This window comes from Monodelphis domestica, chromosome 3 (assembly GCF_027887165.1).
Source record: "Monodelphis domestica isolate mMonDom1 chromosome 3, mMonDom1.pri, whole genome shotgun sequence".
Lineage (NCBI taxonomy): Eukaryota > Metazoa > Chordata > Mammalia > Didelphimorphia > Didelphidae > Monodelphis > Monodelphis domestica.
Window position 1 is genome coordinate 492688412 of NC_077229.1, and position 72089 is coordinate 492760500.

Sequence of the window (72089 nt, forward strand, 5' to 3'; positions counted from 1 at the left end):
CTGACTCTGCTTGAATTAAGACCACTATTGCAAACTGAAAATTATTCTTCCACAGCTAGTGACCTATAGGGTTACAGCTTCACATCTTTCTTTGCTACTTAGAAAATACACTGTCAGCTCTATGTCCTCCCCCAAATCAGACAACATGGCCTTTTAAAATATCATGCAATAAAAAAGAAGAAAAAAACACAATCAGCAAGGCATTGAAATCATGGAACAAAATTATCTTCAAAAACACAAAAAGCCTGGAATCTTTGCTATGGGGGAGGCTCGGGCTTAGAAGTTCTGAGCTGCAGTCCATCTAAAACCAATTGGATGCCTGCAGTGAGGAAGTAACACCAAATATGATGAGTTTCTAAGAACTATACTCCAAACCTGGATGAGATAGAGAAGTCTGGTCTCAAAGAAAAGAAGGAATGAGGGAAGGAAGGAAGGAAGGAAGGAAGGAAGGAAGGAAGGAAGGAAGGAAGGAAGGAAGGAAGGAAGGAAGGAAGGAAGGAAGGAAGGAAGGAAGGAAGGAAGGAAGGAAGGAAGGAAGGAAGGAAGGAAGGAAGGAAAAAGAAAACCAAAGAGAGGGAGGGAGAAAGAAAAGGAAGAGGAAGAAAGAAAGAATGGAGTGAGGAAGAAAGAAGGAAAAATGAAAAATGTTCTGTTAAATGCAGAGGTATTACTTTTCCTGCAGCCAGTATAATTTCTGCAACATGAGGCACCTTAAGAACTTAACTGGAAGGCACTATTCTTTCTGAGGTTTATGTAAGATTTTTTTTCTGGCAGAGTCCCCTGTGAAATGCTGAGTAATAGTATCATTTGCCCATTCATTTCCTTTCCTTATTTATACCTTCCCATTTTGTTCTTTTCCACTGTTTTCTCCCTTTGAAGACTTTTCATTCTGTTCTATTCTAAGTCTCTCCCTTCTTTATTTATCTAACCCAGTCACCCTTCCTATTTCTCTTCTTTTCACATTTATAGCATGTTCTTTGTACTACTTATCATTCTACAGACTGCCTTGAATGGATATACACTTGTTTATATTGCAAAGAGAAATATGGCCTCAAGGGAACACTAAAAGTGACAAAGTCTAGTAGATGGGATGTCTAGCAAATTTACAATCTCTTTGAGTCTCAGTTTGTTCATCTGCAAAATGGGGAGAAATAAATACGTTCCAGGGTTGTTTTGAGGATCAAGTGAGATACTTTGCAAACACTGCAAGTCTTAAAGGTACTATTTACCTGTTGGCTGTTGCTGCTACTACTACTAAAGTGAGCCATAAAATGCTACAGAGAATGATATCACCTATTAGACATCATTTATAAAATATAAGAAATGCACATGGAATATTTTCTTTTTTCAAACTAATGGCTGGTTATATACCACATGTGTATTTATGACAATGCTTCTAGACTTTGACTGCAAGTTTATTGAAAGCAAGAACTTTTGCTCCTGATCCAGTTTGAGAGACTTTTGTACTATACTGCTAGGTGCCCAGAGTATGTTCAATTAATATTAATTAGTGATGATAATGAAGAAACCCTTCCATTCTTACTACCTGCTGGAGGTTGGCATATAAAATCTTTTAGAGTGATTTTCATAATGATTTTTTAAAAGTCTGATTTCAATTGGAAACTACTTCTTATCAGACTACCTAACAGAGCAAGTATCACGGGCTGACTTAGTATGGAGAAACTCAGTGCTGATCAAAAGCCTAACAATCTACTCCTGCCTTAAATTCTTTTTGACATTTCTCATACTTAATTGTGAGTTTTGAGGCTACCTTAATTTTAGGAAAAACTGCTGCAGACATCTAGTTTGTGAAGAACTCCAAGCAGATTATGAAATTTGTGATTTTAATATTTAAAATATGGAGAAAACAACCAGATGAATGACTATTTTGGACCAGAACCTACTCAGTAAGGAAGAATTGGCTGCCAAAATAGAATTTATGGACCTGGTAGAAGTAAATGATCATCCCATATGAGAATGTAATAAATAAGGGGTAGGTAGATAACAATATATAAGTTGATGTCCCTTTAGATTTTGAGAGAATGAATTTTAGAGAGAGGATACATCACAAAAATTTTCAGGGCAAAAGGGATAAAAGTAAGAATTAAAGAATAAAATTCTGAAATACCATCACAAAAGATTTGAATGAAAAAGAGAAGGGAACTTATTTAGCTAGGTCTTTAGGTTTGCATGGGTGATTCATCAACAAATTCATTTATTCCTACAAAGTTGTTGATAAAAAGAAAGATTCCATAAACAAAAAAGTATTTTAGCAGCATTTATTTTGTGGTATCAAAGAACTGGAAAGAAGTAGATGTCTATTGATTAGGGAATAGCTAAACATGTGGTACATGTGATGGAATATTACTGGCAATAAGACATGATGACCATGCCTAATACAAAGTAGACTTATATAAATTAGTGCAAAATGAAGTAAGTAGAATCCAATTAACAATACACACAGTGACTTCACATGCTACAGCTTCTTGGAGATGAGAGAGGTGAGATAGGATGACAAGTGGACATCAAAGGTGAGCAGCCCTGCAAAGGGCTCAGCAAAACCTCATACCAGAGGGCACTGGTCATTCTGTACACCATGGTAAAACTGCCTTGGTAGATGGGCTAAACCAGGTTGAGATTAACCAACAGTCCTCAAACCCACTGGTGAGTTAAACGGGAAGTCTACCTTAAGCATGTGAAGACTCCCTGTTGAAGAACAAGATGTTGAAAACAATTTGTTCCAGCAATCATGAAGGCAGCTGAAGCAGGTACTGTGGAGTGCCTAGAACTTGGTTAGACATCAAAGATGCCAACACCATCCAGCTGCATCCTGAGGGCCAGTTATCCTGACTTTTGTTTTGACACTGGCCTTCAATGATGATGGAAGGGAAAGTAAAGTTGACAACTTTGTGTAATTCTGCCTCATCTAAATCCAGTTCATGAGCTAGTCAAGACATCATCCAGTTGATATCATCGATCTTTGAAAACAAAGAATGGACATTGACTACAACTGTATAAATGGAAAAAAAAAACACAAATTATTGAAAATAAGTAGTGAAATGATAAAGAATAAGGATTTTCACAAAGAAGAGATGAAAAGACACCTAGCTTCTCCTGCTGCTGTCTTTTGTGTAATGCCTCCTGCCTTAGGTAGTGCAGGTGACAGGGTGTGGTGCTGCACTTGAAATCACGACAATCTGAGTTCAAAACCCAACTCAGACACTTACTAGTGTAATAGAGAGATAGAAGGGGGGGACTTGAAAGATGCTGAGACCAGAAAACCAGCTGCTTTTGAGGACTGATTTCTGAGTAGCACTTTCCCTTTTCCTCCATTAATCTGGACAACTTTAATGGAGTCAGTCCTGACCTGACCAGAGGGTGAGTGAACCCCTCCCAGCCTTTTTTCCTTTGATTTGAAAATCCTCCCTTATATTACATGAATTTTGAGACAGTTCTTCTGTAATTTAAATTATCTAATTTATTTCCTTGAAAGGAAGAGAGAGAGGGTAGAGGGTAGAGGGACATAAGGAGATCCCTGCTATTTCCTATGGCCACTTTTTTTGATGGTGGGATCAAAACTGTCTTCAAGGAATATAGCTCCCCTAAGGGAAATTGTAATCCAGGATGATCTTCTGTTTAGGTCAAGAAACTTTCATTCAGCTCAGCTAGGCAAAAGGGATATTAGAAGAATAATTCTCCTAATCAGTTCTTTCCCAGAGTCTTCGAAAAGAGACTGACCAGAAATTCTCTCTGGTCCTTCCTTTTTGAATCTTCAATGGAACTCTCCCCCCCCCCCAGTTCCTGAGTTTTGCCCCTCCAGACACATTTTCTTCAACCTTTGCAGGTCTCCTTTGTTCCTGGCAAATTCCTTGTTCACACTAACTACATGTATCTGGGCAAGTCACTTCACCTATGCTTGCTTCAGTTTCTTCAATTGTAAAACGGAGATAATAGTAATATCCACTTCACAGGATTGTTGTGAGGAAGAAATGAGATGATATTTGCAAAGTGCTTAGCATAGTTCTGGAGACATAGTAGATGATTAATAAATAGTTTTTTTTTCCTAATAAAAGCTTTTTTATGTTTTTCCCCCCTTCTCCTTCCCATTCATTGTTACCATTAATGGTTTAAATGAGAGCCCTATGATTTACCTTTTGCTTAGAAAAGTCATAGTTCCCTAAATTTTTCTTATCAACTCGACACTTATTTTAATCATAGTTTAGTTCTCAATGTTTATTTGATTTCTCATTTTCTTAGTTTTTTGTTTTTTGGTTATAAACCTTTTTGGTTTATATAACCTTTTTGGTTCTAAAACACATGTCAATTTGGGGAGGCTGAATTCATCATTCCTCAGTTTTGAAGTCATCAATAAAGTAGTATATCTGTTTGGTACCCACGAAACAGTGTTTCTTTTCACACATTTCTCTAGTTTTTAATAAATAAAAGATCTGTTTCTGCCTCCTTGTAACATTAACTTATTCCCATAGAAGTAAAATGCCACTCACAATGTTGACAAATTCAAAGTCCTCAATTCTACTCCATAGATCATTTTCTCTCCAAAACCATTCAAATCCCATCTGATGGCTGGTTCTTCATACATATACCTCCACAATATATATGAAAACAAATTTATTTTTCTGTTTATAACAGGTATCAAAATGTTCATCTATAATGGTGGCAATATCCTGCATCCTTTGACAATTAATATAAATCTCTTCCTTTTCTCTTCTTTTGGGACAGCTAAATGGTACAGTGGTTAGAGGACTAGACTTGGAGTCAGGAAGACTCATCTTTCTGAGTTGAAATCTGGTCTTAGACACTTACTAGATGGTGACCATGGGCAAGTCACTTACCTCTGTTTGTCTTAGTTTCTTTATCTGTAAAATGATCTGGAAAAGGAAATAGCAAACTACTCCAATGTCTTTGCCAAGAAAACCCCAAATGGGGTCAGAAAGAGTAGAATATAACTTAAATGACTGAACTTAAAGGAAGTCAAAAAAATTTTTTTCTCTTTTTATCATTAATCGATCCTCATAGAGACCATGTTAAAAAGGCAGTTGTAATATATAACCAGGAGGAGGTCATATACACTCCCACTGGGGAACAAAAGAGAGGGGTGTGACAGAGCTAAAGAAATGGAGAGAGGAGAGAGATTGATCCTCCCCTCTCTTCCCCTTAAGAAGGACAGCACAAGTTGTCTTCCAGAGGGACAGAATATGTCTCCCCAGAGATCAGGTTTGGGATATGGAGGTTAAGGACTGGAGGAGAAGGTCTTAGAGACCTTCTCCCTTCTTGATCTAGGCTGTTGCTGAGAGACAGGGTAACTCTCCTGCCTCTGGATTCTCCCTATATCCCAATTGCCACTCCTCTTTTGAGAACTGAATTACTCCTCAGCCCTGGTCTGGAGTTAGCTCTTTTCCTTGGGGGAAAAGGTATGATTCTTCCCAAATCTTCAACCCCCTTCCTTGATGTTAGAAAGAAGGCAGATCTGATCTAAAGGGATAACCCTTTATTGGTGGGGACTCACAAGACAGGGAGATTGAGGGTGATGGGTGAGGAAAGTAGGAGATAGGAATCCCTTTGACTTAACAACTGACCTCCACTCCCCAAATCCTGAAAGGTTCAAGCTGTCTACCTGACCCTCCTTTTGGTCAGTTGTTGGGTTTAATCCTTCTTCCTAAGCTAATCTGACCAAGAGTCGAAGCCCAGGACAATTTTGGGGATAGAGAGAAATACTCTTAGTAGACGGATTTCTATAAAGTCCCAGTCTACTTTTTTTTGTCTTCATCTGGAACCAGAGAGATTTAAGGGTTCACTGGAAGGTGGTCAGAGGTCCTCTTCTCAGACCATCCACTCCAGGACAGCTGACAAGAGGAAGTGATCTGGTAGTTTTAACTCCCCCAGCTCCTCTGTTCCTTTCTGGAATCTTGAGTCATCTTGTCCTTCCCCAGATTGGGCTGTTCCTTTGTACACTTTGCATTGCTGGATCTGATTTTCTCTCTCTTAAACAGCATATCTTATGCTGAATTGTTCTCTTTTCTTTCTCTTAAAAAATAACAGCAAACATTACATAAGGGATGCCTCTCTCTGAGAGGCAGTAAAGGATGAATACAGGGAAAAGTATAGGTGATACTGAAAACAAAAGATATCAGTAAAAATCTTTTTTAAAATATAAAAAGGATGAAAATAAGATGGAAATGGGGAGATAGCTACAGATAAATATAAACGATTCTATTTTTCTTAAGTCAAAAAATGGGGGGAGCTGGGTTGCTCAGTGGATTGAGAGTCAGGCCTGGAGACAGGAAGTCCTAGGTTCAAATCTGGCCTCAGACACTTCCCAGCTGTGCGACCCTGGGCAAGTCACTTGACCCCCATTGCCTAGCCCTTACCACTCTTCTGCCTTGGAGCCAATACACAGTATTGATTCCAAGACGGAAGGTAAGGGTTTAAAAAAAAGTCAAAAAATGTTGTTGTTTGGGGGGGCCTTAATTAAGTTGGGGGCAAGAAGAAGATGAAAGAAGAAAGAAGATCCCTGCTCATGGTACATCAGTGATGATGAAAAAACAAGCAAATGAAGAACTAATCATTTTTGCTCTCTTCTATCGAGGAGGATTATCTTCATATTTGGGAAACTGAAACTGAAAATATTTAATAGGAATTAAAAACCCATGATAAATGAGGAGTATCTGAGCTTCAATGAGGTCAAAGACCTGGATGAACTACACATTAGGATACTGAAACAATATGCATATATGATTGCTGAGAAACTGTGACTGTTCTTTAGTCATGGAGAATTATAGATGTACCATAGGACCAAAGATAAGAAAATGTCTTGATTTTCTAAAAAGGAAATGAATTATGTGTTAAAAACAAAACCATATAGACCACTGAATTTAACTTCCATTCCTGATTAGATTCTATAAAAAAGTAGTTTGTGAGCATTTAGGGAAGCAGTGATCACTTAGAACCAAATTGGGTTCAGCCAAATCAAATCATGCAAATATTACATGCTCTGTATGGAATAATGAATCCATGGACTCAGAGTAATATAGGATGACAAAATACTATAGAATAAAGGAACAAAGCCCTAAGAGTAATATCAACAATGAATGCAGTCAATATGGAGAAGAAACAAAACTCACAAGTATTATAACTTAAATTAAAGCTTTTTTTCTTCCCTTACTTAAATAATTTTACTGTTATTGTTGCTCAGTTGTATCCAATTCTCTGTGCCCCAATGGATCATAGCTATCCATGGAGTTTTCTTGGCAAAGATACTGGAATGGTTTGCCATTTTCTTTTCCAATGAATACAGTGAATCCTTTTATCATATAATCAGAGGTTAAATGACTTGCCCAGGATCCCATAGCTGAGGCTGGATTTTAACTCCAGTCTTCCTGACTCTGCGCCAGCTTTCTTATCCATTGATTCACCTACCTACTTCCTAGGCACATAGAGAATAAATGGCTTGCCCAAGATCACACAGGTAAGAAATATCTGAGGCTATATTTGATTTCAGGTCTTCCTGACTCCAGGCCTACTGCTCTAATCAGTGAGTCACAGCTGCTTCTTCTTTAATAATACCTAATCTAACTGTATAAATGCTTAAATAAAAAAGCTTAAAAAACTCATATAACCATATAAATAATCTAAACTTTATGATGAGTTATTTAGAATTTTTGTCAAATATCTATTATGTAAAAATAAAGTGTTTGAATAATTTAAAACATTTTTAAAGAACAAATCATGCCAGGCAACCTGGGGAAGATTTTATCCACTACAAATTCTTGGTAACTTACCAAGACAATCTTTTTAATCTATCCTTATCTTTTCTCACTTCTAATTGCACTATCTCCCTCTATCCTCCTCTTGCACTTTCTTTAGAAGACCTAATTAGAGGACTTAAAAATACTAAATGTGTATTTTCAGATATAGCGAATGTGTTGATTTTCTTGCTAAACTATATTCATCTACAGGACTTCTACTTGGATGGGGGGGGGGATTTAAGGGGAGGGTAGGATCTGTAGGTTAGTATCTAGTGATAGATAATACAAAAACATTATCAATAAGAGTTTTTTAGGGGACTTCCAGTCAAGATGGCGGCTTAGAGAAAGCTAAAGTTCAGATCTCCAGAAACCCTTCCCTACCGAACTCAAACTATATGCTCCTAAGGCACCGAAATTCAAAACAAACAACAGCATAGACCCCGGGAATCCTCCTCCTGGACCTGGACCTGGATCAAAAGGTAAGGCCTCCCCCAAAAGCCAGAACATGAGATCACTCAGTCCTAAGGGGTAGGCAGAAGGAAGGTCCCAGGACCCATCCCCCCAACCCAGAGCGCTGAGTCCGAGGCAGCGGAGGGAACCTCAGAGTCTCAGGGCCGGCTATCCTGAAGGCTTCTTCCTGAAAACAACCTGACCCAGTCTAGAGGGTACCCAGACAGCAGGGAAACAGAGAGCCTGTAACCCCCTGACCAGATCCTTCCATCTGAGTCTCACTGAAGGTCCCTGCCTCAGGGCATACTCAGTCTGAGGTTAATCCTATCAGGAGCCCTCGGAGCTCCAGGAAGCCCCCCCCACCCCCCCAGAGAGCAGGGTCACCTGAAGTAACAGTAACCCTCAGGGCTGGCAAAAGGGCCTCAGGAGCCGGCTATTCTGAAGGCCACATCCTGAAAACAATCTGACCCAGTTGCGAGGGCACCCAGACAGCAGAGAAACAGAAAGAGACAGGGGAGCTTGCAGCCCCCTGGCTGGATCCTTCCATCGGAGCCTCAAGGTCCCTGCCTCAAAGCATACTCAGTTCAACCCAGAGAAAGTTAATCTTATCAGGAGCCCTTGGAGCTCTGGGAAGCCGCGGCCCCTACCCCCTCAGAGTGCTGGCTCTCCTGGCCAGCTAAGGCACAGAAACAAACACCCCGAGGAAAGAGCCGAGCCAGGCTCAGAGAGTGGAAGTAAGGCAACAGAGAAGCATCGGGAGGGAACTGAGGAGGGCAGTAACAGGGAAACGCCAACAATTCCTGGCTTCCCCTGGAAGACAGAACAACAACTGCATAGAATGGACAATATGCCTAGGGCTAAAACCTCTGAACACCAGACAGAGATAAGAAAAGCTAGTCCTCCCCACTCAGATAGAGATGGCAAACTCCACAGAAGCACAAAAGCCCCAAAATTCCAAGAAAAACAAGAAGAAGGGGGCGACTTTGGACACATTTTATGGAGCAAAAATACAAAATACAGAGGAGATAGAATAGGAAACACAAGCAAATGCCCCGAAACCTTCCAAAGGAAATGGAAACTCTCCACAAACCCATGAAGAATTTGAATCAGAAAGGATCAAAAAGATGGAAGCCTTCTGGGAGGAAAAGTGGGGAATAATGCAAAAGAAATTCACGCATCTACAAAACCAGTTTGACCAAACTGAAAAGGAAAACCAGGCTTTAAAGGTCAGAATTAGGCAACTCGAAGACAACGAGCAGGTAAAAGAGCAAGAATCAATAAAGCAAAGCCAAAAGATCAAGAAATTAGAAGAGAACATAAAATATCTCACTGACAAAGTGACAGACTTGGAAAATAGAGGAAGAAGAGATAATTTAAGAATAATTGGACTTCCAGAAAAGCCAGAAATAAACAGCAAACTCGACATTGTAATACAAGATATAATCAAAGAAAATTTCCCAGAGATTCTAGAACAAGGGGGCAATGCAGCCACTGACAGAGCTCACAGAACACCCTCTACACTAAATCCCCAAAAGACAACTCCCAGGAATGTAATTGCCAAATTCCAAAGCTATCAAACAAAAGAAAAAATTCTACAAGAAGCCAGAAAAAGATAATTTAGATATAAAGGAATGCCAATCAGGATCACACAAGACCTTGCAAGTTCCACTCTGAATGATCGTAAGGCATGGAACATGATTTTCAGAAAGGCAAGAGAGCTGGGTCTTCAACCAAGAATCAGCTATCCAGCAAAACTGACTATATACTTCCAAGGGAAAGTATGGGCATTCAACAAAAAAGAAGATTTCCAAGATTTTGCAAAGAAAAGACCAGAGCTCTGTGGAAAGTTCGATATCGAAAAACAAAGAGCATGGAATAGCTGAAAAGGTAAATATGAAGGAAAGGGAAAAGGAAAAAAATGTTATCTTTTTCTGTTACCCAAACTCTCTTCTATAAGGACTACATTTATATTAATCTACGTATACTAACATGTGGGGAAAATGTAATGTGCAAATAGGGGGAAAAGAAAGACCAAATAGAATAATCTTTCTCACACAAAGATTCACACGGGAAGGAGAGGGGAAGAGAACTCCTATAAGAAGGAGAGGAAGAGAGTTTTTACTTAAACCTTACTCTCAGGGAAATCAACTCTGAGAGAGAAGAACATCCAGATCCATTGGGATCGTGAATTCTATCTTACCCAACAAGGGAAGGGAGAAGGGAAAACCAAGGGGGGAGGGGAGAGGGAACACAAAAAAGGGAGGGAAGAAGAGGAGGGAGGGGGAGGGAACAAAAAGGGAGGGAGTAGAAAGGGAAACATATCAAGAGAGGGGACAAGGGGGACTGATTTAAAGTAAATCACTGGACTAAAAGGTAGAGCTGAAGAAGAAAGGTTAGAATTAGGGAAGGATATCAAAATGCCAGGGAGTCCACCAGTGAAAGTCATAACTTTGAATGTGAATGGGATGAACTCACCCATAAAACATAGATGAATAGCAGAATGGATTAGAATCCAAAACCCTACCATATGTTGTCTTCAAGAAACACACATGAGGCGGGTAGACACTCACAAGGTCAGAATTAAAGGATGGAGTAAGACCTTCTGGGCCTCAACTGACAGAAAGAAGGCAGGAGTTGCAATCATGATATCTGATAAAGCCAAAGCAAAAATAGACCTGATCAAAAGGGTTAGGGAAGGTAATTATATTTTGTTAAAAGGGACCTTAGATAATGAGGAAATATCACTAATCAACATGTATACACCAAATGATATAGCACCCAAATTTTTAATGGAGAAACTAGGAGAATTGAAGGAAGAAATAGACAGTAAAACCATATTAGTGGGAGACTTAAACCAACCATTATCAAATTTAAATAAATCAAATCAAAAAATAAATAAGAAAGGGGTAAAAGAAGTGAATGAAATCTTAGAAAAATTAGAATTAATAGACATATGGAGAAAAATAAATAGGGATAAAAAGGAATACACCTTCTTCTCAGCACCACATGGCACATTCACAAAGATTGACCATACATTAGGTCACAGAAACATGGCACACAAATGCAGAAAAGCAGAAATAATAAATGCAGCCTTTTCAGACCACAAGGCAATAAAAATAATGATCAGTAATGGTACATGGAAAACCAAATCAAAAACTAATTGGAAACTAAACAATATGATACTCCAAAATTGTTTAGTTAGAGAAGAAATCATAGAAACAATTAATAATTTCATCAAGGAAAATGACAATGGCGAGACATCCGTTCAAACCTTTTGGGATGCAGCCAAAGCGGTAATCAGAGGTAAATTCATATCCCTGAGTGCATATATTAACAAACTAGTGAGAGCAGAGATCAATCAATTGGAAATGCAAATAAAAAACTAGAAAGTGACCAAATTAAAAACCCCCAGCAGAAAACCAAACTAGAAATCCTAAAAATTAAGGGAGAAATTAATAAAATCGAAAGTGATAGAACTATTGATTTAATAAATAAGAGAAGAAGCTGGTACTTTGAAAAAACAAACAAAATAGACAAAGTACTGGTCAATCTAATTAAAAAAAGGAAGGAAGAAAAGCAAATTAACAGCATCAAAGATGAAAAGGGGGACATCACCTCCGATGAAGAGGAAATTGAGGCAATCATTAAAAATTGCTTTGCCCAATTATGTGGCAATAAATATCCCAATTTAAGTGATATGGATGAATATATATATAAAAATACAAACTGCCTAGACTAACAGAAGAGGAAATAGAATTCTTAAATAATCCCATATCAGAAAATGAAATCCAACAGGCCATCAAAGAACTTCCTAAGAAAAAATCCCCAGGGCCTGATGGATTCACCAGTGAATTCTATCAAACATTCAGAGAACAGTTAATCCCAATACTATATAAACTATTTGACATAATAAGCAAAGAGAGAGTTCTACCAAACTCCTTTTATGACACAAACATGGTACTGATTCCAAAACCAGGCAGGTCAAAAACAGAGAAAGAAAACTATAGACCAATCTCCCTAATGAATATAGATGCAAAAGTCTTAAATAGGATACTAGCAAAAAGACTCCAGCAAGTGATCAGAAGGGTCATCCACCATGATCAAGTAGGATTTATACCAGGGATGCAGGGCTGGTTCAATATTAGGAAAACCATCCACATAATTGACCACATCAACAAGCAAACCAACAAGAACCACATGATTATCTCAATAGACGCAGAAAAAGCCTTTGATAAAATACAACACCCATTCCTATTAAAAACACTAGAAAGCATAGGAATAGAAGGGTCATTCCTAAAAATAATAAACAGTATATATCTAAAACCATCAGCTAATATCATCTGCAATGGGGATAAACTAGATGCATTCCCAATAAGATCAGGAGTGAAACAAGGATGCCCATTATCACCTCTACTATTTGACATTGTACTAGAAACACTAGCAATAGCAATTAGAGAAGAAAAAGAAATTGAAGGCATCAAAATAGGCAATGAGGAGACCAAGCTATCACTCTTTGCAGATGATATGATGGTCTACTTAAAGAATCCTAGAGATTCAACCAAAAAGCTAATTGAAATAATCAACAACTTTAGCAAAGTTGCAGGATACAAAATAAACCCACATAAGTCATCAGCATTTCTATATATCTCCAACACAGCTCAGCAGCAAAAACTAGAAAGAGAAATCCCATTCAAAATCACCTTAGATAAAATAAAATACCTAGGAATCTAGCTCCCGAGACAAACACAGGAACTATATGAACACAACTAGAAAACACTCTCCACACAACTAAAACTAGACTTGAGCAATTGGAAAAACATTAACTGTTCATGGATAGGATGAGCCAATATAATAAAAATGACCATCCTACCCAAACTTATTTATCTCTTTAGTGCCATACCCATGGAACTCCCAAAAAATTTCTTTACTGATTTAGAAAAACCCATAACAAAGTTCATTTGGAATAACAAATGATCAAGGATATCCAGGGAAATAATGAAAAAAAAAACACAAATGATGGGGGCCTTGCAGTCCCAGACCTTAAACTATATTACAAAGCAGCAGTCATCAAAACAATTTGGTACTGGCTAAGAGACAGAAAGGAGGATCTGTGGAATAGACTGGGGCCAAGAGACCTCAGCAAGGCAGTATACGATAAACCCAAAGATCCCAGATTTTGGGACAAAAATCTACTATTCGATAAAAACTGCTGGGAAAATTGGAAGACAGTGTGAGAGATAAGGAACTGATCAACACCTCACACCCTACACCAAGATAAATTCAAAATGGGTGAATGACTTAAACATAAAGAAGGAAACCATAAGTAAATTGGGTAAACACAGAATAATATACATGTCAGACCTTTGGGAGGGGAAAGACTTTAAAACCAAGCAAGACATAGAAAGAGTCACAAAATGTAAAATAAATAATTTTGACTACATCAAATTAAAAAGGTTTTGTACAAACAAAACCAATGTAACTAAAATCAGAAGGAAAACAACAAATTGGGAAAAAATCTTCATAAAAACCTCTGACAAAGGTTTAATTACTCAAATTTATAAAGAGCTAAATCTATTGTACAAAAATCCAAGCCATTCTCCAATTGATAAATGGGCAAGGGTCATGGATAGGCAGTTCTCAGATAAAGAAATCAAAACTATTAATAAGCACATGAAGAAGTGTTCTAAATCTCTTATAATCAGAGAGATGCAAATCAAAACACCTCTGAGGTATCACCTCACACCTAGCAGATTGGCTAACATGATAGCAAAGGAAAGTAATGAATGCTGGAGGGGATGTGGCAAAGTAGGGACATTAATTCATTGCTGGTGGAGTTGTGAATTGATCCAGCCATTCTGGAGGGCAATTTGGAACTATGCCCAAAGGATGATAAAAGAATGTCTACCCTTTGATCCAACCATAGCACTGCTGGGTTTGTACCCCAAAGAGATAATGGACAAAAAGACTTGTACAAAAATATTCATAGCTGCGCTCTTTGTGGTGGCCAAAAATTGGAAAATGAGGGGATGCCCTTCATTTGGGGAATGGCTGAACAAATTGTAGTATATGTTGGTGATGGAATACTATTGTGCAAAAAGGAATAATAAAGTGGAGGAATTCCATGGAGACTGGAACGACCTCCAGGAAGTGATGCAGAGCGAGAGGAGCAGAACCAGGAGAACATTGTACACAGAGACTAATATACTGTGGTATAATCGAACGTAATGGACTTCTCCATTAGTAGCGATGTAATGTCCCTGAACAATCTGCAGGAATCTAGGAGAAAAAACACTATCCATAAGCAGAGGACAAACTGTGGGAGTAGAAACACCGAGGAAAAGCAACTGCCTGACTACAGTGGCTGAGGGGACATGACAGAGGATAGACTCTAAATGAACACTCTAATGCAAATACTAACAATATAACAATGGGTTAGAATCAAGAACACATGTGATACCCAGTGGAATCACGCATCAGCTATGGGGGGTTGGGAGGGGGAGGAAAAGAAAATGATCTTTGTCTTTAATGAATAATGCTTGGAAATGCTCAAATAAAATATTATTTAAAAAAAAGAATTTTTTAATGCACAGAAGAAAATGTGTGAAGGAAGTACAGAGTAGTTTTGCTAAATTTAACATACATTTCTTCTAAAACGTATGCAATGGAAGTTTACAATGTTCTAGACAATCCTCTCTCTTTTGGGTTTTTATGTTAAGATGTCTTTATTGATGACTATTAAGATTACAATTAAAAAATGCAAGAAAAAGGTGTTTAATCCCACAACTTCCAATTCCTCTCTACTGTCTCCTTTCAATCAAGTGTCTATACTACCCACCATTTTAATACAAGTACTCTCTATAAAGTTATCACTAATCTAATTGACAAATCAGTGGCCTTTCCCCCCATCTATGACTTCTCTCTATATTTTGACACTATTAAAAGTTCTATTAAAAACTTCCAACTTTTTGGTGGGGGAAAGGGAGAATTATGAGGAGTGGGAAAAGGAGGGATAATGCCACAAAAAAAGAAGAGAGGAAATGAAACATTTAAAAATACATGGAGACAAAATGAAATTCAGAAGGAGATACAGATAATTAGGAGAGTGTCAGTACTGTTGTAGAGAGAGAATATATATAATTGGATATATGCTTAGAAAAATAAGACATAAGGAATCAGTCTCATCTATAATCCTCTTTTTCTATTCAATTTTATATAGGTTCAAGTCAAGCTTATAATTAAAAAAGAGAAAATTAAAATAACTTAAAAATAATACTTTTTTGGGATACTCTTTCCTATCTCTCATCTCCCTTCCCTCCCCCTTCTCTTTTGCTGCTCCTTATCCTCTCCCTAATCTTTCAGTATGAATTCTCTAGCATTTGGCTTTGTTTTTCTTTTCTTCTCTCTCCCTTAATTATCTCACTCACTCCTGTTGCTCCAGATATCAGCTCTATGCAAATGATTCCCAGGTCTCTATCACTGAATCAAGATTAAATTCAATTTTTTATAAGACTATGGTCCATGGACATGGTAAAATGGAACTTTGGCTCTTTTCTAATGTCAACATTGAACTTTGTGTCAAAATGCTGCCAAAAATAAAACACTTTCCATCTTCCATGATCTATTAACCACAACAAAAAAAAAATTTGGTTGAGACAAACATCAGACATGAAGTAGTTATAACACTGCTGAATAGATAAATTTCATATTTCACCTCAGCTCTGTACTGTCCAAAGAATTCCCTCCAGTTTCATTCCTTCTGGTGATCCAGGACAGGGTTTGCGAGTAGGGATAGGGTGATGGTTCCTGTCAGTAGTCATTGTCTCCAAGAAGTGCTTGAGTGTTTGACAAGAATTTCCCCCAAAGCACCATCAGTCCTGCCTCAGGATCCAGGATCTCTGGGTCTCTTGAACTTTCAATGTAATCACCAAGCTTCTCTATCTTGAGATCAAAGTATAGTTATCTATTATTTGGCAAATAAACATAAAGCAGGTGAGACCTCCAGGGGCTCAGACTCTGACTCACCTTCTCTAGATGCCACATGGGAGCAGTCAACAAACTATTGGGATAGAGAAGGGCCAGTAGGAGGGTTGAAGGAGAGAGTGATAAGGGCAAAATTATTCCACTGTCATAGTCTTCCATCAATAAGCGTATTGCCTCATCATCCCACAAGTCCTTCAGTGATAAGTTACCCATGGCTGACTAGCAGCAGCCAAATTTATCCTCCCCTCAAACACCCAAACACTGAACTAGTATACATGGTTGGCTAGTAGACAGGGAAATTATGGACATGCCTTTTTACACCAATATTATCTCTTTTGGTCCTCAGAATAATGCCGTGGAGGGAAGTATACCAACTATCTTTCTTACCATGATACAAGCGAGGAAACGGAGGTTCTGAATGGTCAACTGACTTGCCTCCAGTTACATGGCTTGTAAGTCCTAGTAGCAAGATTTTTAACTTATGCTTTCCTAACTCCAAGTTCATCACTCTATCTAATACACAGCTTTGCCTTTCTCTGTTAGGCTACATTAATGCAAGTAAAGCATCCAAATGAGTGAAGTCCCCAGAAAGAGACTATCGTTGGAGTATTATATTCATTTCTGAACTTTAAGAAGGACATTGACAAACTCAAGAGTGTCCAGAGAAGAATAATTGAAATGATGAGAGGACTCATCATGGCATGCCAGAATTAATTAAGGAACTGGGGACATTAAGTCTGGAACAGGAAAAAAACAATTGGAGATCATGATAGCAGTCTATGAAAGAAAGATTAGTCAGTCAGTCAATAAATATTTATTAATCACTGACTATGTATAAGCATTAAAGATGCCAAGAAAGGCAAAAGACTATTATCAAATAACAAAAGACACTATTCTTAAATAGCTTAAATAGTTTAAGAAAGGAGACACCATAAAAATTATATACAAATATTCTCTATACAGGAAATTAGAGATAATCAATGGAGGGAAGACATTAGAACTAAGGGTGATCATGAAAGGATTCTTGTACAAGGTGAGATTTTAGCTGGAACCTGAAGGAAGCCAAGGAAGCCAAGGAAGCCAGGAGGCAGAGTGGAGGGAGAGAATTTGAAGGATGAAGGAGAGTTAGCAAAAATGTCAGGAGGAAAGAGATGGAATGTCTTATTGGAGAAATCCTGTATTAAATAGAGTGATGAACTTGGAGTTAGGAAAGCATAAGTTAAAATCTTGCTGCTAGGATTTACAAGCCAGTGTAAAGGGTTGGGGGGCAGAGACATAAGGCGTAAGAAGCCTGAGAAGCTAAAAAAGAGAACTGTGAAGGTTTCTAAATGCCAAACAGGATTTTGTATTTGATCCTCAAGGTCCTTGGTTCAAAAGCATAGAGGTAGTAGCAATGGACAGAAGTTACAGAGAATATTTTAATTTGATGTAAGGCATTCAGTATTGTACAATGAAAAAAGAACTGATTCTAGAGTCAACGGACCTGGTTTTCAATCCCTACCTCTGTGTGTCTTTGAACAAGTCACTTAATCTTCACAGGCCCAAATTTCCTCAATTGTAAAATGAGGACTTTGGATTACCAGGACTCCGAGGTCCCTTCCAGTTCTAAATCTATGATCTTAGGGGGAAATCTGCCCAATAAATAGTTCAAAAGAAAAATAAATAGCCTATGAGCTGCCCCAGGGAATACTATCTCATATTAGACTTTGAATATTGTTAAAAAGATTTAATAGAAGGGATTCCTTTTCAAATATAGATTAGACTAGAGCAATGGTATCCCAAGTGGGGTGTGTGTACTCCTGGAGATGGGGCTACAAAATGATCCATGGGGGTAGAAAGAAAATATTAGAATTTCTGTTAATCTTTTTATCTAAAAAAAATAAAGCTCGCTAATCTTTAATATTTGTATTAATACTAGTACCCTCCTTGGTCCATATATCAGATGGTCATATATTCTATAGTGTACATGAGATATCCTGAGGGAATGAATGGGAGTTCTATAATGGGCAAAGGTGGATAGTGCTGCCCTAGCTCACATTCACTTTCAGTATTAGAGTTTCTTTGTGCTCAGAGAAATGGATTTCTAGTTTATGTTAATAGTTTTGACTAAGCCTTCACAAAATGGTTGTGACTTAAAGTAACTCTTTCAAAGGACTTCTGGATTGAAGAGAATACAAACAAAGAGTCCACAAGTGAACAATGAGAAAATGGCAGAGTTGATATATCTTTGGGTCCAAGTTCATCAGTTACATTACCATCATGAAGTAAAAATGATAACATTCTAATCATATCTGACAAAATTAGCCTTCAAAATTTGAAATTAACTAAGAAGGTTAAGTAAAATATGGATTTACATCCACTATTGTTAACAGTATTGGATGTATATTGTCCCTTGAGATATTAGCTAATGAGAGTATGAAAGTCCCATTACTTCCAATAAAGTAAAAAACTAAGATTGTGTTGCTAAAAATGATGCAGATGCATCACCTATAAAAACTCTCATATTTGTTCATTTTTAAAACTTTGAAACAGAATTTTCTGATCTTTTTCAAAATTTTCTGAATGAAAAAATTTAGTGGATCTCAAGCCCATTTATTCAAAATACAAAATACAAAAAAAATTTCCAATTAGTTTACAAGAACTAATGATTGGCATCAGGAAAAAAAGAAAGTGGGGATGACTAGGTGGCTCAGTAGATAGAGAGCCAGGCCTGGAGAGGCCCTGGGTTCAAATATGGCCTCAGATACATCCTTACCATGTGGTACTGGCAAGACACTTGATCCCGTTTGTCTATCCCTTATTGCTCTTCTGCCTTGGAATCAATATTTAGCATTGATTCAAAGATGGAAAGTAAGGAAAGAAAAGAAAAGAGAGAACAAAGAATTTTTTTTTTTTATGATTCAAAACATAAATACTAGATTTATTGCAGGGATCAAAGTCACTCAAGTGACATAAATAATAACTTTGGAGAATACACACAAAGAAGGAAGCATGTGTGATATAAGAGCCTTGCACATAGTAGGTCCTCTTAGAAATGATGAAGAAGTTTTGGTGGCCAGAATAACTCCAAGATGGATGATCCAGAAGGGGAACAGATATAGACTTCCTGATTAAACAACTTCATTTTCATCTGATGAGGCAGACTTTGCCAAGAGCAAAGAAATCACAAAACAGTGACAGAGAAGATGTTTCTTTCCTTTGCATGGATGGGTTTGGCAGTGAGTATTAAGGGGCAGCTAGATGACTCAGTGGATAGAGTCAGACCTGAAGTGGGAATGTCTTGGGTTCAAATATGGTCTCAGACACTTCCTGGCTGTGTGACCCTGGAGAAGTCACTTGAACCACATTGCCAACCCTTTCCACTCTTCATCCTAGGAATCAATACTTAGTATCAATTCTAAAAGAGAAGATAAGAGTTTTAAAAAAAAAGGAAAAGGAAACAAGTATCATGATTTGCTAGGCATTCAGTTCTTTCACATGACTTGTGGAATTAGGACTTGTTGATTTTGGTGTGCATCTAGAGAACTTGATATTATAGCAAAATAGGTAGACTAAATATTTCTAACCGGAAGAAATTATGTAAAAATTTGTTCCCTCGGGAAAGTATTATGTCTCTAGACAGAATAATGAAATGCCCCTGCTCAACATTTTCATAAAATGCTCCAATCACAACTTGGGTATTGTGCTCCAATAACTATATCTTTCTTAGTCTTCTAATTTAGGACCTCTTTGTCCCAGCCACACTATTCCCTCGTTGGTTTTCAACTCAAGTCTCATCTTATCTTTTGTCTTCTCAATCCAATTGTGAGAGCACAAATTGGTCAGTTTTATTCTGCTTGGTTGGAGAATGTGACTGTGAAACTTGCTTATGTGTCCACAGTCCAGTTCTCCCCTTGTGGCCACAAAAGGAATAAAAATTGCTTTGGAGTAGCCAGAAAAATGTAAACTATTGAATCAATGTTTAACAAGCTCTATATATCTTTGTGCAGGGTAGCTAGTTGATGTGTTGGATAGATTGATGGGTTTGAATCAGGAAAACAACTTTCTGAGTTTAAATCTTGCCTCAGACTTATACTAGCTATGTGAATGTGGGCACATCATTCCTCAGTTTCCTCAATTGTAAAATTAAGTGGAGAAGGAAGTGTCAAACCACGCCATTACTTTTGCCAAGAAAACCCCCAATGGAGTCATTAAGAGTCAGACATAACTGAAACTATCTGAATGTATCTTTGTGAGGTAGGTAGGTAGGTAGTAGATAGTTAGATAAACAGACAGACAGATGAGTAAACTCTGGCCAGTATTAAAACCAAGTACCTAAAAAAATAGACTTAGAACTAGGCTTTTGGATGACTGAATCACAAAGTCTTAAACCAAGAATAAAAAACGATGTTATCAATAATCTGATAATACTTATTAAAATATTTTGTTTAATAAAACAATTTGCAGTGAAAGTAAAACATTTTAGACAATTAATACATTAAATGTTTCATCTTCATTTCATTCTTTTTAATTTCTCCTTTTTTCATGTTTCCTAATATACACAAAATATTAATATAGTAGTACATAGATATAAGGGAGTAACTGGACCTGGGATTTCATTAGTTCGGGGTTCTATTGGTGAAGAACTCCCTCTACCAAAGTAGATTGGTACCATCTCTGCAACTTCTAGTCTTAGAAAGTTGCCTGGAGCATGGAGAAACTTGCTCATAATCACCTAGTATATGTCACAGATAGGACTTGAATTGATAAATAAGATCCAAAATCAGTTTTCTGTAAATCTTCTTTGGGCTCTCTAAGTTGTTGTTCAGTAGTTCAGTCATATCCAACTCTTTGTAACCTTATGGAACATAGCACACCAAGACTGGCCATGATGTTTTCTTGGCAAAGATACTATTTTGGTTTGCCATTTCCTTCCCCAGTGAATTAAGGCAATCAGAGTTTAAGTGAATTGCCCAGGGTCACACAGGTCAAATTTGAACTCAGAACTTCCTGACTCCAGACCCAGCTCTCTATCCACTGAGCCATCTAGCTGCCTCAAGGCATCTCAGTAGATAGATAGATAGAGAGAGAGAGAGAGAGAGAGAGAGAGAGAGAGAGAGAGAGAGGGAGGGAGGGAAGGAGGGAGGGAGAGAGTGTGTATCTGGGAGAAAGAAGAGAGAGAGAGAGAGAGAGAGAGAGAGAGAGAGAGAGAGAGAGAGAGAGAGAGAGAGAGAGAGAGAATGAGAGATTGATATAGACATAATTTATAAAGTAATACATATTTGAGAGGTGCTCAAAATTTTTACTAATGGAGCCCATGGTCAATGTGAACAAGCATTTATTCAAGTTTACTCTGTAAAAGGCACTGCTCTAGACTCTGGAGATGCAAATGCAAAGAGTAAAATAATTGCTACTCTAAAAGAGTTGCCCCCTAATAGGATAGAGGCAATCCAAAAAGTTTGGAGACTACTGTTCTAGACAGTACTGAGAGCATATGATTGTATACTCTGAAGTTGACTCTTCTTTTGTGTAGTGTTCTTTAGAATGTTTCGAGCCAAGTGGTTCTGGAACATTTTGGGATCTGATCCTAAAGCTTCCAAATTTAATACTGAAGTATTGGTTTCCTCTGATTGATAAAATCCAATGAGTAAAAGAAGGAAGATTTGTTACGAGATTGGCATATTCTTAGCTTCACTTACCTACGTATCCCCAAACCTCATGGATTGCTAATAATTGATTTTGGTCTCTACTCCAGTAATGATGAGATACAAAGGAAATGATTGCTTAAATAGTAGGGACTCGGTGGTTTGAGGAGGATAGTTTTTACCTTGAGGACTCCCTGAGTCTCAGGAAACTCCATGGGTCCCCAGACCACACTTGAAGAACTGCTAAAGGTAAATAAATAAATGGGGTGTGTGTTGAGATTTGGGGAACCTTGCAGTAGTTTATGCTAAACAAAATAGCCTGTATCATTTCTAGAACAGGCTCTTTTTTCCAGTGCAAACTTGGCAAATCATTTCATTCTCTGGACTATGGTTTCTTTGTAAAATAATAGGGTTGATCGACCAGAAGTTCTTTATCTTTTTTATATCATGACTCCTTGGGTAATATGACAAAGCCTCTGGATCCATTCTCAGAATTTTTTTAACCTTTATCTTCTGTCTTAGTATCATTTATAAGACAGAACAGTAGAGCTGGACAAATGGGGTTAAGTGACTTGCCCAGGGTCATACAGCTAGGAAGTGTCTGAGGCCAGATTTGAACCCAATTCCTCCCACCTCAAGGCTAGCACTCTACCCACTGTGCCCCAGACTGTTTTTAAATGCAGAAAATAAAATACATAAAATTATGGAAGAAACCAATTATACTAAAATACAGTTACCAAAACATTTTTTAAGTTCCCTAATCCCAGGTTAAGAATTCTTGTACCTGATCATCTTTAAGGTTCCTCCAGCTCTAATATTCCCTATCTCTGTGACTTCATCTCATAATATCCACAGCTCATTTTGCCCAACTCCCTCTTTTCCTCTCATTTTAAGAGGCCAAATGAAAGTTTAAAATGCATTTCATTAATTTATACTTTGCTCATTAAAATACTCTTGTTAAAAAAAAAGTCAGAATCTCCAAATCCTACTAAACTCTAGCCTATGAGAGCCTCTGTTCCCAAGCAAAGCTTCACACAGGTAGATAGTCACTGAAAAGGAAGCAGTAGCTCGGTACTAACTCCAACAAGAAAACAAGGGATGTCCACCTACTGAGGAATGGCTAAATACATTTTTAGATATGGATACAATGGAATAGCACTGGGCTGGAAGAAATGACAAAATGAGAAGTTTCCGAGGAAACTGAGAAGACTTAAATGAATGGATACTGAGTGAACAGAACTAAAAGAACAATTTAGACAATGTCAACATCATTTTAAAAAAAGACTTTGAAAGACTAGAACACTGATCATTCTGATAGACCATGTTATCAGAGAACTGAAGATAAAACTGAAAGATAAAATAAATCAATAAGCAAAACTGAAGATCATACATCCTTACCCACCTCCTCCCAGAGTTAGTGACTTAAAATGTAGAATGAGACATACAATTTTTTTTTGCATATGGCTGATATGGAAATTTGTTTTGCTAGACTATGTGTATTTTATGTGGGTTTTTAAAAATGATTTGTTTTTATTTTTTAAATGATCAATTTAGAGGAGCAGTGGAAAGAAGAGATAATAAATGTTTGTGAAAGTAAATTTTTTTAAACTGAAAATAGTTGGAGAAAGGGGGAGAAGAAAAGGGATAGGTAACCTAGAAGAGATAGTGATAATCTTGCTTTCTGTAATCTAGCTACCTGTGTACACCATTGCCTATCAAAGGGATATTCACAGAGGAGGCATCTAATATGTTTCTAAATTATTGAATTAATATAGAATATCATTCAATTCTGTTATTCTAGTATAAAATATATTGAATTAATATAAAACTAGGATTTTTTTGTTTAGTTTTGTTGTAATGCACACACATGGCCAAGGAGGGGTTGGACCCATTATTTTATTGGTATATAAGGCTCTCAGGGAATAACTTCTTCTATTAATGTGACTGGTAATAATCCTACAATTTATAGCTTAGAAAGTTCCCTGAGGCATTGAGTGGTTAAGTGGCTTACCCAGTCACAAAGCCATATGTGGCAGATGCAGGACTTATCTCAATTCTGCATCCATCTTTCCTTCTGCCACCTTTCAAGGGCTAATATTTACTCCAGCAAAAACCACTCCAGAAAGGAAAACTTCTAAGAACTCAAAATGGAGACACAGAAGGAATCTGAGATGACAAATGGGGCAGAGAGTAGATTCAAGTTTAAACCAACTGGAACTGAGCATGGGTTTGGTAACTGAGCTTAGTGGGACAGGCAATTGGAAATCGGTTAAGAATGTACTATGTTGACAAGTGTTCGAAGGATATGAACAGGCAATTCTCAGATGAAGACATTAAAACTATCTTTAGTCATATGAAAAAATGCTCCAAATCACTACTGATTAGATAAATGAAAATTAAAACAACTCTGAGATATCACTTCCCACGCATCAGACTAGCTAATATGACAAAAATGGAAAATAACAAATATTGGAGAGGATGTGGAAAAACTGGGATACTAATACACTTTTGGTGGATCTGTGAACTGATACAACTAATCTGAAGAGCAACTAAAAGCCATGTTCAAAGGGTCATAAAACTATGCATACCGTACCCTTTGGTCCTGTAATATCACTACTGGGTCTGTATTCCAAAGAGGTAATAAAAAAAAGGGGAAAGGACCTACATGTACAAAAATGTTTATAGCAAAAACGTTTATAGTATAGAATCTTTTTGTGGTGGCAAAGAATTGGAAATTGAGGCGATGTCCATCAATTGGGGAATGGCTGAACAAATTGTGGTATATGTTGGTAATGGAATACTATTGTGCCATAAGAAATGTTGAGCAAAATTATTTTAGAAAAAGCTGGAAAAATCTGCAGGAACTGATGCAGAGTGAAATAAGCTGAACTGGGAGAACATTGTACACAGTAACAGCAATATTATATGATGATCAACTGTGAAAACTTGGCTACTCTCAGCAATGCACTGATCCAGGACAATTCTGAAAGACTTATGATGGAGAATGCTATTCACCTTCAGAGAAAGAACTATTGAGTCAGATGGATGTGGATCAAAGAATACTATCTTTCACATCAGTGTATGTGTGATTTTATTTTGGGGTTTTAGTTTTGTGTAAGTGTGCTCTTACAAAAATGACCAATGGAAGTGTGTTTTGCATGATGATACATGTATGGCCCAATCAAATTGCTTACCAGCTCTAAGTGAAGGGAGGGAAGGAGATAGTTTGGATATTACAATTTGGGGAAATGCATGTTGAAAAGTATAATGACTCGTAACTGGGAAAAGAAAATATCTTTGAAATAAAAAAAAATTTTGTATACTCTTTGACCTAGCACTCTAATAATTGGGTCTATACACCAAAGAGATCAGAGATTGAATTTATGTGTATAAAATAATTTATAGCAGTTCTTTTGGTGGTGGCAAAGAACTGGAAACTTAAGAAATGTCCATCATTTGGGGAGTGGCTAAACAATTTGGGTTATATGATTGATTGTACCATAAGAAATGACAAGTAAGATGATCACAAAAAAAAATTGCAGACTTATACAAAATGATGCAGAATGAAGTGAGCAGAACCAGGAGAATGTTGTACGCAGTAACAGCAATAATATATGATGATCAACTGTAATGACTTACCTATTATCAGCAAAGCAAGGATCTAGGATGATTCCAAGGGAGTCGCGATGTAAATGTCTATCTGTTGCTATAGAAGGAACTGTTGAAATCTAAATTCTTCATTTTATTTCCTCACTGAATTTTTCTCAAGTGTAAGTGATATTTGTCTTCTTTCACAACATGATGAATATAGAAATATGTATTGTATAAAAAACACATAAACAACCTGTATCATATTACCTGCTGTCTTTGAAAAGGGAGATGTGTGGGAGGGAGGGAAAGAACATGGAATGCAAAATGTCAGACAACGATTATTGAAAATTGTACCTCCAAAGAGGTAATAATAAAAAAAAAATGTGTACAGAGCTACACTCTTTGAGTGGCAAAAGATTGGAAAATGAGGGGATGCCCTTTAATTGGGGAATGGCTGAACAAATGGTGATATCTGATGGTGATGGAATACTATTATGCTGTAAGGATTGAGGAACTGGAGGATTTCTGTATGAACTGGAATGACCTCTAAGAACTGATGCAGAGTGAAATGAGCAGAACCAAGAGAACCTTGTACACTGAAAGTGAAACATTGTGGAACTATCCAATGTAATGGATGTTTCTACTAGTAGCAATACAGTAATCCAGGACATTCCTGAGGGATTTATGAGAAAGAATGCTATCCACATTGAGGAAAAAGAAATGTGGGAGTAGAAATGCAAAAGAAAAACTCATTATTTATCACTTATCACTTGTTTATATGGATATATGATTTGGGGTTTGGGCTTTAAAAGATGGCTCTATGGTAAAAAATGAATAATGTGGAAATAGGTATTCTAAAAAGGAATTCTTTATTCTTTTTTTAATTTAATGGGGGACCTGGAGGTCCTCTTACCATAGAGATGTGTAGGGACTAACCAGCCCACAGTGATAGGAAGTAGGAACCATAGAGACAAGAATTAGGTAGAAAAGGGGATAAAAGACTATCTGCTTCAGTTGGTCAGTCTGTTAGTTGCTGACAGTTAGGGCTGGCAGTTGCAAGGAAGTTGGCTGCTGGGCATGAGTAGTTCATGGGGGATTAGTTGCTGGTGGTATAAGTTGGTGATTAGTTGGTGGTTGGCAGAAATATGCATATATATATATTTATTGATTCTGCCTGGTGTGCTGAGCTGAAAGGTGATCAGCTGGACTTTCTCTAAGTTATAGGCAATTATAGGTAGTTATCAGGGCAGTTTTAGGTAGTAATTATAGGTAGTTATAGAATAATTAGTATAGGCATTAGGAAATTTTCTTTCTCTACCTCTTTCCTATATTTCCTTCCTTTACTATATTCTTTTACTATCTCTATTTTGATTAAACTAAATTGTTAATTGTTAAAAACAGCTAGAAGTTTTCTTTTCTCTGGCTTAAAGGGATAATATTAATTTACAACTCTACTATATTCTCATTAAAACTTAAATTATTAAAAGCTGCTTTCCCATTTTGTCAAAACTCCTAATTTGACCCTTACAGTATCAATTGATAATATCTGTACAAGCCAGTGGGATTGTTGGGTCAGGGCGGGGGGGAGGGGGGGGAAAGGGAGGGAAAGAAAACATGTAAAAATATTTTTAAAAATTAAAAAAAAATTTAAACCCTTACCTTCTATCTTGGAGTCAATACTGTGTATTGGTTCCAAGGCAGAAGAGTGGTAAGGGCTAGGCAATGGGAGTTAAGTGACTTGCTCAGGGTCATACAACTGGGAAGTGTCTGAGATCAGATTTGAACCAAGGACCTCCTGTCTCTGGGCCTGGCTCTCAATCCACTGAGTCACCCAGCTGCCCCAAAAACAAAAAATTTAAATAAAAAAATAAGTTACATTTGGAAAAAAAGAAATTGTACCAATAGAATCTGGAAAATTAATTTTTTAAACATTTTTAAAAGGGTGGACTATGGGGGCAGTTAGGTAGCTCAGTGGATAGAGCACCAGACTTGGGTTCAAATCTGGTCTCAGACACTTCCTAGCTGTGTGCAAACCACTTAACCTCAATGGCTTAGCCCTTGCCTCTCTGGTATAAGAATGGATACTAAGATGGAAGGTAAGGATTTTTTTTTAATGATTTTTTAAGGATTTTTTTTTAAACTATGAGGGTGGTACATTTCATTTCAATTGTGCTAGCTTATATACAATCCATTCACTTGCTTATGCTGAGAATTTCAATCACCCTCTTCCATTTCCTCTCCTTTTATATTTAAATAGCCATGCTATGTGCTGGACTGCTATGAATGGCCTTCCTCACTCCTGGCCATCCCCCAGAAGCTGTGGTCCACCCCTGCAGTGCTGGCATAGGATGAGGAAAGCTAACAGCCCAGGACCTGCTGGAACACTATTGGGTGCTAAGAAGGGAGGGCTCATCCAATAGGAGCCAGGCTCCATAAAGGCACTTTAGGAATATTATCTCATTAGATCTAAGACGCTGAGAAGCTCTCACTTTTTTCTACATTCCAATAACTAGAACCTGACTTTCTCCATGCTGTAGAGGTAGGGCTGAGGGTGAGGCAAGACAATGAATATAAAGGGACTTTGCAAAACCTTCAAATTGCTATATAAAAGCCAACAATTATTATCATTTGTGCATGTGTGTGTATGTGTGCCCATTCAAGGTGCAGGCAGACTAGCCTCTAAGACTAGAAATTGCTTGCATATCTGAGATTGTTGATACTTCTCCCAACATCCTTAATTCCAGTCTTGGATTTGGCCAGCCTCGTATTTTGCATAATATACTTTGCATATAAATTAAATAAGCAGGATGACAGTAAAAAAAACCCAATAAATTGCAAAACGTATACTGCATTGCTAGAGCTCTATCACTAGGAGTTGTATAAAATTATTAAAATAAAAATACTCTAGGACACATATAAAATTATGCAGACATATATGAAGACACACATGCATAAGCACACACAAACATGGCATCTGGGCCATGGATGGGGAAGGGAGGAAGGAGGAGAAGATGTCCCCCAAGTCCCCAAAGTCATTCTGGAGAGAGGAAGGGAGAAGACAGAGCCCAAGGGACAGAGTCACTCCTGAAAGTCTACTGAATGGGAAGCTCTTCCCACCTCAATAATCAATCCTCTTTGGTACAGCCTCTCCTTCCCTCCACTGTTGTGGGGGCCAAGGGATTAGAGCAGCCCCTCAAAGAGCCAAGTCTTTCAGCAGAGAGCCAGCACACATGGCCCAATGGAAAGGGCCAGGGCGAATATGTCACCCAAAGGGACCCAGCTCCAAGGACAGCACATGTGGCATTGGAAGAGGTCCAGCTCCAGGTTTTCTGTAGGCAAGTTGACAATCCAGAGACAATGGAGGAGGGGAGGGCTCTCCTGATTATACTCATTCTAGCTGTATATGCACTTATTCCAAGGACGTTGTTGGCATGGCTGGTCTCTCCACTATTAGACAGCATTCCTCCTTTTTAACTCAGCGGGTAATTTTGATGAGTTATTGTAGCCAAAAATAATAATTGCCATTCTTCTGAAGTTAGCAGCAAGGCTAGTCCTCGAATATTGGGGTTCATAACCCAAGTCTTCCCAGGTGGTTTGTCCCTGACCTAGTCTGATCTCCACTGAAGGGTCTTTGATAACCCAGGTCACCTTCCTAAGGGATAAGAGTAGCCCTTCATAGCGGGGCCAATATTTCTTTTACATGAACACAAGAATACAGGCACAAATGCTCTGGAGATTTAGAGAAGAAAGCAGAGAGTAGAGAGCTTGGATTAGAGGCCAGAGTTGTGGATGGAGGGTGTCTCGGTCATGGTAAAGATGTCAAGGAAGAGCCAGAAATATGAAGAGACCACAGTTTGGTGAAAGAAAAAGAACAGAGATTGTTCTAGGAGCATCATAGAATGAAGGGGTCTGGGTACAATTCCAGAGGCAATAAAGGGAAAATCAGTAGGAGAGCAAAGAAAGAGGAAGTTTGCCTGGGCAGAGGATCCAGTAAAACCACCTGGACAAGAGAAGAAAAAATAGTTCCAAAAGAAAAACAAGAGCACTGGATGTGGGTTGTGGGAGAATGGAAAGGCCAGTTATCAGTTCAGATAAACTGAGAAAAACCTTTCATGGTGCCCAGTCAGAACACTTACAAAGACACCCAGGAATTCTAGAAGAGAGAGTGCAACACTCCCTCTACGCCCATGTTCCAAGGCCACAGATGAAGTGTTCACTTTCTGTGACCCCCATCTCTTTTTACTTATCAAGGAGCTTACTTGAGCCTGGTGTTCCTTCTGGAAGTAAATGGGTGTCCTGTCCTTAAGTGAGCTCCCTGGTAGCAACCAAAATGAGAAACAGGCCCTGTATATTCCAAGGGCTCGCTTTAGGTCCTTTCAGAGTGATACCTTGGTGTGTTATCTCTAAGGCCAAAAACAAATGGAAAAAAAAATGTGCGGGATCCCAGAATTAAAAGGAAGCAACATCATTATGAATGTGAAAAGTTCTGGAAATTCTCAGTGCATATTAAGGCTACCAAAATTGAAATGTTGAAAAGGAAGCCATAGCATAACACAACAAAACATAATATAACATAACATGAAGCAAGACAGCTTCTGTGCCTAAACAACAGCAAAACCAGTCATATGCATGTATGCTGATGCATCTAACACATATAATAATGTGATACTTTATTTAATCAGCTCTTTCCCTGAGAGATTTTTTAAATGAATAACATGAAAGTTTTTCTGGGGCAAGAGCCACTTTGCTCCTCTCTCCTTCATTCTGTCCCATCCCAGGACCAAATCCAAGGAATATCCCTTCCCATCTTTTTACTCTTTCCTTTCCCCTCTGTTCCCATTTTCCTCCTTCTGCCCTTCCTTCCCTTCAAAGCCTAAAAGAGAGGATAGGAGCAGGGGGCTATGCTCAGAGTTGGTGGAGGAGAACCAGCCTGCCTCGTTCCCCTTCACCTTAATCCCTATTTCAAATGATGTTTTAATTGTATTTTAAGAAATCAATAGCATTTCATCTTGAATGGGCTCTTTCATAGAATCCTGGAACGCCTCACAGAATTGAGTAACAAAGTGAAGTAATAGTCCAAAGGCAGGTGAGCAGAGGAGAAGGGAGTTAGGCATATTTAATGCAGGAATATATATGTCACTTCATCTGTCATCTGAGTCAAGTGCTCCCGAGGGGCATGTCTCTTCTCATTCCTGCCACCCTCAGCACTCCATAGATAGCCATTTGAGCTCTGCAAGAGAGAAGCAGGACACTCATGGCAAAGCATCCCTTCTGGCCCTCACTCTCCCCCCCATCCCACATCCATGGACCCTTTATTAGCTCCAGCGCTGATCAGAAAGTTCCAGAACAGAGATAAGCAGATGAGGTATGGGGATAAGTGACAGAAGTTGTTTTAAACAACTGTGCCTTATTTGTTGAAAGAGTGGCCAAGACAGGCCATTCCAGAGAGGGAAAGCTTCAGATCGTCTTCAGCCTCCATCACTGAGGATTGTCCACAAGGGAGACAAAGGGAGATCTGGCCAGCCAGGGAGCTCTCTCTGAATTCTAACTTCTGCCATGTTACAGAAGCGAAGCAAGATGCTTCAGAACCTACACTCTGGGGCTAGGTGGAAAAAAAGATTGCTTTTTAAAGGTTCTGGGTAGTTTTCCCTTGGGGGTGGGGAGTTATAGATCAGCATTTAGGAGATCTAAATACAAAAGAAATCATATTACGGTGATATTCAAGGCATTTTAGTCAGACTCCATGTTCTCTTTGTATTACCTAAACATGTTTTTCCTTTTGTACCCAAATAAGAATAAATATCACCAGTAGGGGGAATAGATGTCTAAAAAAACAAACTCAAAAATGTTTTTGTTATAGGAAAATGGCTTTGCACAGCACTAAACTGCTTCCATATCAATATTTCTTTGTTTACAATCTATTTTAAATGTCTTCCGCAAGGCTCACATGAGGAAACAAAAATGCAAAACACACAAATGTACTTTTTAAGGCAATTCAACAGCATAGAAATTTTCAATAATAAAGTCGAACTATGCAGGCTAGATGGTGCTGCAAATCTCTACTGTGGGGGTCCAGGGTACCTTCACTGAGTGGCACACATACACCATCATACAAAGGCCCCCACATGTCACCAAGTGGCAAAAATCCAGCAATTTGCAGGAGCAGCCCCCGAAGAGGACATGTTTTGAAGGGGGCCAGAGTAGTTTTTGCTCACATAAAAGCCTCCTTTGTTTAAAGAAATAGAAAGTAAGATTCTTAGACTTTGGCTGACCCATTATTTTGCATAAATAACTTAGTTTCTGTTTTATTAAAAAGTGTCTGAAATAAACTCAAATTGTAAGAACTCTTGGAACTCTTATTTTCCACTCCCCAAATTCCAGGGATTTTTCTTCCATGGACTCCCCTACCCCCTAGGATTGCTTCTGGGAGTGAAAACTCTTCTGGATTTTCCATGCTGAAGTTTAGCTATCTCTAGGAGTTACACTTATAACTGGACATGTTACATATATGTACAAGAAGTATGAAATATACATGTGTGTATTTTTGTGTAGACGCTCTTGATGGACACCAGTGGCCACAGTTTATTCTTTGATTCTACGCATATCAATAATCAATGCTGTGGGTAGCTGACATTTTCTGTGCAAACAGCCACCAGCAGATGCCACCAGATTGCTCCTTAAATAATTAGTTATACATGCCAAACTTAATGAGCAGAAGCAAAATCAGAGGTGGGATTAGAATTCTGGGCCCATAGAGGACTGCCCTCCCATTTGGGTTAAAAGAACAATTCCACGGAGGGAAAGCAGGCCGCCTGACACCCAGCTGGTCTGTGCTTCAGCTCCTCCCAAGTGTCCCCCATCGCGGAGCTTCTGGTTAGAGTCTCTTGTGGAGTGTCTGCGGGGGCACAGAGGGCAAGGCAGACGGGAGGTTCAAAACTGCTTCATTTATTTCCCTACTTAAGAGGAGTTTTCTCATGCACAGTAAGGAATACAAAGAAATTGAGCAGGAAAATCAGTTTAATTACATGAGAAAGCAGGGAGAATGAGGAGAAAATGAGGTCAACTGGAAGGTTTAAGAGAAGCCAGTTGGGGGGTGGGGGTGGCCAGGAAGCCAAAGGGAGACGTGTGGGAAGCTCTCGTCTATACACTAATGGTGGAGGTGAAAACGCCAAAGTGGAAACTTCAAAAAAATAAAATAAAATAAACCCTGCTGGAGTCACCTCTATCCGGGAATAAGCTCCTCCCTCCCGGCTTGGGAGAAAATAGTGCCCTGAAGTCTCTCGGTTCTTTATGTGACACACACTGGTCTACTCTGCCCTGCTGAAGGCCACAGGAGCACGTTTGCAGGTGGAAATAAACTTGCGCACCTCATAAAAAGAACCAGTAATGATGCTACCATTTCATGGGATATTACACCATAATGATGATAATCCTCCCATTTACATCTGATCTTCCGCAGACTTAGTGAAATTAGCTTCCATACCGCCTAGCAGGAGTAATTTATGAGAGAAAAAGGGAACCATTGAGAGATAATGTAATGAGTATTTACTGTAGCCTTGGTAGTGTTCCCATCACTGGGGAAAAGGAGATGCTGGGGAGTGACTTTAGACTACTGTGCGTTGATCCCGACGCCCGCCTCCACCCCCAGCCACCCCCGCCTGGAAAAAAAACGGGGGGGGGGGGCGATGCACAAACACTGGAGGCTCCGGAGCCACTCAAAATCCTCCCCAGAAATGCTATGCAAACTCATGCAGTCGTTTACGTTCCCGGGCTGTGAATTTCTTCTGCCAACCTGAGCTGAAAGAAGCTAGAAAACTCTGCGTATTTTACTTTCAGAGTTAATGGGAATAAAATACCTCAGTGGATGAGTGCAGATGTGTTTGATACAAATAGTCATTTTCCTATTTGCTGCCTCATTGAGCATGATGAATGATTGGAGTCAGAGAGGCGGCGTGATGAATGGCAGCACCTTGGCTCCATTGCATGCCCTATTGATTCTCCTTCTTTATTACTCCTACAACCCAGCTGGTTGCTTTGCCCTCCCCACAAGCCGGTTCTTGGGGGAGGGATTGCTTCCTAGAAACCCAATTTATGGAGAAGGGGAGTGTGGCATTTTCTTACCATAGCAAAACCCCATGTTTAGCTTTTGTTAACATTTACAAATATAGCGTTTTTTTGGTGACAGACATTTCAACTGGGGGACCACGGGAGGCTGGGGAAGGGTTGAGCCAGAGGCAACCTCTGGGCTCACTGCAAAACGGAATATTGGAGCTGCAGCTTTTTTATCCAGTTGAAACCTGCATTTCCAGGCTCCAGTTGATGCAAAGCAGGATAAACAGAATGACTGGCTGCCACGTTCATCTACAGAGTATTTACAAGTTATGGTCAGAGCAAACTAAATGCCAGCTAAGATCAACCGTTTTGTATTCCCACAACCTTTGTTATGCCACAGACAACACCCATCCAAGGTCTGCTGCATGTGAGATTCGGTGCAGAAATAGTATGCAAAAGTCTGGGAGCTTTGTCGAAGCTCCAGTTAGCCAGCAGGGCAGTAAATATGTCAGGTGAGAAGGGGCAACTCTCTCCAGTTTTTTAAAAGGTTTTACCCACGTGAGTCACCCTTTTCATGGGGTCCCATGGATTTCAGATCTGTTTACCATCCTTTTTTAGGTGAGCCGCTGGAAGCAGAATCATTTCAAAACATTTACTAAAAAAAAAAATGTTTTTTAAGGCCACAAGCTATCAAGGGTTTTTAGACTTCCCTCATTCCAAGCACCATTCCAGTGACTTCTGGGGTTGAACACTTCTTTCCTGGCCTTCCTGGTACCGTCTTCCCCTAATAGAAGGTCAACTCCTTGAGGACAGGAATGCTCTAGCTTTGTTTCTATTCTATTCCTAGTGTTTAGGACAATGTCAAACACATAGAGAGTGCTTAAGAAATATATTTTCGCTCATCCCCTCGTTCATTTTCTCTCTGACATTAGGTGGGATTTGTTCATCTTTAAATAAATGCCTTCAACAATATTCCTCAACTGAAATTCTAGGAGCTAGACTAAAAAACTCCTGAGAAAGTCTTCTATTGAAAAGCCATTGTTTTTGCATGAATGCCATCTTCTTTAGAATACAATGTGGGGAATAACCACTGAACAAGCCTGTCTTCTTAGAAGAAGGTAATGAGTGGGGTTGGAAACCAGGTTCCCCAACATCAAGGGAGAAGAGAACATTCATAGGTGATCTACAAGCAAAAACAAAATAAGACCAGAGACTTTCAGATGCTCAGAGATTGCTAGGTTCCTAAACATTCTAAAAATTTTCCTAAATAACTTCTTATAATTGATTATACATTTATACACAGTAAGGCTATAGTACTCAATCAAAAAGAGATTAATCAACAACCATTTCTTCAGTGACTACTCATGCTAGGGATACAAATACCCTGCCCTCGAGGAATTTATATTCTACTGTGTGATCAAATTCCAAGAGATTATAGATAGAGGGCCTCTGGGTGGCTCAGTGGATTGAGAGCCAGACCCAGAGATGGGAGGTTCTGGGTTCAAATTTGACCTCAGATACTTCCTAGCTGTGTGACCCTGGGCAAGTCACTTAACCCCCAACCCTTACTACTCTTCTGCCTTGGAACCAATACACAGTATTGATTCTAAGACAGAAGGTAAGGGTTTTTTAAAAAAGAGATTATAAATAGCTTTAGAACATCCCCCCAATACATTTGCTGTGGGCTTCCCAAATTTGTTAATAGAGATACTACAATATTGCTAGGAGCCACAACTGCAAATGGTGCTCCTGAGCAACATACATACCTTCAGAATCAACCCATTTCTAAGGAATAATGTGATAGATTCAGACTACTTCATCAGCTTGTTAGTCCTCATCAAAAGCAGGGTCCTAACCATGAAAATTGGACTCCCTCATGCTCATAATAGGATAAAGATGATGGATAGATTGATAAGTCTAAGTAGATAAATGGAAAGAAGGGAAACCAGAACTATATAGAATTTATTAAGCACTTACTTTGCCAACTACTAAGATTGGAAATTCATTATCAAGAAAGCTAGTCCTTGCCCTCAAGGAAATTACATTTTAAATTGTTCCCAATTATATTTTAAAAATTTAACATAAAATTTTGAGTTCTAAAATCTCTCGCTCCAGCCTCTCCCCACCTTTGAGAAAGCAAGCAATATAATATCGTTTATATGTGTGAAGTGATGTAAAACATTTCCATATTAGTCACACTGCAAAAGAAAACATGCACACGTGTGCACACACACAGAAAAAAAAAGTAGGAAAAAAATTATGCTTCAATCTATACTTAGAGTTCTTCAGGTCTTGGACTAGAGATGGACAGCATTTTCCACCATGGGTCCTTTGGAACTATCCTAGATCTTTCTCTTGATCAGAGTAACTAAGTCTTTCACATTTCAATGTGACTGTGTATAATGTTCTTCTTCACTTTGCATCAAGAAACTTACATTTTAATGGGAAAGATTTCACGTAAAGAGGGGCTAAGGACCAATAATGGCATGGTTTGGAGATGCTGTGGAGCTTGGATCATGGGCAATATAGGGTGAGAGCATATCTATTCCAGTCTACAGTGGTTCCCCAATGCAGAAAGAGTCCAGGGTACCAGTGGATGTCAATGATAATGATGAAGATGACAATCGTGGTCAACGGATAGGCTGCATAGTTTGGAACTGTTATTGCTGCTATAGGCTATGTCTACAAGCACAAGCCAGTTTGGTAGAGGTGATGAGAGGCATAGTGTGATGTAGCCAAGCAAATGGCCATTTTGAAAATTACCATCTAGTGACCTGAGCTTATTATTAATTATTAATTGATTACATTTGGACTCCTGATGGCATCCTTTTTTCTTTCTGAATCTCAGTTTCTTTTTCAGACATTAGAAATAATACTGATCTATTCAACAAGAGGGTTGTGCAACTCCAGTTATTTAACCTCAACCAGTGTTGTTTTAACCCCAAGAAACATTATTTTAGCAAGTAATAATATTTCAAGGTGATGGTGGTGGTGTTTGTCTTTTGTTTTCAAAGAAGACCAATGACATCACAGGATGATGTCTTGACTTGACTTGTGTGAATTGTATTTAAGTGAGGCAGAGTGGCACAGGTAGGGAGATGTACCCTCAAAGCAGGGGGCTGACCTAGAACAGCAGTTCTCAAAGTATGGCTGGCAAACTGTCCCTGAGGCCCTCTCTAGGCTCTATAGATTCAAAACTATTTTCAAAATAATGTTATTTACCTACTAAGATACTCCTCCCTTTCCCCAACTATATATCTATGTAAGGCTGGATTTTTCTTCATGTATTTCAACCAAAAGAACACATTGCTACAGATTTAATATAGAAGCAAATTGGAGAGTCTAGCTGTCTTCTTTTAAGCTAGTCATTTAAAAGATTTGTAGAAATACGCAAAATAATATCATTCTTCTTACTAATTTTTTGTTTCAGAAAGCTATTTTTCATAAAATATGTTATTTATATCATATATTCACATTATATTTATAATACACAACAAACCATTGCCTATATATTTATGTAATTATTTTAAATAAATATTTTAAAATTTAATGCTTTAATTTTAATGTGGTAGATACTAGTAGATATGACCTACATTAACCTCTTTGGGGTCCTTGATGATTTTTAAGATAGCAAAGGGGTCCTGAGGCTGTAAAGTTTGGGAACTGCTGATCCAGAGTATCATGCAAAACCCTGCACCCTTCCCCATCAACTAACTCTAGGATGCTATTATGGTGAGAACAGGCTCTGGGTCAAAGGAATCACAATATTTCTTTTTCCAGAGTAGTCACTATTTTATATATTGTAAAACCCCAAATTTAATCTCATGGATCACAAAATGTCAGAGCATCTAGTACAACTCATTTTTCTCTTTAATTTTTTTTTCAATTACATGGCAGCTTCTTCATTTTACAATAAGGAAACTGAGACTCAGAAAAAGTGAGTGAAGTAATAGAGGTCACACAGGTAGTAAATAAGTGGTCAAGAATCCAAATTCCAATACTCTTTTTAGAGCTGGAAATTCATGATACCAGGTATGTCATGTTGAAGCTATATGAGTTTAAGAAATAATCTAGTTAATATCTAAAATATCTCTACATTTTAAAAATCCTTAGTTATCAAAATTCAAGAGGTTGTAACACACATGAAACTTAGTTTCATTCTGTTTTAGGAAGTTATAAAAATAACTTTAATGCCAAAACTTGATTTCTTATTCTACCAGTTGAAAGCCAGCCCAGTTGTAACTAGACATCTCTAGAGGTTCCTCTCCAGAGCTAGCTGGCATAAGCTCAGAGTGCTGGGCCTGGAGACAGAAAGACTCATCTTCCCAAGTTCAAATCCAGTGCTTAGATACTTACTAGCTCTGTGGCTATGGGCAAGCCACAACTCCTTTTGCCTCAGTTTCCTCATACGTAAAATAAGCTGGCAAAGGAAATGGCCAACCACTCCAGTATCATTGCCAAGAAAACTCCAAATGGAATAATGAAGAGTTGGCCATGAATGAAAAAATGACTGAACAACAATAATGAAATCCAGAGCTGAAATTTCCATTTTGAGGTCCTGTTCTCTAGTCCTTATAGCATGTACCCAGATAATTGGCATCATCCGAGTTTGGGGTTGGAAGCTGCCCAATTATGTAAGGACTATGTGCTATAGCACAAAAATGACCCCTTTAGAAAGGATGCAGTGATGGGTTTGGGGTAGGGAATTCAGGAAAAAGGAAGCAATTGAGTAGCAAAGTATAAATAATGAGTGGAGGAGCAGAGAGGAAGTTTCTACTACCTTTATAAAATATGAACAACTGTATTGATCTAAAAAAAAAAACCAAGCCAACCTTTGAACCCTTTGTAAATTGAGATGATAGCACTGATATGCATTAAAAGATGTTACCAGTCCCAAAGAGCAGGTATGGTCTTATACCAACTAATAACTGCTAAAATGTACCTGACTGCATTGGAAATGTTGCAGTAGATTGGTATAGCTGAGAATAATGAACCGCTGCACCCCATTGAAATGTAATTACACAGCCCTCTTGTTCTTAAACCTATAAGGTGAAAGAAAGATGAATAGTGAAAGTAAAAACCGCTGACCCTTCAAAGTTTAATTTACGTTATGCATTCCCTCGCCCTTCTGATAGGTTTTAGAAAGGTCATAATTTAGGGTATTTTGCAGTTGATAAATGATCTGTATGTTTGTGTTCACACGCACCGATTGATTTGTTATAGCCAAAATATTGTTTCTATAACAACCTGCAAGCCCTTAACTAGGGAAACGGCAGACAAACAGGGATTCCAAGTGAAGAGAAATCTGGGCCTCCCTAGGAGTTTGGAGCTTTTGCCACAGTGATGGCTAGCATGATTCAGCACAAGGATACAATGGGATGGGGTGATTGAATGAGATAGAATGGGATGGTGTGGAATGGGATAGGATGGGATGAGATGACATGGGATAGGATGGGATGGGATGACATGGAATGGGATAGGATGGGATGGGATGACATGGAATGGGATAGGATGGGATGGGATGACATGGGATAGGATGGGATGGGATGACATGGGATAGGATGGGATGGAATGACATGGGATAGGATGGGATGGGATGACATGGGATAGGATGGGATGGGATGACATGGGATAGGATGGGATGGGATGACATGGGATAGGATGGGATGGGATGACATGGGATAGGATGGGATGAGATGACATGGGATAGGATGGGATGGAATGGGATAGGATGGGATGGGATGGAAGGGGATAGGATGGGATGGGATGACATGGAATAGGATGGGATGGGATGACATGGAATGGGATAGGATGGGATGGGATGACATGGAATAGGATGGGATGGGATGACATGGAATAGGATGGGATGGGATAGAATGGATAGGATGGAATGGTATGACATGGAATAGGATGGGATGGGTTGAGGAATTGGGATGAGTTTCCATGAGTATGAGAAATTGGATTACACAATTATGGGAATGGGAGTGGGAGGAAGAAAAGAAGGCTAGAGCAGATAGTTTAACTACTCTGGCTCCTGGGAGCCCATAGACCAGTCTTCTACTAACCTTTTTGACCCTGATTGAGAGGGAGGCCTGCTGAAACCAAAGCAAGTCCTGTCAAGTCTTGCAAGTTGAGCTCCCTTTGGTGCCCAGTAAGCCAGAGGGGTTGTTAGGGCAATTTTCCCGCCTTTCCAGTCTTGGATGAAGCTCCTGTTTCCGGGCCCAGTTGATGCATTATGCATCAGGGCTCCCTGCAACTGACAGCCCCTCAGCCAACGTCTACTTGAAAAGCAATGGTGCTAATCAAAGCCGACACATTTGAATGTCCAGACACACACACAGAGAAATTTACTAATCAAAAAGTGTATTTCCTAGGGCTGTCTCCAGAGAAATCCGGGGGAAGAAATTGGAATAATTTATTAGCTTACAAGTTTTCGTTGACAGTTAGCCCAAGGCTATTTATCTCTGTAATAGAGAACGTCTCCAATGTGGCAAAATTGACCAAATCAAACAGCTTTGATCAGAAAATGAATCTGGCAAGGCTGCCTGTCTGAGGGTCCCAGGAGAAAGGGGGGAAACAAACAAAAAGATTTAACAAGTGGTCAATAGGAGAAAGAGAGAGGAAGGGGGGAGGAAGATGGTGGGGATTTGGGTACAGGAAAGAGGAAGGGGAAAGGAAAGGAAAACAGAGGAGAGAGAAAGAAAATTTACAGCCTGTAAAGTGGGGAGTTTGGAATTCTCTCCAGTAAGTGCAATAGCAGCAACAGCAGCAGTAGCAGGTCTGGCTCTGGAATGAATTGCCAAGGAAATAAATGATGTTTCACATCATAACATTTAACATTGTGCTTGTGCATAATCTGAGCCATGGCAACCCAAACTGAGATGCAAGTCTTATGTGCACACAGGATGACAAATAATTGCAGTAGAGAAAAAACTCTCTAACCTTCCTGGGAAGTGGGTTGCTTATAGGGGGAAGGCTCAGAGATTCAGAACTAGAAAAGACCTTGGAGAGCATTCAGTTTGATTCCCTCATTTTATAGATGAGGAAACTGAGGTCCAGAGGGAGAGTTGACTGGGGGGGGGGGCTGGGGCAAGAACGGGAAGGTGCTGTAAAAGCCGTCTAAAATGTTTCTTGTGGCATCGGGGCAATTCTATAGGCACCACTGGGAGGTACAAAGAAAGAAGGGAATATGCATTTATATAATACTTTGTGCCAGGGACTGTGCCAAGTGCTTTACAAACATTATCTCATTTGATCCTCCCAACAACACTGTGAGGGAGATGCTATTATTGTCCTCATTTTAAAGTTGAAGAACTGAAGCAGTCAGAGGGTAAGTGATTTGCCCAGTCTTACCCTGCAACTAAGTGTCTGAAATCAGATTTGAACTCAAGACTTCCTGACTCCAGGACCTATCCACTGTGCCACAATAATAAAATAAAACTTGAAATTCCATATCTAGTTTTCTTCAAGCCATAGTCAATACATTTCCCTTGAAACAAATTACATTGTGGATAGAAAGCTGGCCTTGGAATCCCAAAGAACTGAGTCCAAATCCCACTTCTGACTCCCTGGGGAAATCATTTAACCTCTTAGTGCTTCAAGCTACTCTCTAAACCCATAAGTTGAAGAGTTCACAATATATATCAGGAGAGATGACCAACAGAGAAGCTTGTTTTGCATGATGATACATGTTTAACCTAAATCAAAATTGCTTACCATCTCCAAGAGCAGGGAGGGGAGGGAAAGAGGGAGAGACAATCTGGATCTTGTAATTCTGGAAAACATACGTTGAGAATTATTATTCTGTGTAATTGGGGAAATAATTTATTTCCATATAAATAAATGCACACACACACATCAGGAGAGGAAGGTCCTGACAGGGAGTCCCCTATTCCAATGGAATCATAGGTTTGATTGAATGAAAAATAAAATGTCTACAAAGTCAAGTTAAGTGGTAAGCATCTAGTACTCCAGGGTACCTTGGACAGCAGACTCCAAAAGCCCCTGGATGTCACATACAAGTGAGAGAACTCTTAAGAGAGCTGTCCTCAACAGCCTCATGATTTGGGTGTTGGTACCCATAGCCAATAATTTCTTCCAAACTAAATGCCACAGAACCAGGGCTAATACTATGTCTCAGTTTTCCCAGAGGCGCCTTAGGGAAGCAGCCAAGGAAATGGTTCAGGGTTAGGGACTCTCAGAGCATGATGGCACAGAGCTGGCTTCAGTACTGTTGGACACAAAGATGGTAGACTAGGTCTCAGCCACTTTGACTTTTTCAACTGGATTTGGTTAATTAGGGCATGAGAATGGAAAGTTGGGAAAACATTCCAACCAACGCTTGCTTCATGGGAGAGTTCAGGTGAAAACCCAGTATTATCAGGACAAAGCTGTCTCCTCTAGGATAGGAAGATACTCTCTACAATGGAGGCCAGCTCCAGAGTTGTGATTCCAGCTGAGCTGTCAGGGATATCAGGCAACTGCTCCTTCTTTTCCTATCTTCTCTCAAATAAAAATGCAAAAATCTTCAGGTTCTTTTCTGTACTGCTGGCTAAATGTCTGATTCCCTAACACACAATGTGGTAGAGTGAAAGGAACCTGTTTCTGTTATTTGTTAGCTGTGTGACTGTAGCCAAATGACTTAACCTCTCTGAAACTCAGCTTTCTCATCCATAAAGTGATGATAATCTGTGCAATACCTACTTCCCTAAAGGCTATAAGGAAAGTATTTGGTAAATTGTAAAGTTCTTTTCCATATGAGCCAGTATTATTGCCTTTGGGGCCAGTTCAAATGGCTGCCGCATATCCTCCTTCCATGGACATTGGGCCAGCAGGGGATAGGAAACAAAAGGTTGTGTTTTAAATTCTATATTTGCACTACTTGCTCTATACAGTTGCTGTGGAGTACGTGCTTTATAAATCTTAAAGCTCTATGGGAATGGGAATGATAGCTGCTAACTGTTATTGCTTTTGTTACTGGTGATGGAAATTATGGATCCCCTGTCTAATCCATGTTGTTTTTGTCACTGGGTTGTTTCAAGCATGCCCTACTCCTCATGACCCCATTTGGATTTTTCTTGACAAGGATATTGAGGAGGTTTGCCATTTCCTTCTTTGGCTCATTTTACAGATGAGGAAACTGAGGCCAACAGAGTGAAGTGACTTGTCCAGGGTCACACAATTAGTAAGTATCTGAAGCTGGATTTGAATTCATGAAAATGAGTCTTCCTAGCTCTAGGGCTGGCACTCTAGCCATTGTACCACCTAGCTACCCCATCTAAAGGTGGCATATTATTGATTGAAGATGTAAGTTGTAGCAGATGGATGACACAGTGGAGAGAGTGCTAGATATGGAGACAGAAAGGCTTAAATTCAAATTTTATCCTAGACACTCACCAGTTATGTGACATATGCAAGTCACTCCATCTCTTTTGGCCTCAGTTTTCTCATCTGTACAATGGGCGTAATCCTTGCAGCATTGTTGCAAAATATTATTAGGAGATAATATACATAAAGTGCTTCATAAAAAGTGCTATGTAGATGATAACTATGATTGCTAATTAAGTACTAAAAAATGAGTCCAAGTTTTTTTAAACCCTTATCTTATATCTTAGAATCAATAATAGATATATCAGTTCCAAGGCAGAAGAGCTTTAAGGGGTAGGCAATGAAGGTCAAGTGACTTGCCCAGGGTCATGCAGCTAGGAAGTATCTGACAGTAGATTTGAACTCAGGACCTCCCATCTCTGAATCTAGCTCTCTACCACCTGAGCCACCTAGTTGCCCCTAGTAAATTACAAGTTTGCTTCATTAACCACTTCCAACATAATCTGTTCTCTAAAAGAATTTAGAAGATAGTTTCTAAGAGTGAAGTTACTTCCAAACCACACTAGTGAAAATAAAGATTGGAAAAACATTATTTTTAAAAAGTCAAGGGGGCAGCTGGGCAGCTTAGTGGATTGAGTCAGACCTAGAGATGGGAGGTCCTGGGTTCAAATCTGACCTTAGACACTTCCCAGCTGTGTGACCCTGGGAAAGTCACTTGACCCCCATTGCCTAGCCCTTACCACTCTTCCACCTTGGAGCCAATACACAGTATTGACTCCAAGACGGAAGGTAAGGGTTTAAAAAAATAAAAATAAAAATAAATTTTAAAAAGTCAAGTAGGAAAAAAATTGGGGGGGGGGGGATAGTTTGGAAGACCATCTCAGGCTTATTTGTAATGGCAATTAAGGCAGCTTAGTTTCATTAGCTAAAAGTCATCATCTTTAGACTTGTATCATGCAGTATACCAAGGCTATGTGGTTGTCTAGAAAAGGTCCTCCTCTCAATGCTTCACCATTTGCTATCATTTACGAGAAATACGTTTTAGCACCGTATGCTGACGCTGTGACAGCTCCATGCCGCAGATTGGCACAGTGTCTCCTAATAGCTTCCCCCGGAGCTGCTCTAAGGCAATCATGTCTATGATCCATGCTTTATGCTCCAACTGGGAGAGGGACTGGCATTATGGCCTTCTGCTGCGTCCCAGAGTTCTTTTGACTCATTTTCTAGTATTATTGCATCTTGAATACCCAGGGTCTGGGCAGCGCTGGTGTGTCCCCTTTTCTTTGGCAAAAACAAAGCAATAGAAAGTTCCATGCATCAGCATCATTATGCTCCATCCTGGCAGAGTATCATGGAGTTGTTCATTGAGAATAGTGTCCAGAAGAAGGATTAAAAAATCTCAGAAATGAAAATAGCTACATCTGAACTTGATATCTGTTGATCTAATCTAAACAAGATAAGAACCACTACGTGGCTTTGCTGGTTAGTCTAGTGCTAACTTGAAGCACCAATGGATTTCAATATCATTTAACAGGAAGTAAGAGACAGCACATTTATAGATGAGCAAAGTGAATCCCAGAGAAGAAAGATTTGCCCAAAATCATACAGAGAATAAGTAACAGACTGAGAATTCAAATTCAGGATTTTTTATTATCATTTTCAATTGCCATCACAGGACAGTATTTTATTCTTTAAAAATTACCTGGATTTTATTGTTGTTATTGTTCAATCATGTCCAACTCTTTGTGACTCACTTAGAATTTTCTTAGCAAACCTATTATCCTTCTCTAGTTCATTTTACAGATGAGAAAACTGAGGCAAATGGAGCTAAGTGCCCAGATTCACATAGCTAGTAAGTGGCTGAGGACAGATTTGAGCTCAAGAAGATATCTTTCTGACTCCACTAACATAGTGTACTATCACTGTACTATCTAGTTCCTGGGTATTACCTGATCCCTGAAAGAAGAATGTTTAAAAGATTATTAGGGGGGGAAAAGGTTCAGGGAGACTGGACTACTGTAGGAGATAGTGTGCAATAATGGATAAATTCCTAGAAATGGGGTCAAGAAGACCTGGGTTTGAATCCCACCTTAGATCCTTAATGAGCTGTGTGACTCTAGGCAAATCAGTGAATCTCTCTGGATCTCAGTTTCATTTGGATTTAATGATCTCTAACGTCTCTTTCAATTCAAAATCTGGGAGTCTATAATCCAGACACTGATTTGAATTAATTTTCTTAAGAAACATTACGTAATTTAAAAAATAATTTTAAAAGGTTAATTATGAGCTTCCCTAATGTGAAAGGGTTAATATAAAGCTCAATGGTTCATAAACTTGTTTATCTCAAAACCCCTTTATATTCAAATTTTACGGAAGACCCAAAGAATTTTTTGTTTATGTGGGTTGCATTATTCGTATTTATGATATTTCAGACCAAAATTGGTAAAAACACAATATTAATTCATTTAAAATAAAATAACAAACCCATTAAGTTAACATAAATAACATTTTAATGAAAATAACTATCCCCCCCCAAAAAAAATTGGTGAAAAGGATGGCATTATTTTGCATATGTTTGCAAATCTCTTTAATGGCTGGTTTAGTAGAAGATGGTTGAATTCCCCTATCTGCTTCTGCCTTGTTTAATGTGTTGTTTTGGCCAAAGTATATGAAGAAAATCCAGCTTCACCCAGATAGAAGGTTAGAAAAAGGAGAAGCTGGTGAATTTAGTATTCTCTTATTGGTGACGCTGGCTAGCCAGTTCTTATAGATTAAAGAGTGTTCACACAAGCACGATTAATGTGTCACGGAGTCCATATCACAAAATATACTTTGTTAACTTACTTTGACAAATGTGTTTTAGTTTTAATTGTTTGTGACAAGCATCTCACAGTTTACTAGTACATGTGCCATCATGTACAGGTGTATCTCACTTTACATAATAGATGTGATCCTGAAAAAAATCACATGTAAATCAAATTTCTGTAAATTGAGTCATATTTTAATTGCACATGGAGCATTTATACAAACAAATCTTATGATGAATTTTAAATAGATAATTATCTCCTAATTTATCATTTCTGTGAGATAGTCTCTGTATCCCCCAACTTTATTATTTATTATACTCACAGTAGTCATCCGTAAACATTTGTTTAATTAATAAGAATCCAATTTTTTTACCAGGTTGGTTTTAAAAAAATATAAAATAGAATTACATTTTCAAAAAGTGTTCACATCCATCTTGTGATTACTTAGATCAAAATTCATACCACTGGCCACCATGGCTCTATGTGGCTTGCATCCCAGAATCGAATATAAGACAGTAAGGCTTGTTTCATTTTTTGGTTTTGTGTCCTCAACTATACCTAGCACATAACAGCTTCTTAATAAAGGGCTTGTTGGTTGAAGCTTGACTGACAGGACTCCAGTCTTGATCGTTTCCTGTGTCATTTACACGGTAAGTAGAAAGCAAATGAACAAATTCATGCTAACTTTTCCTCCTTGATTTTTCTTCATCCAATATGTTAAACACTCCCCATTTGGGTAGTAGCTTTCCTATCTCAGGCTGGACAACACCAACTTCTCAATAAAATACTCTCTTATTGGAGGTGTATATATTTCTGACAGCACAAAGAAGGGAGCTCTGAGTCACATGGCACAGAATTCTCTGATTCAGGTTATCACTTTGGGAGTCCTCTGAACTAGAGTTCATCCAAGAGCATTGGCATTGTAGTCAAGAAAATAGGGTCTGAATCTCCACTCTTCTATTAACCCATGTTACCTATCTATAAAATAATATTGTTTGTCCTTCATTTTCAGAGAGGGCCAATGACGTCACAAGTTCATGTCTTGACTTGCTTGTGAACTGGATTTAAGTGAGGCAGAGATTCACAAAATTGTCTGCTTTACTCTCTCTCCCATAGTCACTTGGAGTCCAGCAGCAAGCTAAAAGTTAAGATGACTGGTGATAGCCCAGGAAGCAGTAGATGACCTTGACATCTACAATATATACTCCATGGTGCCTACTTCAATCACCTTCATGGCCATTGGAATAAATACTCATCCATCAATTCTACCAGTGGAAGACTTCACATGTTTGGAGTAGACATTCCTCCTAACTCACCAATAGGTTTGAAGTCTGCCAGTTACCCTCAACCTGGTGTAGTCAATTGGCCAAGACAGACTGTTACTAGGCTATACCTACTGGGCATGGGACCACTTCCTGAAGCCATAAGAGAAAGTTGGGTGAAAAGTGGACATCAAGGATGGATGAGTAGCCCAGAAAATGGCTCGACTAAGCCCTCACCACTAGCAGAGATGCTATTCCTCCTGAAAGATCTCTTATGCTCTAAAATATACTTGCACTAACCAAGCTCCAAGGTTTCTTACTGTTCGTAATATTCCATGATGAACATTTTTTAAAATGGGGGAGGAAAGTATATGTCTAGATCAGTGCCCTATCACTGATAAGATGTATACTCTTATGGGTAGCAAATGCTGACTTTCAGAACCATAGAATTATATTCTTCAGACCTAGGAGGTCTTTGCCTGTAGTGGAGGCATCTGCAGAAGGAAGGGGAGAGGAAAGAAGGAAGAATGTTGTATTGGATCATTCTCTGAGGCATGAGATTTGATTACCAGTCTTTTAACATGCGTAACAGCAAACGTTAATATTTGCCACAAAATTATCCAGTCGACTTTGAAATTCTGCCATGGTGTTAGGCTCTCTGACCTCCCATGGTAGGGAATTCCACTGGCTGGCTTCACGCTATTTAATACCTCTCTCTCTCTCTCTCTCTCTCTCTCTCTCTCTCTCTCTCTCTCTCTCTCTCCCTCCCTCCCTCCCTCCATTCCTCCCTCCCTCCCTCCCTCCATTCCTCCCTCCCTCCCTCCCTCCATTCCTCCCTCCCTCCCTCCCTCCATTCCTCCTTCCCTCCCTCTCTTTCTCTCTCTCTTTCTCTCTTTCTCTCTCTCTGTCTGTCACCACCCCACCCCTCTCATATCTCTGAGGGAGCCCATCTTGAATTGCTGGACAGAAGAACAAAGGCGAACTGGCCACTTACTTAATTTTATCACTGAAATTTCCATTTGCCTTTATTAAAAGGCCAGCTAGATCCAATCTTTCAGCCCTTATCTCTGCCCCAAGCTAACCTCTCAATTATTATTCAGCTGTAAATTCAGTTTCTTCACTGTCATGGTTGTTCCTCTCAGACTAATTGCTTTAAAAGGAAATCATTGTTTTTGTGACTTTTTTTTTATCCTGATAGCTAACACATCTAAAATAAGCTGCAAAAATTCTCTGAGCCCTTCCCACACTAATTTGTAGTGCCTTCCCCTCCTCCTGCCCCATGGAAGATCTGATGTCTAAGGTATGATTTTAAAACTATAAGATTCAGAGCTGGAAAGTAAAATAGAATCCTAGGATCATAAATTTAGAGCAAGACAGAGCCTTAGAGGCCAGAGTCCAATCCTTTCATTTTACAGATGAGGAAACTAAGGCCCAAAGAAATTAAACAGTTGTAGTAGATGGAGAACTGGACTTAGAATCAGTAAAACTTCATTTCAAGTCCTGCTTCAGACATTTACTCACTAGATGATCCTGAGAAAGTCACTTAACCTCTCTCAGACTCATGTGTGGAAATCATGAGAGCCTAGCTCATAGGATTATTGTGAGGCTCAAATGAGATTAATATATGCAAAGAACTTCATATACCTTAATTGTTATGTAAATGTTAGTCATTCTTATTATTAAGTGATTTATCCTAGGTCACAAAACCATAATTCAAACCTATGCCCTCAAACTCCAAATTCACTAACATCAGAGATCTTCTCTTGCTTTCAAAGTACTAAGATTGTTGGGTTTTTTTCAATCATTTCAGTCATGTCTGGCTCTTCACGACCCCATTTGGGATTTTCTCAGCAAAGATACTAAAGTGATTTGCCATTTCATTCTCTAGCTTGTTTTACAAATTAAGAAATTGAGGGAAACAGGGTTAAATGACTTGTCCAGGGTCACACAGCTAGTAGGTGTGTGAGACCAGATTGGAACTCAGAAAGAGGAGTCTTCTTGCTCCAAGCCTGGCACTCTATCCACTGAGCCATCTACCTGCTCAATTTCTTTTCAGTCTGGTCAAATTTCAATCAATCTTTAGGTCCATGGACCCCATGAGACTCTAGTTAGACTTCTAACTAATGGGGTTTTTTGCATGCAGCTACTGCATTCAAGTAAATGTGATTCCTAATTGGTGGAGAGAATGTCAAGTGTACCTGCATAGGAGATGGAGTAAGTGCAGGGTTTCTTAGGGGAGAAATAAACACTCTTCTGGAGAGGAAGACTTTGGAAGCTGCAGGCATATGGAGGAAGCAATTGCGATCCTCAACATTTCCAGCTTGCTACCCTAGAGATTCTGGAGACCATCCCTCTGGGTGAGATCAGATCCTCTTGCATCCTTTGGGCTAATATCTCAGCTCATTTCCCAACAAACAGCTCGTTCACGAGGGCATAATTTCTAGTATATTCTAATCTTCAGAAATTCTCCAAATTTCTTTTTGTTCTTTTTGGCTTGAATAAGAGGGTTTCACATCCATTTGTTATTTGTGAGGGTGGGGGAGTGTTGTATGGGGTTAAGATGGTGAATCTAAGCTTAGGACTATCCTCCCCATTAAGAGAGACCAGGAAAGGAACTTTCCTTCTGAATTATACTAAAACCATAACTCTGGACCAACCCTATATTAGGGTATATAGATAGATCAAAGTCCAGCCAGAGATTGGTGAAAGGGAAGGAAAGGAACAAGCACCTAGCCATTGTCTTTCTCTCTGTAAGATAGAAATCACAATTAATCCAACCATTCTGGAAGGAAACTTGGAATTATGCCCAAAGGGCTTTAAAAGAATGCATAGCAGGGGCAACTGGGTAGCTCAGTGACTAGATATGGGAGGTCCTAAGTTCAAATTTGGCCTCAGACACTTCCCAGCTGTGTGACCCTGGGCAAGTCACTTAACCCCCGTTGCCTAGCCCTTACCAATCTTCTGCCTTGGAACCAAATACATAGTATTGGTTCCAAGACAGAAGGTAAGGGTTTAAAAAAAAAAAAGAATGCATACCCTTTGATCCAGCCACACCACTACTGGGTTTGTACCCCAAAGAGAAAATAATGAAAATATATGTACAAAAATATTCATAGCTGGACTCTTTGTGATGGCAAAAAATTAGAAAATGAGGTGGTGTTCCTCAATTGGGGAATGGCTGAACAAATCATGGTATATGATGGTTATAGAATACTACTGTGCTATAAGGAATGATGATCTGGAGAATTTCCATGTGAACTGGAAGAACCTCAATGAACTGATGCAGAATGAAATGATCAGAACCAAGAGAACATTGTACACAGAAAGTGATACATTGTGGAACTATCTAATGTATTATCCATCCATATGATTTGGGTTTTGGTTTTAAAAGATTGCTCTATTGCAAAAATGAATAATATGTAAATAGGTATTATAACATTTATATAACCCAGTGGAATTGCTTGTTTATTCTGGGAGGGAGCAAGGAAGAAGAGAGAGAAAGAAAATGAATCATGGAAACATGGAAAAATATTTTTAAAATAAATAAGATAGAAATCACAGTTTCTCTTGGAGAAGACTGAGCCAGATTCCAGAGGTATCTTTCCTTTCATCCCACAAGCCCCGTGTCTATAAATTTGGACATCCCAAGTGAATGTATCTTAGATGGACATGCACTTTTTTAGCTGCCTTTTCCCATGCCACTTACTACATCTGGCATAGAATGGCTCTTGCAAATTCTTCTCTTTTTTCACTGTTAGCTTCCCCTACCCCCTTTTAAACTGTTAGCTTTTTAAAGGGAGGGACTAAATCTTTTACGGGACCTACATAGTGATCATCACATTTTGAGCCTTTAATACAAGCCAGACAATAGTAACATGGCACTAATGATGTCTGATAATTCTCTTCTCTTAATAATAATAGCTGACTTTTTATATAGCACTTACTACATGCCAGGGACTATGCTGTTTTTTACAATTATTATCACATTTGATCTTCACAACAACCCTTTAGTAATAATGACTAATATTTATACAACAATTTAAGGGATGTGAAGTTGTGAGTGAGCTATGTGCTATTATTGTTCCCATTTTACAGATGAAGAAACTGAGGCAAGCAGAGATTAAGTGACTGGGCTAGGATGCCAAAGCCAGTAAGTGTCTGAAGCAGATTTGAACTCCAGTCTTTCTGACTCCAGGTCCAGCACTCTATGCACTGTGCCCCTTAGCTCTCTTCCCAATCCTCTAAAGAGGACTTTGGAAATGGAAATGGAAAACCACTCCAGTTTATTTATCAAGAAAACCCCAAATGGGGTCATAAAGAGTGGGATACAACTGAAAAGACTGAACAACATGCCTATTGAGGGTCTCTTCTAAACCAAAGAGAAGAGGCAAAGGTGCAAAGATGAAGGGAAAGTCAAGGATCTTCATAATGATGAGATTTACCCTTTGCCTTAGCTAGCATATAATGACATTTCTGAATAGTATCATCAGCCAAACTGGGTCTGCTGATCCTTGGACTAAGTACATTGTCAGAGCTCAACAAAGTATAGCATCATTTTTCTGTCTGTTGTAGTTTGGGTATAAACTTAAGAGTCACAGTTCATATCGTGGATCATTACACATTTCTAGAAAACACTAAAAGGGCATTAAAATCAGCTAAGCTGTTGTACAGTTATGGGGAAGGCCAAGGAAGACAAGCGATTTTTATTGTAATAGTTAAAGAAAAAATCTCACCAAAGATAATATCCATGGTTTATGCTGTTACTTCCATTTTGACCAGCATCATTATTTCTTGGTATATTAGGTTAATGGTTAAAGTCCATTCTCTCTTGTAGACTGCAAAGCTGGAATTTGATTGCTAAGACAAGTGTAATCAAATCTCATTTTTCAGAGTGCCTGGCTTCCAACGAACTGTGTATAACTGTACCCTCACACCCACCTGGACACTCACCCAGTACTATTCAAATGTCAGCATAAATGGAGTTTATTTTTTTAAGATGGAATAACAGAGAATCTATGATGCCTGCCAGTAAAGAGACACCTGAGATATTACTGATTGTAGATGGGGGAAAAATCTAAGAAAAGAAGTGAAAGATACTATGCCTACAGGCAGCTATGTGGTAAAGTAGATGAAGAATCAAGAAGCCCTGAGTTCAAAGCTGGCCTCAAGTACAGGTAACTGCTGTGTAATCCTGGGAAAGTCATTTAATTTTTTATCTTCAATTTATTCCAATAACAAATTTCCATATAAGTTTTCCAAGGTTATGTGGTTCATATTGTCTCCCTCTCTTCTTTCCTCCCCACTCCATCCCAGAGTTGACAGGCAAATATTCTGGGTTGTTTATGTATAATCACTCAAAACATATTTCCATATTATTCGTTTTTGTAAGAGAATAGTCTTATAAAACCAAAAACCTACAACATATACCAAAACAAGTGATAAAAATCATATGTTTTCATCTGCATTTCCTCTCCAACAGTTCTTTCTCTAGAGGTGGATAGCATTCTTTTTCATAAATTGGGGCAAGTCACTTTAACCTCTCTCTGCCTTGGTTTCCTTATCTGTAAAGAAAAAAGTGCTGGATCTGGAATGAGAGACCCTGGGTTTGAATTCTAGAATAGCTTCATCCTGTCTATATAACCTTGGGTAAATCATTTCTCCCCTCTTCTTCAGACTCATCTTCCTGAACTCAAATTTGATCTCAGATACTTACTAGATGTGTAATCCTGGGAAAGTCATTCTATTCTGTTTACCTCAGTTTTCTCATCTGTTAAATAAGCTGGAGAAGGAAACAGCAAACCACTCTAGTATCGATGTCAAGAAAATCCCAAGCGGGGTCATGAAGAGAGAGACACAACTGAAAAACATCAACAAAAACTGTGATTTATACCATGATTTCTTGCACATGATAGGCAATTTAATAAATGCTTATTAATGGATTGGTTGGATTACACTAAGGTAAAGTCTCATTCAGATGCCATCCATTCCACATTTATCTTAATTTTATTAGACTAGGATCTTGCTGAGGATAGGGTCAGTAATATCTATTTTCTTAGCTTCCTCAATACTTAGTACTGTGTGCTCTGTACATAGTAGGTGCTTAACCTACTATTTTCAAGTTCAAGTTCTTGAATTTGCCATCAAACTGAGTTGAGATCCACTTTATACCATCTACTAAGAGAGGACTCATGCAGCTAGTTAAAGGGGTTAAAAAACTATGTGGAGAGTATTTAACCTACTGATGTTAAACAACCCAATTTTAAGTATTTTTAACATTAGTTTACATCCAATTGATGCACTAATTACAATTGGATTGTATGTTTTCATTAAAACAGAACCTGCAGGAGTTTGTTAACATTTGGAGGAACTGTATCTCTAAACCACTCTATTTTTTATAATCATCTTATGGGAAGGAATTCATTATCCACAAGTCAGATTTCAGCAGTGTCAACCATCTAGAATAACCCTAGACCTAGAGGAGTAAAATAAAGCACCAACTAGCTGAACTTCCAGAGACAGTACATAGAAGAATCTAAGTATGATGGACCCCTACTTGTGACCTTGCTGGTAACAGCAACACAGGGGAGGAGGAATAAAAATAGGGCTCCCACTGCTGCCATAGAAGGTTTGGTGAAGGCAGGTTGAGTTAGATAAATAGGGCACTTAGAGACTTTCTGCCTCTCTTCTCCTGTCCTGATCCTGCCCTCTCTGGCTTTATACCTTCAGCATTTGGGATTTTGTCACTCCAGAGAAATTCCAGCTCCTCATCTGCCCTAGCCTTTGGTTTAAATTCACCAAGCCTTCAATTTTGGCATTGAACTCTCACTCAGCATTCATAAATTTCTTGTGTTCCAAGTCCCCTCGAGACCCAAATACCACAAACCCTCTCACCCCAAAAGTCTAAAATAGTTCAGAAAGTCCCTCAAAGGCTGTACCAGACCATATCTAGTTAAGAACCTATTCTCACTGCTTTTTGTGCCGATTCCTGCATGGAGAACAGGGAACTGGGACTCATTCTGGACACACCCACCCCCAATCCTTATTCTCACCATCATTCCTCTGTTCTAAGTGCCTGACAGATTTCAGTTCCTGCCTCTTTTTTCCCAGAAGAGCATCACCCCCTCACTGGAAAGTGCTGGTCTCTGTGGCAGGGTAGAAAAAGAGAGAGGATGGGGTGACATGATGGCAGAGAGGCTAGAAGCCATAATGGGCAAACCTTGATGCTGTAAAAAAAAAAGTGAAGACAGAGGATAGAAAGGGCTGATTGACAATGAGGAGAGATAAAAGAGCATGCAGTGCAACCTTCTCATCTTCTATGTGAAGAAACTGAGACCAAGTGACTCATTCAATGTCATATGCCAAACCTAACTGGGATCAGAACCCAGAACTTTTGACTCTCAATCTAGAGAATTGTCCTCCATGCTGTACCAGACTTAAGTGGAAATAGTACTGCCACCTTGGGACAGTCAACATCTCAATAGTCCTGTAGATTTCAGTGTTGGACAACGTTGTTTGTGTGTTATCTCCTGGAGAGCAGGGACTAGATTTGCTTTGTAGTCCCAATGCACATAGTAGGTGCTTCATAAACATTTATTGACTGACTCACTGTTATTGACTTTGAATAGCTCCGGGCTCCTAGTCAAAGATCAAAATGAGTCTTATTTCTTTCAATAAGGCCTTCATGATCTCATTGTGAGATCTCATATGACAAAACTAAATTTTAGAATTAAATTTCAGAATAACGAATAGTCATTTAGGAAATAATCAATGATTATTTATATCTATTTATTATATATTTCTGAGTATGCTTAATATATTTTATATGCTATAATAGAAAAGTTTATGAAAATTTGAAGGTAAAAAGTCCCATCAAAAGGTGGGGTGCAAGAATGGCACCCAGGTGACTCAGTGGATCCAGGCCTAGAGGTGGGTTCAATTCTGGTCTCAGAATTTCCTAGCTGTGTGAACCTTGCACAAGTCACTTGATCGCCATTGTCTAGCCCACATCGCTCTTCTGTCTTGGAACCAATACTTCCTCTTGATTCTAGGAGAGATAGAAGGTAAAGGCTTTTTTTTTTTTTAAGATGGTATGTTTTTTCATTTGTTAACTCTTAAAATAAAGAGTTAAACTTTAGTTATCTGGAAAATTCATTTATATTGAAAAACGAATTCCTTGACAATGAGTCATTGCCATGCACAGTAGACCATGTACATGGATTCGCCATATTGGGATTACATAAATAAATATAAGTATACATTGAGCAACTGGTCATCTATACAGTAACTATACAGTAACCCCAAACTTCTCTCCCCTGTTGCTAATTCCCATTATTCCATTCATTCTTCATTCTTATGGGTAAAGCAAATAACCCAAAAATTAGCTCAGGAGAGAGAACGTATTCAACATGATCAGCTCCTAACACGTTCGTATGGTTGGTTTATCAGAGTCTCTCTAAGCTGACAGCTTCTAAGGGCAGATTTTAATGCAACAAAGATTTCTTAGGCCAGCACACCACTGGATATTGCCCCAAGATGAAGAAAAAGCCTGGATGGAGAAAATACATGGGCGCTGGGTGCCCAGCAAAGATACGCTACGAAGATTGAGAAGGGCACAGAAAGGGGAAATCCATGCACTGGAGATAGACCTTGCTGACTCGATAACTTTTCCCAGAGCCGGCCCTAAATGAAATACATTAAATTTAGATCCATTCCCACGTGTACAGTTATTCAATTCAATTCAACAAATATTTATTAAGCTCCTATTAAATACAGGTTAAGATCTCAGTAGCTTTGCCTGATGGATAGGGAGCCAGCCTCCGAGGCAGGAAGACTTGAGTTTGAGTCTTGATTTTGATACCTGACTAGTTTTGGGACCCTGGGCAAGTAGTTTAACTTCTCAGTGCCCCCCCACCCCGAAAATGCTCGGAAATTGAAAGCCAATTAGATAGAGAGAAATAAAGAACAGATAAAGGACCCAACAAGGTTCCAAGGCTCCTAATTCTAAACAGATCCCTGGAGACTACCTTCCATCTATTCTGTATATATGTACAATTTTTTTGGTGAAAATATTTTATTTTACTAAATTATTCATGATAACAATTTTCCACTTAAGTTTTCTGAAGTTATATGATTCAAATTGTCTCCTTCATTCCCTTCCCTCCTCCTTCCTGGATCTGGCAAGCAATTCAATCTGGGTTATTATCAATCTGGGTTATTATTCATTTTTGTAAGAGAATAATCATGTAAAACCAAAACTCCCAAATAAAATTCACTAATAATAATAATATTAGTAGTAGTATTTAGTTTTTGTATCAGTGACATATATAATTATATATAACATAATATATAATAAATATACATAATTAGTATTAATAATGAAAATATAAACTAAAATGAAAAATTGTATGCTTTCATCTGCATTCCAACTCCAACAGTTCTTTTTCTTTCTCCTAAGTCCTTCAAAATTGTATTGCTGAAAGTAGAAAAGTCTTTCACAGCTGACCATTACACAATATTGCAATTATTTTATTGAGGAAGGAGAGAGTGCTTTCATCTGGATAGGGAGCACAGTTAGAGAAGACCAAGAAGAACCCTAACCCTAACCCTGAGCTGTATTATGTTCTCCTGATTCCGCTTATTTTGCTTTGCATCAGTTCATGTAGATTTTTCCAGCTTCTTGTCATGCTGTTCATCATTTCTTATACTAGTATTCCATCAGTATCATGTACCACAATTTGTTCAGCCATTCTGCAAAGGAAGGACATCCCCTCAATTTCCAAGTCTTTGCCACCACAAAAGAGCTGCTATACATATTTTTGTTATATACAATTTTTTTTGCATTTTGTCTCCTTTATTAAAATAGCGCTCCTTGAAGGTAGGACAGTGCCAAGAGTGAGTGCACATAGAGAGTACTTATCAAATTATTGTTAATGATGATGATAATCGTGTTAAGAAGACCCAGACCCGAGCCACTTGAAAGTTGAGAGATAATTCAAGGGAACAAGAAAAAAATGAAAAATTCAGGGAAAAATACTTTGTAGTATCAGAACCCAAAACAGGTCATTGTAATAGGATTCTAGGCTTGAAGCTGAGAGGATTCAAAAGTGGAACCATTGAAGGGTGACTTTAATTAAAAAAAACTTCTTGAAGAAAGTCATAATATTTAACTACAAGGTAACTCTTCAATAAAATAGTTATATAGAATACCAAAGGAGTATAGTAAAAAAGAGTTTTGAACTTAAAATCAGGAGTTTGGAGTTTAAATCCTACTTTTGATGTTTATTATCTGTATAGCTTAAGATAAATGAGCTTCAATTTCCCTTTGTAACATGGGGAGAATAACCAGCCTGACCTACCTTACAGGGCTGTTCTGAGCAAAGTCCCTGATAAACTTTGAAAATTATAGAAATGCAAGTTATCATTGGTTAACTAAGACATACATAGAACCTGGGGAAAGGGGGAGCATTCCTCTTGATATCTTCCCAATGGGGAAGGATACACAAGGTAAGGGCCAATGGGAATGCTCACACACGCGTGTGTGCGCACACACACACACACACAATTCTCATTTGGATCAGCCCTTTGGCTGACCTCAGGATGTGAGACTTGGGGCTATTTATCATCTTGGAAGTGATCTTAGGTTAAAAAATATCCATGGACTCAATGATGTTTATATAGCTGGCAGCTGGACAGTTACCAAAACTTCCCATCATGTAGAAACCATTGTATTGCCAATGGGCTATACCAATGGTGTGCTAGAACTAGTTCATATCAGCTCTCAAGAACTGATTGTTGAATTTTCAGTGTGATCACTTACACCTTACAAGTTTACAATGCTATGAATCAAGACTTAATTTATTATTTTGTTGATTTTCAGACATAAGAAAGTGATGAAGAAAATGTTATTAATGCAGAAAAGTGTGTCTTGCAGACAGCTTTTTCCCCCAATGAGTCAGTTGTTAAATATTTGCCAGGATCCTGAATAAGTTGGATAAGTGGGATCATTTGATTAAAAAAAAAACAAGTTAAGTTAGCTCTCAAAGAGCTGAAAAGTGAGGGAGCAGGTAGTAGGAGTTCAAATTAGCGGGATAGCTGGATACCTTTTTCAAATTAGATATATTCTTGATCAAGATATTATGGCAAAGAAGTCCTTGAAATTTTCTGAAGGCACCAAGAATCGTCTTACCTTTTAAAAAGATTGTGGATTTAGAACTTAGAGCCTAACCCCTTCATTTTATAGATGAGGAAATTAAAGCTCAAGGAGTTTGAGTAGTTTCCCAGGATCACACAGCCAATAAGTGTCTGAGGTAGGTTTTGAACCCAGGTGTTCCAGATTCCAACTCCAGTGCCCTCTCCACTGCAACATGATGGACTCAAACAGAGGAGTTCATCAAACAATGGTTCATTGCACCATTCTGCCTGCCTTTTAATTATCTTCACCAAAAGACTAAAGTTCCCTCCATCCTGCTAATTTGGACTCCTATCCATCCCTTTTCTCACTCCCCTACTTTTAAGCTCTTTATGAGAGCTGACTTACTTTTTGAACTCAGATGATCTCATTTATTCCACTTATCCAAGATCTCTCTCATAGTCAGACTGAGTCACTCAAACAGTTTCAGCATTATCCACTCCCCACTTGATTAAATTTTAAATGTTATCATCAGAGTATTTTAGGGAGATAATGTGTTATAAAAATTTTAAGTAATTTTTAATTAACATCATAATATAGTCTTAATTGAGTTTTCCAAAAAGTTGTTCAAACTTATGCACTACTTGCCACTAAGTAGAGTTTGAACACAAAGCACTTATAATTGTATTTTTTTCTAAATATAACCTAGTATACTTCTTTGGCAAGCCAATCATTCCTACAGAGCTCCTTTCCTTTTTTTTTTTTAAGTCCTTACATTCTATCTTGGAATCAATATTGTGTATTAGTTTCAAGCCATAAGAGCTGTAAGGACTAGATAATGGGGGTTAAGTGACTTGCCCAAGATCACACAGCTAGGAAGTACCTGAGGTCAGATTTGACTCCCATTTCTGGGGCTGGCTTTCAATTCACTGAGCCACCTAGCTGCCTCCAGAGTCTCTTTCTTTTAAGAGGAGAGGGGAGATGATACGAGGAACCTTTATATTTCTTTAAAATGATCTAGGTACCAAAATATGATTCAAATCAAGGATCAGGAAATTTATAATCTTGATATTTACAAGTAATTCCTTTTCTTCTTAAACAGACTTCAGACTTCAGAGCCCTGACCTGATCCACATACATCCCTACCCTACCCCAAAACACACACACATACACACACATGTTTCTGTATTTCAGTATGCAAAGGATCACTTGGGGGCCAAGATTAGGGTCAAAAAAGAAGTTTCTCTCCATCTTGGAGTTATATCAATGAATTGTTGCTTCTCATTTATGTTAAAGCTACCACACTGGATTCTAACCAGGCATGGGCAAGAGATTTATAATTTCACTTCCATTTTCCCCTAATAGTTGCCTTGAGGAAAGGAAGGCAGACTAGGTTGCTAGCAGTTTATGGGAAGGATCCATTTTTTAGGATATGCACAAACCAGGTTAGCTACTTTGATGGACTTGATAAAAGTCTATCAAATCAATAACAAAAACAATTGAGTTAGCAAAACAGCTGATTAAGCTTTCTGTTTTTAAAATTATTATCCAGAAAGATCATTTGAAAGTGTTCAACTACTTTGTGAATGTGTACACAGCCTCAGTCTAGATCCCAATGGGGAGACATCTAGTTGAATGTTCCTTGAGGCTAGCGTCTGCTTTGTTTTTGTACCCTCAGTGCCCAGCACAATGTCTCACACATTGTAGTTGCTCCATGAATGTTTGTAACAAGGAAATGTTTGTTGAATCCCTTCTATTGATGGTACTAATTGCCTCTTTTTCCCCTTCTCAGTCTGAAAAGGCTGGATAAGCCAGGAGGATTGGATTGCCTTAACATTTAATGAAATTCTGAAAGTCCAAAATAGAAGCAGTCAGTGGAAATGGAATTTGATTTTCTGATTTTCTGTTCTGCCATCTTTGTCTTACCATGGACTATCTCAGGACTGTCAAGGTGCTGCTCTGAGATATTTATTCCTTAAGAATCATTTAGGAAAAGACCTTAAAATAATCTATAATCAATAATAAATAATTTACAGACAAGAAAAATGAGACCCCCTGGAGTGAAATTATTACCAAAGATCATAAAAAAGCAATAGAAAAGTTTTAATTTGAACACAAATCCTCTCCTCTCCCCACTAGACCACAGTGCTTCCTTCTTTAATATTTCAAAGATCCATTAACTCATACGGTAAGTACTCTTTCAATATTTTGGTGAATGATCTTCCTGAGCTGCTCTAACCAAAAGAAGTCATCACCTGATAGTCATTACTAAAATAACTTTCTATCATAGATTCTGACCTCATATTTAAAGAAATGGTCAATTGTTTCCTGTTGCTATTGGTCATTAAAAACTAGAATATAAACTCCTTCAATAGAAGGTAAGCTTTTTTGCAGACCAGGACAATTTCATTGATATCTTTGTATTCTTAGCCCAAGAGGACAGTGCCTGGCACATTGTAGGTGCTCAATAAATGTTTGTGAAATAACTGAACTTGTCATATGTGTGATCTTTTCCTCAAAATACCTTTTATCTTGGCAGAAATTGATTGATTGACACATTGATCCTCTGTCTACATCCCTTCATAGACATAGGACATATCTATCCATGGGACTGTGTCCATACCTGTTGACAATTGAATGTCAAAGGAAAAGACACAAAGGATCTAAGGTGGCTACAATGGATTTATTAATGTGTTTCGTTATTTCCGAGAGATAGGTGCTATTGTAGCAGTCCATTAAAGCCACATACCGTGTCGAGGCATAAAGGATGTTACATAAAAGCACCACCTGTAGCCACCCCTGTAAAAGAAAAGTCCTTGGCAGACGATGGTGCCAGGAACCAGTTTAATCAGAGAGGAGTCAAGATGACGGAAACATAAATTAAGCATTCATCCTTGAGTAGCAGCCAAGCAGCCAGAGCCACGTAATCCCAATTAATCCCATTTCATGTTGGATGCCCTTTCACAGGGGGCAAGAGGGAAGAAAGAGAATTTGCACATATTGGTTCTGCATGAGCTCCTTACCTTTGCCAGGGGTGGCTCTGCTGTAAAATACAACCCTGAAGAAAGCATTCATTTGGGGAAGCCAGAACAGGCAGTGCCCTCCCCTCCCTTCCCCAGGCTACCTGGGATGATCTGTCAGAGAGAGCTCTGGTCCAAGGACACTGTGTACTACTGGCTAACGACGTTGTCCAGCCTCAATCTACTGGAGGCTCAGGAACTGGGACTTCTTTGGGACGCCTACAGAAGACTGTATCTCTGGCTCATTTCCCCCTACTCAGACAAGTGAATTGATCAGCTATAACCTAATCCTGTCACTATTCTGGAGTGAACAAAAGCTCTCCATGGAAGCTGTACTTTGCCAAATGATTCTTGGTTTCTATAGAAGAGTTGATTTGCTTTCCAAAGATGAGAAATTTACCTCCAGAGAGTAGTGATTCAGTCTGCAGACAGAATTATTTCAAGACTGAATCTTGCAGGCTTGAAAGGCATAAAAACGATTGTCCCCACTTGCCTCTCACCTTCGCCTTTGGAAGAGGAAAGATCTACCAAACAGGCTTCTGCTGCCACACTGCTGCACCTTTGGGAACCCCAGAAATTCTGTGGTACCTTTGGCCCAGGTCCTCTAGCTTTCAAACTCCCTCTGCCCTGCATCAGATATGAGCCTGAGAATGGCTCTGAACTGGAGAGTCTTTTGGTACTCCACATCCACAAACTAACTTGCCTTCACTGACCTGAGGTCAAATTGGCATCCTTTATGTTGGGGCTCTAAGGAGAGGAAAGAAGCCAAGATCACCCAAGCTCTTAAGCTGAACCTGAGCTAAGATCAGGGTACCCAGATGCTGTCTGATAATTATAGGGCTTGTGTCTCCAGCAAGGGTCCCCCTTCCACCTCCCTCTCTCCTTAAAGACACTGGGGTCCATTATTAGGTCTGATTCCTAAGATGTTCAGTAAAAGCACCTGTATGTTCTAAAATATTTATAGCAGCTCTCTTTGTGATAGCAAAGAACTAGAAATTAAGGGGATGTTCATGAACTGGGGAATGGCCAAACAAGTTGTGGCATATGATTGTGATGACTACTGTGTAATAAGAAATAATAAGCAAGTTAACTTTTTTAAAAAATTAAAAGAACTACATGTAATTATGAAGAGCAAAACAAGCAGAGCCAAGAGAACATTAAATATGGCAATAGAGGTATCATTTAAAGAATAACTTGCTTATGTCCACCTCTAAAGAAAGAACTAATCAATGGAAACAAGACATGATTTTACATAGACCTTTTGGGGGGTCAAACGATGCCTTCTCTAGTGTGGGGAGGAGAGGGAAGGAGGGAGAATGCTGGGAATTTTAAGATAACAAACAAATAAATAAATGTGATGTTAAAAAAAAGTAAAAAAAAAACAAAAAGAAAAAACTCAGGTCCATGGCGCTGGTGGCCAATGGAACTCTTTATTTGTAGATGCTGTTTTCTGGGCACTTGTTCAGCTCAGTCATTACTGAAACATTTACAAGCACTAGGAGTATAACAAACAGTCTGACCCTACCTTAGCCAGAAACTGGGGACTGGCCTTCAGGTACCCACTAGCTCTAGGAAGGAGATAAAAGACAGAGGCTCATTTTGGTTGTACATCATGTCTGGTGGCTGGAAGTTCTATCATACCCTCATTTTGACTGCAATGAGTCCTTGTCAATTGTTGAAGCCTTTGTTTCACAAAGTACATCCAATTCGATTTCTGGTATTTCAGTCAGTCATTTAAAAACAAGTTTTAAAAAAGGGATAAAAGATATTTGTCTCATTCCATCTGACTTTAAAGATACCAAGTGCTAATTTCTAAAGCATTTCCTGTTTACATGAAGTTGAAGCAGACATCCAAAATGAAGTCCCCAGAACCATCTTCAAATGCGTATACCAAGAGAGCTGGAAAAGGGGACACAATTAGTGGGAAGAAGAGGAAAATGGGATATGAGGCCTTTTGATCACCATAAATAAAGTTTTGGAAAAATTCACCTGAGGGGAAAAAATCAAGTCACTTAAATTGCCATTGGGAAGGATGAACTTTTCTTTGGAGAGAATGCTTTTATTTCATTTTCCGAGTAAAACCTTTTTAGCTGACCATAGAAATAGATTAGCCTTAAAGAAATCACTGCATTTTCATCATTTTGGTAGAATGTATTATTTTACTTGACCCCCTGCCTGTTCAGTTTTCCTGGATGCCATTCAGTAAGTATAAATATAAATATATCCTAGTAGAAATTTACAAATCAAGGAGAAAAGTGGAAAGCTCATATTAATAAACATGTTTCTTTTTAAGTGATGAATTCAGTATAACTGAATTGCTATAAGCAAGGTTTTTAATTGCTTTTTCATTGTGGGGTGCAGATAACTTCCTAATCATATTCTTCAACATTTTTTCTTTAATTTTTTCAAGTGAGAGGTGTAGAGGTAAGATACTAGTTTCTGTGGAAGGAGATCATAGGTCATTCATAGATCACAAAGATCAATGTGGTAGCCCACAGCCTGCAACCAAAAAAAGCTAGTGCATTTGGTTGGTTAGTTGGTTGGTTTGGGCACAGGGCAGGGGGTGGGGAATATGGTGCCCCTTTTCTCTTGCAATTTGATTGGGGCACAAAACTCTTACCATTGGAGATTAGTGATTACTTTGCAATTTATAGTTTGAGAGTTGCCTGAGGGCACTGAGAGGGCTTCTGGGTGGCATAGTAGATAGGATGCTAGACTTGGGATCAGGAAGCACTGAGTTGGAATCCTGCCTCAGACACTTGTTATCTATGCTATCTTGGGCAAGTCATCTAACTTCTTTGTACCTCAATTTCCTCATCTGTAAAATGGGGATAATAATGAGAGCTATCTATCTATCTATCTAACAACCATAGGGTTGTTGTGAGGATTTAATTGTATGAGTTAATATGTGGAAAGGGCTTTGGAAATCTTAAAGTACCATATAAATCCTAGCCATTGTTATTATTGGTATATTGAAATACCAGGATGTTATTATCGCACCACCAATAATAAGAGTCATGTCTTCCTGAATTGGTCGTACTAATTTTAATGCATTAAGATACAGATAGATAGATAGATAGATAGATAGATAGATAGATAGATAGATAGATAGATGGATGGATGGATGGATAAATAGATGAATGGATGGATAGATAGATAGACAGACAGACAGACAGACAGACAGACAGACAGACAGACAGATAGATAGATAGATAGATAGATAGATAGATAGATAGATAGACAATTAGATGGACACATAGATGATAGATAGATAGATAGATAGATAGATAGATAGATAGATAGATAGATAGATAGATGGATGGATAGATAGATAGATAGATAGATAGATGGATGGATGGATAGATGGATAAATAGATGGATGGGTGGATAGATAGATAGATAGATAGATAGATAGATAGATAGATAGATAGACAGATAGATAGATAGACAGATAGACAGACAGACAGACAGATAGATAGATAGATAGATAGATAGATAGATAGATAGATAGATAGATAGATGGATAGACAATTAGATAGATAGACACATAGATGATTGATAGATAGATAGATAGATAGATAGATAGATAGATAGATAGATAGATAGATAGATAGATGGATGGATGGATGGATAGATGGATAAATAGATGGATGGGTGGATAGATAGATAGATAGATAGATAGATAGATAGATAGATAGATAGATAGATAAATAGATGGATGGATAGATAGATAGATGATAGATAGATAGATAGATAGATAGACAGACAGACAGACAGATAGATAGATGGATGGATAGACAATTAGATAGATAGACACATAGATGATAGATAGATAGATAGATAGATAGACAATTAGATAGATAGACACATAGATGATAGATAGATAGATGGATGGATGGATAAATAGATGGATGGGTGGATAGATAGATAGATGGATGGATGGATAGATAGATAGATGGATGATGGATGGTTAGAGAGATGGACAGATAGATAAATAAATAGTTGTGTTTCTAAACATGTTTATATGTTTATATATTCATATATACTGTATTATATGTGTGTATATTTGGACTATAGCTATGTATATGTGTTGTTGATGTTGAGTCATTTTTCAGTCATGTCCAACTCTGTAGTCTCATTTGGGTTTTACTGGTAAAGATGCTGTAGTGATTTGCCATTCCCTTCTCCAATATGTGTGTGTATGTATGTGTGTATAATATAAAGCAGACACAAGGTAACCTTAGAAGTCACTAGTGTCTAGAGGTGGAGGGTGGCCCACAGTAGGAGACTAGAATAAGAAAGTCCTCCTGTAGGAGATACTTGAGCTGAAGGCTGAAGGAAACCAGGGATTCAAGGAGGCTAAGATGAGGAGAAGGGGCGTTCTAGGAGACAGCCAGAGGACAAACATAGAAGTCAGAGAAGTACCATTGTGCATGAGGGTCAAGAAGTAGACCAGTATAACTGGACCACAAAGTGCATGGAGGAAAAAAATGTGTAAAAATATGGGCAAGTATCCAGCAGGTAGAATTGTCTAAGGATGATCACAGGTTTAAAACCGAAAGAGACCTCAGAGGCCATGGGACCCAACCTTCTGAGTTTATAGATGAAACAAGTGAGTGACAGTGAGATGACAGAGTAGACAGAGCACTTGATCTGAAGTTAGGAAGATCTGAGATAAAACCATGTCTCAGACTAGCTGTGTGACCTTGGGCAAGTCACTTAACCTTACTTAGCCTCAGTTTCCTCACCTGTGAAATAAGGATAATAATAGCACTTATCTTCCAGGGTTGTTGTGAGGATCAAATGAGATTATATTTGCAAGGTGTTTTGCCATCTTTAAAGAGTTATATAAGTGTGATGGTGATAACAATGCTGATATAATTTGCCCAGTCATTCAGCTCTTAAACGTTTGAAGCAAGAGGTGAGCATGAGCATTTCCAATACCACATCTGATGAAATAGAACTGTAGGTGAAGGAATAATTTTTAATAGAAAAAAAAAGTTAAGAAACCCACTTCCTGGTCACATTTGGAATCTTCATATGAAATCGTCTTCTAAGAGTTCTTGTGGACTGCTTAGCCCTTAATGTATTTGAGAGAGCTAATTACAGCATTGACAATTGCTCCATAGAAGCATGGAAGCATATTTGTAGTTTCATCCATCTTTTCCATCTCTCATTTCCTCAAATTTAGGGCAAATATATAAAATGACTTTATGCCAACAGAGCCAAGTTCATTTGGGTGGTTCTGGCAAAGAGATTGTTCATTGTCATTAATGTATACTAGAAGACATCTGATGTGAAATTCATAATTGAAATGTTATGAGCAGTTCAGCATATGGATCCTTCACGTCCACTTAATTGCCAGTTTAGTAATAATTTTATGTAATGAAGCATTATTAATAATACGTGAAATACTAAATTGACGTAATACCCTAAAAAGTAATATGGCATTTGCCTTGGAAATAATGTTATAATTCCAGGTGTATTTGCTCTGATTTCAACATATGTGATGTTATAGTAAAGGTTAAATTAATGTTTCAGAATAGTTCAGTAATGATGTCTTATAATAAATACCCTGAACTGTAAGATACTTATGACTGGTCTGGATTTTTTTCTTTTTCTTTGTTTGGCTTTTTTGAGAAAACATTTCTGCAGACATCTTTTGCTTGAAGATCTCAAAGCACATTACAAATGTTAGATCCAGTTTTCCTTCTCCTATATTTGTCTTCCAGGTGAAGTTTTATCTTGATCAAGGGGCTTAATATGATTTTATTTTCTAAATATTTTTCAAAGGTTACATGATTCTTGTTGTCTCCCTCCTCTCTTCTCTCCCCCTTCCCAAAGCGGACAAGTAATTCTACTGGGTTATACATGTTTTTTTTTAAATATAATTTTGACCAAGGGACTTTGAAAGGTCAATAAGATTGGTTAAGCTTACTCAGTAAGAGAATACTAGAAGAAGTAGAATTCCAGTCCTAATGACTCTTTATTGGAAAAATATATTTTCCTTTTTAAAAAAAACTTCCTAGATCACCTAGAACTGTGCCCTGCACACAAGCAAGAACTCATTCAAAGTTGTTGATAGCCTGATCTTGATTCTGTGATGACACTTCATGGTCTCTATCCTCCTGGAAACTTTCCCATCCTGCTTATTTTCCCTGTGGTGTTCTGTAGTTTTGCCTCCCTTCTTCTTTTCCCTTTATATTAAGGCTTCCATTATAGCCAACCTAATTTTCTGAATCTCATTATATATGTATTTTAGCAAGCAGGCATATATACAAATAGGTATATTAGCCTCTTTCACAGCTGTAGTGAATAAATGTATTTTAAAGATCAAACTTATTTGATGGAATTATCCTGGGAGAAACTGGCAAAAGGCAAAAAAAAAAAGACACCTTAGGTCATTGGTTCAAATCTGTCCGAGGGTCAGCCAGGTGGAATGGAATTTCCATAACTGACAGATGTTTAGTGGCCTCTGTGGAATGAGTTGGTGGCCTCCGTCCAGTTTCAAATAGCCAGATGTTCTAATCACTAAAATCAGCATTGCAAACTGATGTGGGATTTGATGAGCATCCTAGCTGAACTCTTTAGCTGAGAGACTGGGTTGAATTAGGGGAGACTCTGGGCTAGGTAGGAAGAAGATGGTACTGAGTGATGGCATCCATCCACACTACTCCTCCCAGGATTTCTCTTCACAGTATTTCAGTTTGGAATCTTTTATAAGCATGAAGACTCCAGGGCAGGGGAAATACATCCTTCATACATGTTTTAGCCCAACCTTATTAATTTTCTTTTTTTTAACCCTTACCTTCCATCTTAAAATCAATACTGTATATTATTTCCAAGGCAGAAAAGCAATAAGGGCTAGGCAATGGGGGTTAAGTGACTTTCCTAGGATCTACCAGCTAGGAAATACTTGAGGCCATATTTGAACCCAGGATCTCCTATCTCTCTGGCTGGCTCTCAACTACTGAGCTACCTAGCTGCCCTCAATCTTGTTAATTTTCTATTTTGGGGGTGCATCAAAGACTAGTGGGGAGATGACAAAATCAAGGGGAAACAGTTGAGAAAGATGTTCCTTGGGGGAACTCAAGCCCTTGTCTTCTCACTCTCAAACCCAGCCCAGACTAAGCCAGGACAGACCAGTTCCAAGGATGCAGATACAGACTCGGGTGTTGGAGGTTCTGCTCTTGTCTGATTCAGCTTCCTAATTTAGTCACATTTAGTTACACAGGATCTCCTTATAGGACATAAGTAGGGTCGTTGTGCATATCAAATGAGGGAATATATGTAAGCACTGTGCAGACTCCAAAGTGCTATATGAATATTATTATTATCATAGTCATCATTACTATTATATTATTAAGTCCATTAAATAGAGCTTTCAGAACTCACCCTCTACCCCTTCCCAACCCATGCTGCTCATCCTCCACAAAACTTTCCAAGGAAGGCTCAGTGAGGTAAGGAAAGATAGTGGATACCATGCCTAGTTTACTAAAAAGTGACATTGTTGGGGAAGTGGGCCCCAGGGGAGCTGCCCACCCCCACTTCTACCAGAGATCCCCCCTTTAATAATCTTCAAGTTGGGAAGGAGGTCCAGATGAAGTGGGGAAATGGGGGGTCCCATACTGTTATGAGGCCCCCACACTCTGGTTTCCTATTTGTAGTTACTTGAATAAAAATAAACTCCTTTTTTCTTGGGGGGGGAACCCCATATAGTATTGTTTTTTCTAGTTCCCTTTTTATTGTTTATATGGCTAGTTGGGAGGAAATGTAACCTGGGGTCCAGGTTCACAAGGTTTATGTAACAGGTCAACCACTCTTTTTTATAGGAGATCTTCCAAGTGGCACTCTCTCTCAAGATAATTCATAGGACAATATATATTTCTGTAATTCTTTGCAGTCTACAGAACATCTTCTTTAAAACAATCTAATGAGGATGTAGATAGTTTAAATAGTATTATACCCATTTTACAGGTGAAGGAATTCAGTTAAGTGACAAGCTCCTAAATCACATGGCTAATGTTAGAATAGAAACTTGAGGCTGACTCTTCTGACTTTAAGATCAGTGTTCCTCTCATACTACATAAATACATCATTTTTTAAAATTTAGTTAATTTTTCCCAATTACATGTAAACAGCTTCCAACATTTTAAAAAGAATTTTGAGTCTCAAATTCTCTCCAACTCCCTTCCCTCAACTTGTCCCCCCCTGATATGGTAAAGCAATCTCATAATTGATTTTACATGTGCAATCTACATGAATACATTCTTGATGAAATGTGAGTCTTGTGGACATAAATCAAGAAGAAAGGCAAGGAAAAAATCTGTGCTGTTTTCAAATAATCTGTATCTACCTCCAAAAAGTCCTTTGTGACTTGCCAAAACTCAAATTGCCACCAGAGGTAGCAGTCTCCAGAGAGAGAGAACCAGAGAAAGATGGAGACAGAGAGGCAGAGAATAAGAACCAGAGACAAAGAGTGAGACAGACAGACAGAGAGACAGGCAGAGAGAAAGAGAGATAAGTTGAGAGTGAAAAAGACAAAGAGACAGACAGAGACACAGAGAGTGAGGGTGGAGAGAGGAAGAAACAGACAAAGACAGAGAGAGAGAGAAATAGAGTGAGAGAAACAGAAAGAGACAGAGAGAAACACAGAGAAATGGAGGGAAAGAGACAGAAAGATAGAGAGAAAGAGAGAAACAGGAGAAAGAGAGAGAGAGAGGGAGAGAGACAGAGAGAAACAAAGAGACAGAAACAGAGAGAGACAGAGAAAGAAACACAGAGGCAGAGAGAGAGAGAAAATCAATGTCATCCCTGTATAAAATACAACTTTCTCTGTTTGGCATTTAAAGTCCTTCATAATGTGGCTCCAGCCTATCTTTCCAGGCCAATTGCCCACTACTCTCCCTCATGCACTCTACATTCCAGCCAATCTGGTCTCATTTGTTCTTCTCTCTACATATCATTCCATCTCATGTGTCGTGTTTTAACCCAGGCTGTGCCTGGAAAGTCTGTTCTCATCACTTCTCCCTCTGAGAGCCTCTTAGCTCCCTTCAAAGCTCAGTTCTCCTAAAAGAAGCCTTTCCTGTTAGTATTCCTTATATAAAATTATTTCCTATATATTTATTTTTCCTCAGTTGAACATAAGTTACTTGAGAGCAGGCACTGTTTTCTGTTTGTCTTCCTAATGCCTATCAACTAGTAGATGCTTATTAAATTGAACAACAACTGGGCTAATCATGGAGAACTTCATGGAAGTGAGATTTAAGCTGAGCAAAGACTAAGCTTTAGAGAAGAATAAGGGGAAAGGGTAAGCATGCAAATCAAAGAGAATAGTGGGAGCAAAGATAGAGAAATAAATGGACCTGAGGTTTTACTGAGACAGCAAAGAAACAAACATGAATAGAGTAGGGGTGTTGGGGGACTTCTAGGAAATAAGAATGAATAAAGCAGAATGGGAACAGATTGTAGAGGACCTTGAAAAATAGGCAGCATTTAGATTGCAGATTGTGAAGAAAGAAAGAATAAAAGACCTCGGGGCAGGAATGTGGCACCATGGATAGAGCACCAAGCCTGGAGTCAGGAGGAATGGTTCAAATCTGATCTCAGACTCTCCTAGCTGGGTGACCTTGGGCAAGTCATTTAACTTCTATTGCCTACCCCTTGACACTCTTTTGTCTTAGAATTAATGCTAAGACAAAAGGTAAGGGTTAAAAAAAAACAAGGAAGTATAACAATTTTTGAAGCAAGTTTACTCTGGATGGAAGGGGGGAAAGAGAAGGATATCAGATAGGATGCTTTTAGCCTAGGCACAAGATGATAAGCACCTAGAGTAGTTGCTGGCAATAGAAATGGAAAAAGAAAGATTGCAGATAGATATGTTGGAATAAAAATGAGTAGGATTTAGTTACTAGTTGGATGTGAAATATGAAGAAGAGAGATGAGTCCAAGATGACCTTAGGGTTTCAGACTTAGGTGACTGAGAAAATCATGGTATTATTGCTAGTGATGGGGAAGCTGGAAGGAGAGAACTGGTTTGTTTGCTTATTTGGGGAAATGGAGATATTAAGTTTGGTTTTAAAAATGCTGACATTGTGACAGCCAAGGTGGTAGTTTTATAGCTACCATATATACTTTATATATTAGAAAAATATATATAGCTTTTATACTAAAAATAATCCTTAGTAAGCAGTTGGAGATATGAGACTAGAGTACAGGGAAAGGGCCAAAATTGGTCAGAATCATGAGAATAATTTACAAATAATAACAACATTATAAAAGAAAAAACAGCTTCAAAAGGCTTGAGAAATCTGATCCATGTAATGACCATGAATCTAGGAGACTGATAATGACAATCTCCCAGCAGAGTAGTGATAGACTCACAATGCAGTATGAGACATACATTTTTGAACATGCATGGCCAATTTGGAAATTTTTTACTTGTCTCTGCATATTTGCTACAAGGACCTGGTTTTTCCTTTTGCCCCCCTCCCCCAAATCTGTGTAATGAGGAAGGGAAGATATAGATAGGGTGACAAAAAAAGAGAGTTACTAAGTCAACTTGGTTTTTTAATACAGAGAAGAGAACAAAAGGAAGAACAGAAAGAAGCACAGACCGGTTGGATAGCTTTGAAAGTTCTAAGTTGTATTTATTCTATACTTAAAAGAAAAATAAGAAATCTTCAATTTCACATAGAATCCTCATTTTCTGATCTCCTTATATGTAAATGCCCATTTTGCTTGCTGCTTGTTAAGGTCAAAAATTAAATTAAATTAAAAATTAAGAGAAATATTAGTGAGATGTAAATAGATCTGTGAGCTATCAGCCAAGATACAGAGAACTTGAGAATGGAATACTCTTTGAGGACAGAAAAAGAAAAGAAGAGGGACACCCAAGGTCAAAAGACAAGAGGAGCTTTCAGGTCTTTTTTGTATTATATAATGTCCTTTGCAGTGGATTCATTCCATTAAATGGCCTCATCTGGTGCCTCATCCTCACATGGAGAGGACCCTGGGTTTTCAAAGACTATGGCAGCTTCAGAAACAAACATGGGCAGGTCCTACCAACTTGAAAAGGTTTGT